This window comes from Amphiura filiformis, chromosome 6 (genome assembly GCF_039555335.1).
Source record: "Amphiura filiformis chromosome 6, Afil_fr2py, whole genome shotgun sequence".
NCBI classification, from domain to species: Eukaryota; Metazoa; Echinodermata; class Ophiuroidea; order Amphilepidida; family Amphiuridae; genus Amphiura; species Amphiura filiformis.
Genome location: NC_092633.1, coordinates 48,031,698 through 48,103,786, shown reverse-complemented (window position 1 = coordinate 48,103,786; position 72,089 = coordinate 48,031,698). Strand labels below are relative to the sequence as shown.

At 36.1% G+C, this 72,089-nt stretch overlaps 3 protein-coding genes across 4 annotated transcripts in view; all 3 read right to left on the bottom strand.

The window, feature by feature from the left end:
* LOC140155527 (putative ammonium transporter 1) overlaps positions 1 to 27,746 on the bottom strand; it is a 31,022-nt gene extending 3,276 nt beyond the window's left edge. Inside the window, exons 1-9 of one of the 2 annotated variants that reach the window (XM_072178404.1) lie at positions 27,491 to 27,746; positions 22,194 to 22,283; positions 20,938 to 21,168; positions 20,234 to 20,316; positions 19,933 to 20,067; positions 5,277 to 5,507; positions 3,212 to 3,350; positions 1,234 to 1,328; positions 422 to 548 (exon numbers count right to left, since the gene is read on the bottom strand). In XM_072178404.1, the coding sequence (XP_072034505.1) occupies positions 422 to 548; positions 1,234 to 1,328; positions 3,212 to 3,350; positions 5,277 to 5,507; positions 19,933 to 20,067; positions 20,234 to 20,316; positions 20,938 to 21,168; positions 22,194 to 22,283; positions 27,491 to 27,605 (1,246 nt within the window). In that variant the 5' untranslated portion in view covers positions 27,606 to 27,746. Of the gene's footprint in view, positions 1 to 421; positions 549 to 1,233; positions 1,329 to 3,211; positions 3,351 to 5,276; positions 5,508 to 19,932; positions 20,068 to 20,233; positions 20,317 to 20,937; positions 21,169 to 22,193; positions 22,284 to 24,667; positions 24,990 to 27,490 lie in introns of those variants that run through there. The other variant, XM_072178405.1, reaches the window with a different exon arrangement.
* Positions 27,747 to 34,464: 6,718 nt separating this feature from the next.
* On the bottom strand, positions 34,465 to 69,590 carry LOC140154575 (solute carrier family 26 member 6-like). The gene is given in 15 exon segments (XM_072177142.1): positions 34,465 to 34,491; positions 35,523 to 35,656; positions 36,474 to 36,726; positions 38,297 to 38,473; positions 39,771 to 39,866; positions 40,379 to 40,456; positions 41,645 to 41,758; positions 43,201 to 43,348; positions 43,659 to 43,741; positions 47,268 to 47,440; positions 47,443 to 47,449; positions 48,074 to 48,238; positions 50,160 to 50,320; positions 53,999 to 54,109; positions 69,446 to 69,590. Coding segments are annotated over 15 exon segments (1,872 nt in total).
* Positions 69,591 to 70,921: 1,331 nt separating this feature from the next.
* On the bottom strand, positions 70,922 to 71,776 carry LOC140154574 (uncharacterized). The gene has a single exon (XM_072177141.1). The coding sequence runs from the start codon at positions 71,774 to 71,776 to the stop codon at positions 70,922 to 70,924; it is 855 nt and encodes a 284-aa protein (XP_072033242.1).
* Positions 71,777 to 72,089: the final 313 nt, after the last annotated feature.

Sequence of the window (72,089 nt, the reverse complement as noted above, 5' to 3'; positions counted from 1 at the left end):
CGTCCGTATCGATTGGAGAATCAACAAGGAGTGGAGTATTTATCAAAGCACAGGCATCGGTCCACGGCGTTCAACTGACGTAGGATAATACGCCGTTCACTCGATGAACGGATATATCATGACTTAAGGCACAATGATCCATATTCAATTATGCAAATGAATTATCGTCACAACAAAATGTATAATTCTACTTATCTAGTACATCCTTTGCACATAAATTAGTATCATATTCCCGTATCCACAAGGGCAAAGTCACGTGGATATTGAAAGTACATACTTCTTCAACTAACGGACTGTTTAATGATAATGTTCAAATAAGGGATGGCATCAAAAGTCATCCGCTTGTCGTCCGGTGGTGCTATATAACATTGGTTTCTATTGCTCGGAACGTGGTCGACCGGCGGATTGGTTTAATACTAACCTTTAATTTCGATTTCCTCTGATACACGCAGAATGCCAATGCACCTCATGACACCAAAGAGTATCAGAGATATCAAGCCTGACCAGCCAAATATAGCCCCTGCTCCAGCTAGATTCCATCCCAGTAACTAAAGGTTTTGAAAAATCGTTAGAAATTATTAATGTTGCGCTGGACATAATGGTCAATGTTCTCGCCATGTTCAAATATCTGGTTAATATGCAATAAGGCAACTTGTACTTGTTGGACATTTGTTACAGGCCAGAATACGTCTTTGCCAAAAGAATCTTTAGAGTTAGACAAATAAGCCATGGAAGTAGGCCTACTCGTCTTTTGGAGGGGACGTTATACAGTTTTATTCGTGTGCTTGTGAATCTAAAACCTTAAAGAGATTATCAGAGATTTTCTAACTGTATCATCACGTCCAAACGATCAACAAAATTATATAGGTCAACTTGATCATAGAATCTTGTACATTTTTTAATCAAAAACATTGCAAATAATTCCCTCCGGAAGTGTAAATTATTATCCACATTATCGTCTGCCCGCGTGCGTATGCTACACATGGTTCCCGAATTCGACACCCTCGAACCGGCGATCGCGCAAACTGAAGTAATAATCTTCATTTGGTTTCCTTTTCAAGTTTTTTTTCCACCGTCGACGTTCACTTGTCCGTATTAGCATAGATATAATTATTCCAATGCAAAAAGCTGAATTTTCATATATTTAGGAAGTTTTGTCGGCAAATCGCGGATATTATCCCGTTAATTCAACCAATGACGTATACTAGTTTGAAATAATACAAATTTCAATACCTTTGCAGAGTCCAGGTCCCATTTCGTCAGGATTCCCGATTCATAGCTAAGTAGAGGTACCGATATAACTCCCCATAGACCACCACCAAGATGAACTAAAAATAAAAGGGAAGGAAAACACCCATGTGTGATAATAGCACAATTATGTCGTATTTAATTATAGACAATTTTATATGAAATATTGTCACTGGGCAAGCAAATCATCGCATGTAGATTTAACCCATTTGTGACAATAGCTTATATTTCGTAACAAAATCAAAGCCTATTGTTAAAAAAACTCACTCTCCAATAGAGTGAAAGAGACATTCACTCCTAAAATTACTGTGATTTTTGCCAATAATCGGGGCAAGTTGAAAGTATTACATCAATACAATCTGTTTGACCCCAAAATTGGTTATTGTTGGGGTTTTTCGTAGAATAACTAAATACGTAACGATGGGTCGTAATCAGACGAATTATATAATATTTCAACAAAACTGGAGTATTGTCAAATCCAGCATACCTCAACGTCTATAATATAAACATACTCTCATGTTTTTATCACACAGCTCAATGTAAGGTGCTTTCGCCATCTTGAATAGTGTTATTTTACGGGGGTGTAATTTACGGTCATGTAGCCATAGTTTTGTCAGATAGTGAAACTTCCCCCACCCCCAAAAAAAACCATCCATGACCCATGCACTCCAAAAGCTTCCAGAATTCAGAATCTATAATTAAAGACCGAATTAAAAAGACTAGTTTGCGTCTGACGTCATGACAAAGGCGCGCCGTGATTGGTTGCTGACCTGCGCAGTATGGCATTTTTGGTGTGGTTGACAGGACGTCATACGCAAACTAGTCTTTTTAATTCGGTCTTCAATTATAGTGTTGCTTCCCTTACAACGGAAAAATATGTCGAAACATCTTGAAACGCGTCTCAAGGACCATCAGGATGACCCAAAGGAAGTCAATGACAACCACAGCATTAACAAACGAAATGCATATCCAGATAACTTGATAAATATATTATATCGACTATCATTAATCAAGCATGATTAGGGAACTACATGTACGTATATATGCCAATGATTGAGGCAGAGCTAGTACTTAAGAGTATAGGTCAATTGGCCGGGACACTATATTGAAGCGTCGACAGCAAAAGAATTTAACCATATAAAAAAGATGAAATAGGATGAAGAAAGTTGTCCTTAAAAAAATGAAATGAAAATGATATTAAATCAATTGATTACCTGAATACAAAACCCACCCGAGTCCATACTTTGGCCGGCAAATTGAGTTAAGCATGGGAAATGTATGCTTATTTGCCTATCATATGTATAAAAGAACAACACAAATCCACCATCTACGTGCGTCTATTGAGCATGTGAAATCCAAAAATACCACCCAAGTCCATGCAGAACTTGGGTGGGTTTTGCACATATAGTGCCCTCCCATACATGGCCGATGGCTGCCCTGCTAAATTGAGGTGATAGCAACAGTGATGACGAAATAAGTGGTAAAAACGCAGAAATGAAGCTGAATGGGCACAGAAGAGAAGAAAACAAGACCGAGAGCAAAGGGTAAAGAATACACTTACTATGTGATTCAAAAAACCACCCAAGTCCGGCATACAAAATGACCCCTCTCACGAAGTCCCCGAAATGATAATTGCCATACCTAATACAGTATAACCCACTCATTTGCATGTAAAACTTGGCCTATTTTCCAGGTAAATTCTAACTGAAGGAATTAAAATGATAGTTTTTTTTAGTTTTCTCAAAATCACTTTTCATGGACTCGGGTGGGTTTTGTATTCATGTATTCAATTGCAAAGCACTCAGCCAACTTATGCACGTTATGACGTTTATGTCAGGCGAATAACGTCGAAAACCCTCTTTCTTTGTGGGTTTCTTTTTTCAATTCGTTTTTCGGTTTTTCATATTTATGCTTCAAAGGCAACATTTTTAATTTTTAAAAATAAAGATTTTACATTCCATACCTGCTACGGCATCTAACGGATCGTCCACTTTACATTTAAGAACTAACCAACTCCATGCAAGGTACGTAAACCCAGAGATGATTCCAATGATGATAGCACCCCATGCAGCCACGGCATTGCATCCGGCACAGATTGCAACCTGTAAGTAAAAGAACAGCTAGTCAAGTGAGTGGAAGCTCGTTCATAACCATCAACTATGTTAAAATTAAATAAATAAATAAAAAATAAATAATGAAGAAGGAGGCGGCCTATATGCTTCACCCTAGCAGGGCGTAAGACAATGCGATACACAAATAAATAAATAAATAAATAAATAAATAAATAAATAAATAAATAAATAAATAAATAAATAAATAAATAAATAAATAAATAAATAAATAAATAAATAAATAAATAAATAAATAAATAAATAAATAAATAAATATAAGTATTATTTTTCAGGTGACTAACTTTGGAATTAAATAAATAAATAAATAAATAAATAAATAAATAAATAAATAAATAAATAAATAAATAAATAAATAAATAAATAAATAAATAAATAAATAAATAAATAAATAAATAAATATTTCGGATTTTATATAGCACATTTCTCCAGAGGATTCAAAGCGCTGTAATTTCGCTGCGTGGCAAATCATCACAATCAGATCGCATCAACAAGGCTGGTTGCAGCCGAACCTGGCGCAAACCTATCCGCACTTAGAGTGTAACATCCACCCATTTTCTGCAGCTCCCCAAATTCCACTGGGTGAAGGAAGTTTTTTGTTGACATTAACATTTTGTAAATATGATACATGTACATTTCACTTGACAACATATGAAGTGGGTTGTTGATTTATCACAAATAATATTTCAATTAATTTCAATTTTATCTTAATATGGACGTATTAGATTCTTTTAAAGGTGGTATGAATGTTCAGGTTTAACAACGTTAATTTTTTTGTCTTTTGTTGTTATTATTGTTTGCTTCTCTAGGCCTTCCAAAAGCAACGTTTTTCCATTCGTAGGTTCTATTGTTTTTGGTAGTCAGTTTCAAATAAACTAGTCTTAAACTATTGTTTATCTGTGTGTTGTTTGTGTGTTATTATGTAAATAAATTAAAGTGAGCAATTGGCGTTTTAACTTTACAAAATGCATCTCAAAGCACTGCGGCATGAGTCTACTTAAAGCCATATTATAACATTTTCAAACAAAATGGATTAGCATTTCTTTGCCATAAAATGTTACCTTTTACTGTCAGATATATCCCCTTTTATTTTTGAGCCGAACAACTACGGCAAAGAAAAGAAAATTGGAATTTACTATACCAGCGCACATGTCGCCAATACGTACCACTCCTTCGGTCATGTTGTGGTACGACCCTTTGTTGTGTATATCACCGTCCCGCACGCCGTGTACGTACTGTGTGTTATGAACATCGTGTATGCGTTCGACTAATAATTCCATCGTAATAATAAAGCGCCGGTTCCGGCGTTTTATTCAAAATCTCGGATTTTGACAAAACTACAGCACCTAGAGTCTTGATTTTTGCAGGGTATATTGGTTTAATAAAGTACAATTTAATCGTGTAAAAAAAGGAATTTTAAAAATTCAGTGAGGGCGTCTTCCTCAGCAAATGTTATAATATGGCTTTAAGCACAAAAAGGGTCACGGAAAAAAGGTCTAACATAAAATAAAATATAAGAGAATATGAATTAAGATGATGAGCTACAAATTAATGCCACAACTTCTCTTAACTCTCTTCACGCGGGTGTCGACTGCTGACGACAAGTTTCAAAAATTTCTTTTTTTTAATTTCATAAATGTAAATTTTCACGACCATATTTGGAATCAGCATGAAAAATGCATTAAAATGAGTACAAACACGCCTAGTATTGATCCAGTAGTTCTTAAGACAGCTCTTGATATTTTGAGAAAATATTTCAAAACTTGAACTTTTTCCATTGAAGCGCATGGCTAGCACGCAAAGCATTACATGTATGGTCTGAATCCTTGGTGTGATAAAATAGATATGAAAATGACACACTTGCTATGTCTACATAAAAAAAATATGGTAAGCACCTACCATGCCGGTGAGACCGCCATTGACTGCCGTTAGAAAACTCCAATGACCAGTGCCAAACCCAGCTCTCCTGATCACCATTGCAACCAGTGCTCCTGCGCTGCCTGATAAGATGGTATTGACAATAGCTGTTGCTACGATCACTCCATCCCCTTCCGCTGATATGGAGGCTTGGGATCCACCATTGAAAGCGAAGAAACCGAAGAACAGGATGAATCCTCCTAGAGCAACATTCTGTAATAGTACAAATCAAGAAGCCGTGTGTAAATATACAATACACTTTCACTTATGTCATATGCATCAGCTTGCTTTGCTTTATGTATAGCAACTGTGCCAGTAAACTTTTTGGACGTGTTCTCTAAAGACGAGTTGGTGGGGAACATGACTTAGCGATGTGTGACTCAAATATTGAGACAAATAAAGCTGACACACAAGATAAATGGTATGTTTTCTATAATGGAGATACCAAGGCGTGATATAAGGGATGTCGATTACGCCTGTGTGCATAATTTTTCTCAGGATGTGGTTTCTGGACTTAAAAATCGAGAAAACGTCTAAAACATTCATTTTGATATAATGCAATAACGTAAAGACCTCACTAATGCAATTAATGGCTTCCTTGACCCGATTCCTATATTATTTGTATTAGGTCGCATCCATAATAGGCCTACAGAAGTACACTACAGTATTTTAGTTAAGTGGCTAAACCGGGAAAAATATGACGCTGTCATCACATTCACCTTCATATACTGTACACCTATATTGCGTATAGCAAAACATATATTAAGCAATCTCCTTCGATATAGCAAGGCACAGGTCTACATAAAGAGTAGAAAGTAGAAAGCAAGACATACATAGTTTCAGAAAACTTTGTGGTTTGATATTTTTGTTGTATAATGCTAACTTAAAAGCGTAAATAACGTTAATAGCAGGCATAGAACCACATAAAGTTATCATCAGTAGATAGCAAGACCTGCCTATCTTCAGTAGATAGCAAGAGATATATAAAAAGCTATCTTCAGAAGACAGCAAGACAAGTACAAAACTATCTTCAAAATAGATGGAATTTTTAAAAGCTATCTTCAATAGAAAGCAAGAGATACACAAAAAGCTATCTTCAGAAGATAGCAAGACAACCATAAAAGCTATAATTATGCAACACATGTAGAGAGCAAAGCACACGTATAAAGCTATCTTCAGAAGCAAATACACAAAAAGACATCTTCAGAAAATAGCAAGACATATACAAAGTTACCTTCAATATATAGCAAGAAAAACATTAAAAGCTATCTCTTCAGTATAAAGCAAAAGAAAGGCTATCTTTACAATACACATGTAGATAGCAAGACGCAAGTATAAAGCTATCTTCAGAAGATAGCAATATACAAAGTCACCTTCAATATACATGTATATAGATAGCAAGACAAGCATATTAAAAGCTATCTTAAAAGCTATAGCAAGACACACGTATAAAGCTATCTTCAGAAGAAAGCAAGAAATACAAAAAGCTATTTTCAGAAGATAGCAAGACTTATACAATTGTATGCCTTAATATAGATAGCAAGACAAGCATATTAAAAGCTATCTTCAGCATGTTCAGTATAAAGCAAAATATACACATAAGCTATCCTCACAATTAATACATGCAGATAGCAAGACACAGGTATAAAGCTATCTTCAGAAGAAAACAATTATATACCTTAAATATAGATAGAAAGACAAATATTAAATGCTATCTTCAGTAGAAAGCAAGATATATACAAAAAGCTATCTTCAGAAGATAGCAAGTCGCATAGGCCTAAAAAGCTATATCTTCAATATAGATAGCAAGACAAACAAATTAAAAGCTATCTTCAGTATAAATCAAGAGATACACAAAGTTATCTTCAGAAGATAGCCAGACAACCATAGCAAGGCCAGGTGCGGATCCAGAGGGGGGGCGGAGGGGCGCGCGCCCCCGTAAAAATAAAAGTAGGAAAGAGGGGCGCGCGCCCCCGTAAAAAAGGAAAAGGGAAAAGGAGAGAAAGAAAACGAGAAGACAAAAGCGAGAAAAAGGGAAGAGAAAGGTTAAATTACGTGTAATTGAGTAAGCCCGTGCCTAAAAAACTGGCTTGTGATCTGGCTTGTGATTTGATGTCCAGATCTCGTGATAATTTTAAATCTTCCGGGCACGTGCTAAATACCCTAAACCGATTTGTGACGCCGGATTCCGGAAATATACATTTCACAAACTACATACATAATTGTACGCAGCTGTTATAAATAGCCTATAGCTTAATATTGTTTACACAATATTTCAACGTAAAAAGAAGGATGATTTATTAACGCGCATTTTGATACCAAATTTGTCCAATTTTTTTTTTCAATATTAACAACACAGCAGAGTTTTGAAAGACAAATACCCAAATTTAAAGGTTTTAATAATACTAGCTTCATTTCACCAATGTTTGATTTTTTTCAAACTCCAATTGTACACAATAATAGTACCAAAATAGTCCATCCAAATGGTTTCAATTGGGCCTTCATTTTTGTCTATATTTTGTTCATATTTTCTTCAACTTTGTGATTATATTGTAAACGTTTCCGTCGATAAATATTTTTTCCGTTGGCAAATACTTTCAAAATGTTGTTTTTTAAAGCATATTGCAAATTCGGAATCCCCCATGTGTACTATTTTTGATATGCAATTAAATTTATGGTAATCATTTGGTCACGCTTGCTGCTGGTAGCCTGTCATGCCCATGGGTAACGTCCGTATTTATAAATATACGCTGGCGAAGTTACGTAATTAATCGGATTAATTACCATAGCAATAGGTGAAAACAATTTTGAACATATCGCGCTGCACTACAAGCAGGATACACTCATAACCTGTGTATGTCTGCAATCATAGATTGAATACAATACTGGTCTTTTCAAAGATACTAATCTTAGGCTGCGTTCACATAGAAGTATACTATTCGGGTATACGGTGCACGTTTTGCAGGTGCACGCGTAGGGGGAAGTGGGGCAAATTGGTCCACCTAATGTCCCATTTTGCCCCACCAGATTTTACTCGGCTATAATACTAATACCCGACAACTTGCGACAAGTGACCACTACAAAACAAAAGGTACATCACCAAGTGTCAAGTAGACTTACGTTTCACAAAAATTGGTGCCGGTCGGCCTCCGGCTTCATTATTTTATTAAGGTGTCTTTAAGGCGTCCCATTTTACCCCACTGCAAGATTTTTCTGTAACAGAGGCTGGGGTAAAATGGGACAGCTGGGGTAAAATGGGACGCCATTGATTTACTATGGGACTTTTTTTGTTGGGGCAAAATGGGACAGTTTGAGTTAGCACACAGTAAATCAATGGCGTCCCATTTTACCCCAATTTAGCATATTTCTAAAAGAAAGCTTTTCTTATAATTTTCGAAGAAAAAAGTTACAATTGTTGTCTTATTTAATTGAAAGGGTAGCTTAGAAGTTATTTTTAATTTGAGAAACACTAATCCGGACCATTGATTCAGATATTGAGCTACAAGTCGTGACCTCTGCTTAGACATGACAAAAAATGGAATACTTATTTTGATGTGTTAAGCTTACGGCCCTCAAGTTCCTGTTTAATGAAGAATGGTACTTTTAAACGGTTTGAAATATAAATAGACATTATATCAAAGTTATTTTTGTTGCAAAAATGGGCAAAATGTGACTATTTTAAGGTATAAAAGTATTTCCGAAATCACTGTCCCAAATTACCCTGTGTCCCAATTTGCCCCAAGTTACCCTATAGCTTAAATCGAGCAAGGCAATTTCATAGTACCGGGTCACATAAGGCTACGATCACATAGAAGTATACTATTCGGGTATACGGTGCACGTTTTGCAGGTGTACGCGTATAGCTTAAATCGAGCAAGGTAATTTCATAGTACCGGGTCACATAAGAGGGCACTATCCAGACTATTCGAAAAGGCCGTATACCTGCGTATAGTAGTATAGTGGGAATCGTGCGTGTTCGTGCAGCGTATACCGTCCTAATTTTAAAACTAAACCATATGTGGGTATTAAAATTCATTTTTTTAAATAGATGCACTATCTAATTCTGCACATTATGACACCTCATGGAATGCAATGTGACCTCAAGAAGTAAAGTTACAAGCATTTGATTAGACGAAGAAAATTGGTAAACTGACCTATCATGCCTATACTCGCTAATCGCTATATACGAAATACGCTCATTCGATCAGGCTGAGTTCACATAGTATACTCCTATATGAACTCAGCCTGATCGAATGAGCGTATTTCGTATAGCGAATACCGTATACCGTATATACTTCTATGTGATCGCAGCCTTACAGGTGCAAGTGAGAAGCATGATATGGTTCAATGCAGAGGTACCGAGTGAACATATCAGTGCAGCGCGGTATATTCAAAAATTGTTTTCACCTATTGCTATGGTAGCTAATCCGATTATTACGTAACTTCACCAGCGTATAGTCGAAGGTAGCTGATTACCAATGATGTAATGCATCTTTACATAGATCTGGCTTGTACTTTGATGTCCAGATCTCGTGATAATTTTAAATCTTCCGGGCACGTGCTAAATACCCTAAGGCCCTTCACATTAAATTCTTAGTTTACTGTTAACCACCCGCGTCCAAAATTGAAAATTGCTAAATATTTAATATTTTTATTTTTATTTTGGATTTTCTCCTTTAAAATAACTTTTAATGACTTTTACTTGCTACTTTCTAACATGAATCATATCAACAATAATGATGAATAAACAAACAGCATAACTGCACCTTATACTATGTGTAAAAGTAAGCATATTAATAAAATAATTAAATGCCGACTCCCGTCAAAACGGGTTGATAATTGGTTGTGATAACTAATACTAAATACAGAATAGATAATTAATAATTAATAATTAAAAGTCACCTCGTCCTATTTTTAAAATCATGAACAGTAAACTCAGAATCAATTGTGAAGGGCCTAAACCGATTTGTGACGCCGGATTCCGGTAATATACATTTCACAAACTACATACATAATTGTACGCAGCTGTTATAAATACCAATTATTAGGATTATGGAAGGCTAAAGCGATCAGCCTGAAGCTGAAGAAACAACTGGTGAGATCCCTTGTCTGGAGTATAGCCCTGTATGGGGCAGAAAGTTGGACTCTAAAACAAAGCGATATCAAGAAGATAGAGTCGTTTGAGCTGTGGGTATGGCGCAGAATGCTTCAGGTCAGCTGGAAAGATAGGAAAACCAATGCATGGATTTGTCAGAAAGTGGGCATAACAGAGAAACAAGGTCTGCTCAGTCAGCTGAAGAAAAGAAAGATATCCCTGTATGGTCATTGGAAGCGACGTCCAGATAGCATTGTTCAGATAACGATAGAAGGAGAAGTAGAAGGAAAAGCCAGACCAGGTCGAAGGAAAACAGGATGGATTGATAACATCAGAATGTGGACTAATGGTGGAATGGCCGTGGCAACATTACTCGTTGACTGCCGATAAAACGCCCAATAAAGTACATGCCCTATCACACCACTCCACACCATACATAAATTCTCCCAGTCACATTTCCCAAATATGAAATTAAAAAAAGTCAAATTTTAATTTACTTCTTTTAAAGTTTGGCAGAGGCGGGGTTCGAACTCACGGCGCAACGCTTAGTACTCTATGAGCATAGCGCCTTAGACCACTCGGCCACTTGTCTTGTTATTCATTTGAAACTTATTTAAAAATATAATCGCTACCACGTGACAAGCAAAGACAGAAAACGTATTATATTTTGGAATTTTATCATTAATGTGTATTATATTATAATAGAGCTACCATTATTTATATTGTTGAATTCTCAAGCGCATCATTTCGAATTGGGTTTTTGTTCCTAAAGCCCGATACTGACTCCACCTGTACATTCTAATTTCATCGCGGGATGCTGAGATGTTTGAAAAGCATCGCAGCATCGCATACCGCTGCGAAGTGGAGTCAGGATCGGGCTTAATTCGAACCACCAGCATCCATGGTTCGATGTAGAGAGTCTTTCCTATTCAGAGGAAATATTGCAATTACACACCTTATTGCCTTTTAACAATAACCAATGACACTAGCACGTAATTCCAGTCAAGCACCAATCTTTAATCCTATTGTTGAAGAGGATAATAAGCTTATACTTATGTATAGCATTCGTAAAAAAAGCTTAAGTCTTTGTTTGCTTTGGTTAAGTCCTGTTCAAGTGGTGGATTAACCAACAATTAACAATGAGAGTACATTCCTGATCCTCGTTCAGTTGGCGATGATTTGAAGTGACCGCCAATTATGACCATTTGATATTTAATAGGGGCCTACCAGCAATGTGGAAAAAAAGAAATAATGTAGTGCCAAAATAATGTACCCTTTTACGGAAGGAGCAAAGTTTAACAAGTTACAACTCCGCTTCTGCAGTACATGTCAGCGGCGAATGTCAGGTTATTATTTCCCAGTCTTGAAAAAAAATTGCAGGCAGAGGTGGGAATCGATCTCGGTACCTCCCGGTTAAAAAGCACTGTGCAAAACCACTAAGCCAACTAAATATCTGTCGTGAGATGCTTGACATTAATCTTTGATATTGCTGAATGGAACAAATCGCGGAATTAAATCAGTAATAAAAGAAGTAGATTCTTATTTAGCGGCCAAATTAGATAAAAGGGGAAAGATTTGTCCCTTCTCTAAAGAAAATATAGGTTAGAAAATTATCAAATAAAATTAAATTAAAAATTGAGACTTTATATTTATTTATTTCACAAGGCGGCATTTTCACAGACGAACACTGTATACGCTAAAAACTCGACCCTCATTACTAGATGATGGCATAGCTCAGTGTTAGAGCATCAGACTGGTAATGTCAATATCGTTGGTTCGAATCCGCCTGCCATCAATGGTTATTATGATTTTAATGCTACGCTACAATTTGTTCAATTTTTTTTTATTTATTTATGTATTTATTTATTTATTTATTTATTCATTCATTCATTCATTCATTCATTCATTTATCTATTTATCTATTTATCTATTTATCTATTTATCTATTTATTTATTTATTTATTTATTTATTTAAATAATTTGATATATTTGAAAGGGTATTTGAGCAATTTGAAATTTTTACCCCGTATAATCCTATGGGGTCATTTTGAACCCACTCCTCCCAAATTGCCAAAACCTATGAGTTTAAATCATACATAATGATCAGTACGTCAATCATGAGTGAACACCGGTTGGTCACTGCATTTATTTGGGAATGGGTAGGCACTGCAGCTTGATTCACCATCCACAACATGATAATGTGTGCACATGCTACATTATATACACTTGTAGGCCTATGTTGTTGTTGGTGTATAAGTAATGGGCCTTGCAATTGAAATGCCTCAAGCTTTTAATCCGATATGCAGATTATCTATTTGTTTTCATGAATTGGAAGACATTCTTTGATGTATTACTGAGCTCAATGATCTGAAATTACTGGAGTGTGAGGTCAGCATAGTATTTTATTAACAGAAAGTATAGAGGCCCTGCATGAAATTATCGATTGACTCCAAACAAAGGATTTGAGCCGGTGTCCTTCACCGTAGTTATGGCGGAGTGCAGTCCATTCAATCAAATGTTGTCATCAACCTATTTGATTGCAATCATGCATTTGTTGAATGCATTTGAGTAGTCCGCCATATTTACGGGATGATATGTCACATGCAAGGCCTCTATTCTCCAAATTCATTTCCTAATGTATGTGAGAATGATACAATAATGACATGATGAACATAATCATTGATGCATCAGTTTTAAAATAGACTAGGCGGTTACCATATTTGGCGGTTCTCGGCTGGGCGCGATTACCAGGCTGATGGTGACATGTCCATATGACAGTTTTACTAATTTGACCTCAGATGACCCTGGCGACCCCAAAATGACCTTCCAAAAATTTGGCTCTAAATGTTGACTGTACCCACCAAGTTTCATGCCCATACGACAGTTTTTAGTAATTTGACCTCAGATGACCCCTTGGATGACCCCAAAATGATCTAAACTTATAACTCTAAATGTTGACTGTACCCACCAAGTTTCATGCCCATATATGAGTTTTTACTAATTTGACCTCAGATGACCCGTGGTGACCTTGGATGACCCCAAAAAAAAAAAAAAAAAATGTTGTTTTAAATGTTGACTGTACCTACCAAGTTTCATGCCCATACGACACTTTTTAGTAATTTGACCTCAGATGACCCCTGGGAGCGGACCCCGGTGTCAGATGACTTTAAAACGAACATAAACATCTTCTTGACAGGACAGAACTACACCCACCCACCGAGTTTGAGCCCCGTACGACCTAGTTTCATGCCCATATGACAGTTTTTAGTCATTTTACCTCAAATGACCCCTGGGAGGGGCCCCGGGGTCGGATGACTTAACGAACATGAACATCTTCTTGCCAGGACAGAACTACACCCACCCACCCACCGAGTTTGAGTCCCGTAGGACCTAGTTTCATGCCCATATGGCAGTTTTTAGTCATTTGACCTCAAATGACCCCTTGGAAGGGGCCCCAGGGTCGGATGACTTAACGAACATAAACTTCTTCTTGCCAGGACAGAACTACACCCACCCACCGAGTTTGAGCCCCGTACGACCTACGACGACCTCACATTAGCAGTCACAGACAAAACCTAAATCTACAGAATATATCCATTACTCGTCTCGAAAGAGCTCAAAATAAATAATTTTCTTGATGTCCTTTAACATGTTTCCATAGTTAACCATCGTTAGCCATGGATATCTATGCTGTAGAACTGACCGGTGACTAAGTCCGATTTATTGGGACGTTTATCGACCATCAACGAGTAATGAAGAGAGAAAGCACGCAAGAGAATGCCGACGGTTCTATGAGGACTATGGCAACGCAATTTCAATATTAACAACACAGCAGAGTTTTGAAAGACAAATACCCAAATTTAAAGGGTTTAATAATACTACAATGCTGGCCATAAGTGTTGGGACGGTTTGATAGGGTAATGTAAATAAGCCCCCACTCCCCGATCAATGTTGAATTCGACTTTTTGGTCACACGAGCCTTGTGGCACCCAACATTGATTGGTGGGGAAGGGGAGGTTGAGTGTTAGGAAAGTGTTTAGGCTTGACACCAAAGAAACCTCCACTTTATCACGTTAATAATAACGGAAATAAGGTCATACTATAGTGTACGTTTTCCATAAGTGTCCCAACACATTTTGGCCATGGTTGTATTTGAAAAGTTGAAAAAAAATCATCTAATTTCAGTTTTTGCTTATAACTCAAAAAGTAAATATGATATTGACACCAAATTTGGAGCAGTTAGAGATCTTATCATGTGGCTTTACCAAAAAAATTTTGGATGGCTACATTTGAAATTTAGGGACTGGTCACTTAAAATGTCTTAAAACGATATTTTGGCCCTGTCTAAGTTCACTATTCGTCACTTTAACTGTCAAAAACTTGGGTTTTAAAATGGAAAATTATTGTTTCCACCAATTAAAATGTTACATTACAGCTATAGAAGAAAATAAAAGTTATCACAACATCTCGTGATCAAAAAACAAATAAAGGAATCGAACCCATGCACACTTGTTTTCCCAATTTACCGCAGTCTACCACAAATGAAGCAACAAAATACAGAAAAAAAGAAGGACGGACATTGGCAAAATTAATAGAACGACGAATATGATATGATGAAGGATATTGTAAAATAATAACAAAAAGAAAAGAAAAAGATATATAAATAAATTCAGGGGCTCGAACCCGTGTCCACTGTGCCTGTGGCAGATGCCGTATCCATTGCACCACAGAGCTGTATTACTTTAACAGGCTTAAACTGTAATATAATGCTATTCAAGATGCATGTATATAAATATACGCTCTACGGACGATAAACAGTCAAACAAATCACACTTTTACGGCATTTGTTTCATTAACTGAATATTTATAATGTAGCGGGTGTTGGATGACATTTGTGGTCTATATATATTTCAGTTTTGGGCCGGGGTAACATGATTTTGGGACAAAAACGAACGATATACACGTTTGTAAAAAGAAAAAGAAAAGTAATATTATATTAAAATTCTTTACTCTTTAAAGATGTGTATACCGTCCGATTTTGTCTCGTAGTCATTTATCCCGGACAAAAACTGAACTAAATGTGCAGCACAATGTCAGCCAACACCTGCTATATGATAAATATTCAGTTAATGAAACAATATCCTTCATCATATTATATTCGTCGTTCTATTAATTTTTGCCAATGTCCGTCCTTCTTTTTTTCTGTATGTCTTCCTATATTTTACTTTCTATACTTACTATAAGTTTCTTTGAAAGCGCTTTAATAAATTTCAGTCATAAAATGTAATTTAAGCCTACTCCTGCCGACTATGATTATATTTACACGATATACTCGTTGCAAATACCACATACGTTTTTGATGCAAACGATGAAAATGATTAAAGTTTTGTTTTTTTCTTCTAAAAATTAGCTTTTTTTTTAATTTTAAGTATTTTTTCCTAAAATCACTCTTTTAAAAGACTTCAATCAATTCCTGTCAACAAATATCATGTATTTCTGGTGATTAAATCACTACTCTTTCAAAATAAAACGTCATTTTACGCAAAATACGTAGTTGGCATAGGCTAATAATGTTCAGAACGCACTGTAAAATACATGATATTGCGTATAAAACGTGACCGTATCCTAAATCACATGAGGAAAATGCAATAATTTTTATATAAGTGAAAAGATAAATAGTTTCTCCGTTTTCATGTAAAATTTGATGAAAATCCAAGCTATGGTTGAGGAGATATGGGCCAAAACACACATTTTAAAATTAGATTTTTGTACCTTAGAGACAATGCTGGCCATAAGTGTTGGGACGGTTTGATAGGGTAATGTAAATAAGCCCCCCACTCCCCGATCAATGTTGAATTCGACTTTTTTGGTCACACGAGCCTTGTGGCACCCAACATTGATTGGTGGGGAAGGGGAGGGTTGGGGTGTTAGGAAAGTGTTTAGGCTTGACACCAAAGAAACCTCCACTTTATCACGTTAATAATAACGGAAATAAGGTCATACTATAGTGTACGTTTTCCATAAGTGTCCCAACACATTTTGGCCATGGTTGTAGCTTCATTTCACCAATTTTCGATTTTTTCAAACTCAAATTGTACACAATAATATAATAGTAGGGATGACCATCATAATTTCATGTTGCCCCTTTTGCTACAAAAGATTGTTTGCTGGAAAGAACTCATCAACAGAAGTATTTTGGTGGTTAAATGGTCAAAATCGGTCAAAAACTTTTCGAATTATGAATTTTCAAAGTTTCCCATTCTGACCGGTCATTGGAACGAAATAAATTGACAAAGTCTAAATATAGCAATGTGAGCAAAATTGGTATAAGCATATATTTACCTTTTTATATTTCTTTATTTTAATATATATGCAAACATGAAACAAGCATATTGTGAAAGTATCAAAGGGGTTTCTTATGAAATGGCACTTTACTAGTCAATAGTATTAAGTATTTCTTCGAACCGATGCGAGGCACTGAAATCATGCTTTTAGAAAACATTTGCCAAAAATCATCCATAATGGCCAAAGTGGCACAAAATCAAAAGTCCAGGTGAACTTTTTTTTCCACAACAATATACACTACACATAAGAAAAATACTAATGTACTACAAGGGATTTTCTACATAGGAATCCAAACAATCAAGTACCAACATGCACAGCTTTGTCCTGATATCACTTCTGGGGTTTTAACAAAATGTGTAACCTCTATTGTGATTGGCAGCAGCATAAGGTATCTCTTTGATAGCTGATAATGCCCAGCCATTCAGCAAGTGGCTAATAACTGACCTTGATAGGCTTGAATGAATACTGTCATGTGCTACAAAACCATCACACTCCAGGGCCCGGTCACTCCATATGCTACAGGGAGCACAGTACTTTAACAATGGAGTGAAAGATTCATTATTGATTAGGCGCGTATTTTAAAAGTACAGCTCCTGTGCGTGTATAGCAGCAAGTCAGTGCAGATGGTATACATATAAGAAAATGTTTAGGGTTGAGATCAGGTGAATAATACAACAAATGAGCATGAAACTTCACATTTATGTTCAGAAAGGTGTCTATTTAACATGATTCGAAAGGTGTTTGGAAATTCCAAAGGGAAGCTGGTGATTTAATTTTTAACTCGAGATCTACTTGTCCGTTGATAATAACAACAACTCTGCCAAATTACAGCTCAGTAGGTCAAGGTGTTCACCTGATCTTATTCATCTGAATATTTTGTGCCATTCTGAGCAGTGCTGCACTGGGCCACTGGCAATTAAGCGCACTGTGGCGATGGACGAATTTTGATTCACACTTATAGAAATTATGAAAAATAAAAGAATGAGCTCAATTTAGAAATATCACAGTTGAGCTCCCTACATGTCTATGGAACTGTTCTAATCAAGTTGATGGTTCATTGGTCATCCCTAATAATAGTACCAAAATAGTCCATCCAAATGGTTTCAATTGGGCCTTCATTTTGCAAAAGTTTCTCACTTCTGAGGGGAGACATCCCCTCTCAGACACCCCCCTCTGCCGCGCAAGCCCCACTCGATGGCCCCTTCCAATTTTACATCACCCTGACTGCCCCCCCTCCCACTTTCAAAATCGTTTCGCCGCCGCTGCTCTACAGGCTATTATCCTCCAGTCTCGAATATACGCACGGCCGCTACACTGTGCTGTGTCCTCCATGAAAAATGCACGGATCGTTCTCAGGCCTCGAACGAGCCGCCGCCATGTTTGTCCGCCATTTTGCGAGTGAGAGGCCAGGGACTCAGGCTACGCTGCTCTACGTAGGCCTATGCGTAATGGCCGTTTTCGCTTTTGTTTTGAACACCCGTACACTTTATATTGTTTTAAGTAATAACTTAATGATTAGGCCTACTGTAATAGTGAATAACGGTCCAAGAAAGGCTTCGATTGGGCCTTCATTTTCACACATTTCGGCCGAACTTTATCTCCGAATTTTACACAATAATAGTGTCAAAATCGTCTACCAAATGGCTTCAATTGGACCTTCATTTTGCAAAATTTTCCAACTTTGTATATATGTATAAAGAAGTTGCCCTTTTCATTATGCTTTAGATACCCGGAACTTTATGTTTAAAGCAATTGAATTTATACAATAATATTGAAAACTTGTCCACGAATGGGAAATGGGCCGTCATGGTCATTTCACTCTTTCAAACTTTTTACACAATAATAGTGTCAAAATGGTCCACTAAATTGCTTCAATTAGGTCTTCATTTTGCAAAAGTTTCTAATTTCTGAGGGGGGCACTTTCCCCCTCAGACACCCCCCTGCGTCGCGCAAGCGCGACGCGATGACCGCTTCGCGGCCATAAAAATCTCATGTATTTTGCGCCCCCGTATTTTTTTCTCTCTGGATCCGCGGCTAAAGGCACACGTACAAAGCTATCTTAAGAAGAAAGCAATAAATACAAAAAAGCTATCTTCAGAAGATAACAAGACATACAAAGTTACCTTCAATATAGGGCCTATATAGATAGCAAGAAAAACTTATTAAAAGCTGCTGTCTTCAGTATAAAGCAAAAGGTACACAAAAGATATCTTAAGAAGATAGGAAGAAATGTAGGTCCTATACCTATATTAGTATAGGTAGTAAGACAAACATATATTAAAAGCTATCCTAGTAGAAAACAAGACATGCGCAATAAGCTACCTTCATACTCATAAAGCTATCTTCAGTAAATAGCGAGACATACACACAGCTATCATCATCATAGATAGCAAGATGAAAATATTAAAAGCTATCTTCAGTAGATAAAAATATATCACTGTATCGTTCGAAACAACAGCGGCATATTGTACGGTGTTCGTAAGCAACCAGGCGGCGAGTGGCATGATAGAGCCGGCAACTTGTGAAACTGCCCGGCCGTATGGCATTTTCCATATACTCGGTTAGTTTTGTGGGGTTCATTATCGAACCCCAACGGTTTTAGCTTGTATTTATATTATTTATTAACATAGGCCTATTTGTTTGTGATGTTTCAAGCGTTTTAAAATTTCAAAATAATCCCATTCAACTACAAGGTTGACGATGGAAATTTACTGAATTTAGAGAATGCACGTCATTCACCACCTGTAAGCAACATTAATTAAAAAAGTAACAATACTTTTTTTATTAGTTTTTGGTTTATTTTGTTGTTTATTTACTTCCGAAAAGAAACTATTACTTGTTCCTTCCGAGGTAGCCTACATCTTACTGACCATGTTAACCATTGCCAACGTGCCCGGATGGGAAAGGGTATATAATCTTGCCATCCGCTTCATCCTAATTATTTGTCGGCTTACTGGACTGAATTTTAGGCGTATGCATTGGATGCGAAGTCTATGTCTGATGAAAGTTCATTGCATCTATATCTTTTGACACTTATGGACGTGTTCCCTTTATATGACTTTTCCTCCATCCGGATTTTGTAGTAGGCCTACGTCTGCGGGTAAAATATTTTTATTTGTATTATATGTCCAAAAATGAGCATTCTTTAAAAGACATCTTTAACAAATACCTACATATACCAATATTTTTGACACGTACCGGTACTGTGTGTCCCTCAATGGGCTTAGGTTTACCATTGGCGTCAAATCTTCCAATGCGAGGCCCAAGAATTGCGGCTCCAAATAATGCAGCAGTTCCACCGACCATATGAACCACGCCACTACCTGCAAAATCCTGGGAGAAATAAATAAACATGAAGAGTATATTTTGTAAAGTATCAATCTATTTACGTGTTAAAAATCAGTTCCCGTCAAATAATAGGGCTAGTGGTTTTCATGACTAGGTATTTAGTATTTAGGATAAAATGTGATAAATTTTATATATTTTGTTGGTACTCTACCTGGTAAGCAATTCCATCAGGACCATTAGCAAGCCAACCAGATCCGTCCCATGCCCAATGGGTGACCACTGGATACACGAACCCTAGAAATAAGATACCAAGTATTAAAAGAATACCAATCATTTTAATTGAACCGGTTTTTATTCATAACTTCAGCAATAGATGATTGTGTTTTGCACTGCAATCACCTGACACAATTTTGTTTATAGAGGGAGAATGGAGGGGTGCCGCAAAGTGAACAAAATCCTGCAATTGGGTGATTTAGGCCCAAATGTTTGTGATTTGGAAGCCTGACTATATGGGAATTTGGGGAAACGGGAATGGTTTGGGGGATGCCACCAGATAAAGAGGTGAGTTGTACCAATTAAAAATGTGTGTTGATGGAAACAATGAGCAGTGGCACATGTCGCTTTTTAAAGAGGAAGCACACCAGAGCAATTCATCTGAAGTAAACCAAACCTGCCTGGTTATCAAATTAATCAGTGACAAGATTATCTCTGCATTTGACAGGTGCTAATTGATGCAATAACATTAAAACATCAATTATCACATGCCAAATTCAGAGATAACCTTGTCACTGATTAATTGGATAACCAGGCAGGTTTGGTTCACCCCAGAAGAATTGCTCTGGCAGGTCTTCCTCTTTAAGGGGACGCCAAAATGCTAGACAGTTTTTAGGCATTAAAAAGACATCAAAGACGCACCTGTGATAACACAGCTATAGATAAGATACGCCATAAAATCTGTCCGTTCCGCCATAGCTCCAGATACAATTGTAGCTGCAGTTGCCGCGAAGACAAAATGGAAAAACCAATGAGAATAGTTGTCAGCTGGCATACTCTCGAAGAAGAAGTACCTATAACCTATGAATGAATTACTTTCGGATCCAAAGGCAAATGCGTATCCAAAAGCCCAATATACCACAGCACCAAGACCTATAGTGGACAGGAAAATATATATAAACTGAATCAAAGATCCGCTGGTTTAATTTTTTAAAGCTTTTCAAATACAAATTGAAATTTGCATATAATCTCATTTTAGAACATATTCTTGGAAGCCTGTTTTTGTTCACGTGTGATAGTCTTACTAAACTGTGATTTGCGATTTAGTAGTTCACAGCATCTTGCGAATGGTAGTGAGCTTTGGCAAAAATTGCATTGATCATTTCATAGCGATTGTGTAGAATATTTCAAATATCATATACTTTTGTAGGCCCTGTGGTTCTTGAGTTATGTTGTAAAGAGGGCTGAAACCACAACACTTTTGTAAAACGTACATAACTCATTAACAACATTTTTTTTGCTGCTTCGACCAACAATACATCGTGTACCCTTAAAGTACAAATACATTTTTAGTGTCACTTCGTGATGCCAAAAAGAGGTTATAAGTTTCTGATTCGTTATAAAGACTACGTGCCCTCCATTCGTTAGAGCTTTTCCGAGTCCCCGCGATGTTCACAACCCTCTTATGATATTGGCTACATGTTTAAAAACAGGTTGTTGGGATATAATTTTAATGGTGAATTAAAGTTTTAACTTCAACACTATACACTATTTTTCGCTCACCTGGAACGTTTTCACTAGTCCGACTATAGCGTCTTTAGCAGAAAACCCGAGACTAAATCGTGACCAAGGACTGGAAATAGATCCTATTTGGGATAACCTGCTGATGCCCAGGGTGGGGCCGCGCTACATCGTAACATCCTATGACGTCATTCTGTCAATCATATGACGTCATCAGTGACAGATATCCCGATTGTATACAAGATATCATCACAGCAGCATCACCATCTGCTGAAGACGCTAGTCGGACTAGTGAAATCGTTCCAGGTGAGCGAAAAATAGTGTATAGTGTTGAAGTTAAAACTTCTATTTTATCTACCACAACGTATGAATATCCACTCGTATAATTTTAATGGTATTCAAAGGAATAAAGTAGTTATGATTGTATGTATACTTACAAACATCTAAAAGATTCTTGAGTAAAATATTCGTAGTGTTCTTGCTTCTGACTGACCCTGCTTCCAGGAACGCAAACCCAGCTTGCATAACTAAAATAAGAAATATTGAATAAATCTAATAAATCGCATATTATATTCACTGTTCATATTCATATCCATAAAATACCATTAAAAGGTACAGCAAAAGACGTTAAAATATACAGAAATATATAAGCACATTATAAAGGAAAAGGCTTGAAGGCCATATAAAGGTTAGAAATTTAGTCTTTTAAGTTCTTAAAATCATTAAATTACACGCATCCAGGCCAAAGTAGAGTATACTCATTGCTTGTCGGCAAACTTTGAAAACATCCTCTTTTGCATATCGTTTCGCGAACCTTACACAGGAAAAGGCCATTTTTAAGCGATGTTGTGATTATTTGCCCTTCAACATTGCTTGTTCAAGTTGTTGATTAAAACGCGAACGATATTTCAAAGATACCTTTAGGTTTAAACTGACTTTCAGCACCAAAATTCACTAACCTTGAATTTTCAATGTGTGACACACATCTTCATCAGAAGGAGTCCTAAGATGTTGTAATGGACTTACCCTTTTGTTGAACATTGGTGACTTTTGGTCAACAAAAGGGCAAGTCCATTACAACATCTTAGAACTTCTTCTGATGAGGATGTGTGTCACACATCGAAAATTCAAGGTTAGTGAATTTTGGTACTGAAAGTCAGTTTAAACTTCTAGAAATTGTTTATCACCAGCACGTATGAACTTACATTCGAGAACCTTCAATTTGGTTTAACAAATTACCGGGCCCCTTTTTTTGTGTGTTTCGCGAATCGCGTTTCTTCAAATTTCCAAAAAGCATGAGTAGGCCTACCCGAGGATGTAATGGAGTGCGAGGCCCGGGGTCACGGGGTGGGAAAACAAATCTTGCATGAAAATCCGCATAGAAATTATTTTAAACAATAATTAATATCTCTGTAAATTTAATCATAGGTATTTGGAGGAATACCAATACCTCCAATACCTATGATTGAATCTTTTGAAGGTATTTTACATGTCAGCGGACAGCGACCATTTTCCCTCGGACAAACCCTGCGTCGCGTCGGATTGACGTTTGAATATGCGGCCAAAGTAAAATAACGTCCACAAGAAGAGGGGGCTTTTTTTATCGTAAAATCGGTGAAAATACCCATAATTTTTTTAGCGTACATCCTACAATAATGCATGGAAAAAGGAGACCTTTTTATTTGTTGTTCTGAGAGGTAGGCTTATCAAAAGTGTTTCTTACAATTATATTAGCAAGACTTTTTAAAAAGCATATAGGCCTACTTCCTCGACATATTTTTTTTTTTTATAAAGTCACAACTAAATTTCAAAAATAATGATTTCTTTTACCAGTTTACTCTAATCTGAGGTTGGTCATGTTGGTCGATAACGTATTTGGCATGTAGTCACTTTATATGTCAGGAATCACAATTATTGATTTGATAATACTGTTCTTTCACGTAAGGATATTATCAATAATTGTAGGCATTTTTAACAAACAAGAATGACGAAGTTCAAGGTAATCTTAAGTAGCTCTGTGATTTTCTATTTTAAGTAAGTCAATATTCCAATCGCCCATAATAATTCATATAAGTGTTTATTTGTTTTTGTCCAAAACAGGACAAGTTTAGTCCGTTTTGAAATCATTAAGGGTGGAATTATGGAAACTTTCGGGCCTCATAACTGTTAAATTATTGGTCTAAAGTATACAAAAGTATACATATTTAGAATGGCAAAGACTTGGTAAATTCATCTGTGATGTAAAATTTGGGTCAAAATGCTCATTTTCGGAGAATATCACAAAAACGGGTTTTTTTTTTTTTTGTTGTTGTTTTTGTAAAGTTAATTTTTTTTAAACTAGATAAAAATATTTAAGACCTGTTTTTTTTAAATATTTTTGAATTTTGAGAAATTTGCACCAAAAATTGTATCTTTTTAAATCATCAAAAAGCCTGATTTTCGCCCAAATTTCAAATATTTTTGGTGAAGTTGGTCAAAATTCAAATAAATAAAAATTATTTAAAAAACAAAAACACTTTTTTTTTATTTTCGGGTTTGATGATTTGGAGGCGCATATCGTGGTCAGTTCTTGCTCGATTTTCACGAAGAGAGTGTCAAATGAGAAAGCAAAGTTCAATAACAAAATGTATATTTGAGAATAATCCAAAATTATCAGGTTGTTGAACAGCAAGGAAGACTATAATTGGGTATAATTGACGAGTTTGTTTTTGTGTCTGGTGTACATTAATGAACTAGGCCTACATACATTAATACCTATTCCAAAATGCGTGCATTAATATGATTTAGCTATTGGTGATGAAATAATAAAATTATTATCAATAGAATAGATGTGTTGATCATCATAATTTAATTAACATTACTCAGTTTCAGTAATTTTTAGACATTTATACTTTTTAAAAATTCGACTTACAAAATATCAGGCACGCCATAATGAGTAGAAAGAACATATCAGCGTTACTCCGTAGTGCCGCAAGCTGGTCGTTGAGGACCAACAAATCCACTGTAACATTTGGCTCCATTTTATTGTTTTGATTCAATCAATGTCGAATAAATGTTAATTAATTAATGCAATACTGCATGCATGCATATAATACACGCCCTGTCCAATGCACAATCAACAGCTAAAGATACAACGGCGACAATTTTTCCAGGATGAGAATATAATTCCAGAAACGAATATAGAACCATGCACACAGCTCCTAAAACATGAGTATATTAAATTCTTTTCTTTTTTTTCTCCGCTAAAAGATGAGATAATTCTGATAATGAATTTTTACAATACAATCAATAATTTTCCCAATAACAATAGAGGAAATGTCTATATTTCACGTAGGGGTGGTCAGTTTTATTTTATTGTTGTCGCACATCCATGCATGCACACACATCACAGCTGTTGGTATATCTTGCAAGTATGTCGTATCTGCACATAGATTTCGAAAATACTTGTAACGGGCTGTGCAATAAGCAGCCAAGGGGATTGTAAAATTGGGGGCAAAATGTTTTGGCCTCTGCAGCCAAAAAAGGGGGTAGGGTTTAAGCCAGTTTGGCAAGCCGAGAGGGGGAGGGCAGGCAATTTTTGACATTCATGATGCGCCTTTTAAATAAAACGCTTTAAAGGGGCTTATTAAAACAGTACTGAAACGCTTAAAATATGATTTTTTTTTGTGCTCGCAATATAATAATAAGACCATTTTGCAAATTGATCGGATCCTAACATTCTGGCATGCACAAAGGTGTGTGTGTGTGGGGGGGGGGGGGCTGATTATTATTATTAAGTAGAAGTTTTACAAGTATAAATTATAAAATAACTAGGCCTATAGATATTGAAATAAATTTATAAATAAATAACTAGGCCTAAATAAATATATATGAATATAGATTTACAAATAAATAAGTATATAAATAAAATAAATAAATTTATAAATAGGGGGCCTAAATGAATAAATGATTTTATTGATGATTTATTAATTAATATAACATTACTACAAATAACATTTTTGAAGAAAAAAATTGCTACATGAGAAAAAAAAAATTCCCGCAATTTAAAAAAAAAATAAAAAATAAAATTTCATCTAAAATATGCATACAATAATGCATGAAATTTGGGGAAAAACATCATAATGGCCAATAAGCTTAACTAGTGCAATAAAATACCGCGAAATTAAAAGGGACAATGTGATCAGTGAATTAAACACTAACATTTAAATAACAATCTCTTCTTTATGCAAATCACAAACTATGGCTTTAAACATGATATCGTGAATGCCCGGCATGAAAAGAAAAAACACTCGACTGAATTGAGTGGATTTTGACAATTTTCATGCCATATTAGTCACAGGAGCGCGAAATATCACCATGATCACGACCCGAGTTCGTGTGAGACTCGTAGAAAAAAACAAAACAACTCAAGACATTTATACCACGTGCCTTAAACATGACATAAATAGGCCTATTATTTCTACTATGTTCATCTGAGCATGAAAAGAAAAGGCAATCGACTGAATCGATTATAGGTTTGTGCAATTTTCATGCCTTTCACGCATGTGGAACGCGCGAAATATCATCATGATCACGACCCTGATCACGACCTTTCGTGCGGTGAGACTCGTGGAACTTTGAACGGTGTTATAATAAAGGTGATGTGAACTTGGTTCACAGGGTTGACAATAATGACATTCATGATAGTTGCACGGTAATATTAATTTGTACATTGTATCCTAATTTAATGTTATTTTTACACGTGTTGGTTTTGTTCAAAACATTCAAATAATCAAATTTTGGGTTACATAAAGGTCATGAAATATCACTGTAACAACATTTTTAAAATGTTGTTAAAATGTTATTATGAAATATATTTGGCAAACATTTTTTGCAAGGTATTTTGTAAACATTTATGTTAGAATGTTTTGCATCAAGTTTTCAAAGATGTTTTCTAAATATTATTAAAAATATTATTAAACATTAGCCAGTAGGCCTATCATTGTGTATTTTCCTTGCTATTTCTTTTTGCTTTTGTCTGACGGTGGCATGTTTTGGTACCTTCTAGTGTTTTTATTTACTCTCTCTTGTTTGTTTTTGTTTGATGTTATTCATGTAGGCCTATAGCTAGGCATCCCTTCAATTTATTGTTTGTCAATATTGGGTTTTGCCTGGCATTTCACCGAATGTTATAAATAAATAATAAAAAAGTCTACCTTTCGATAACATGACATTTCAACATTTCTGTCAAACGTTTTGTGTCATTAAGCTGAGGGTCCTCAGTAGCAGTAGGCCTACTATTTCCTTTTCTTGTCTTTTCTCTTCAGGCACCTTTCAAAGGCGCTTTATAAGTCCCATTGTTTATGTTTACGTTTAACGATAGTAGCATAAACAGTGACTGATACTTTACTTTTAAAGGATAATTAATAATGGGAAATCTCATTGCGACCACGATTAGCAACAAAGAAATTATAAATGTGCAGTTCTTTTCAAAATATAAGAGATTGCATCTATTTTTTCATGTATTAGGCCTACCATATATTTTTATGTATTATCACCTATTTTGAGAGAAAAAAACTATTTTAAGTTCGTCTTGTCATGATAAATTATTTTACTATCGTAAAATAATCAGCATAGACAGAATAAGATAAGACTTGATAAGATATATACCTATTTGCATTGCAATCACTGAATTGCTTTATCGTTTACAAATCACACAGGATGTATCAAAATAATATACAAAAATAGTACTTACAAAATATTAAACATGCCATTGAGATAAGAAAAAACACATCAACATTGGTTTTTATGATATCCATTTCTTTTTGAAGAAGGAACAGCGTCTCATTCGCATCATTTCCCATGATCATGATTGATTTGCGGAATCCAAGCTACTGAAGATCCAAAGCTAAATATTTCCAGTATCGACGAAGCGAACTGCACGAGATTACGAATTCAATGATGATGAACTTGAAAGCGCGAGCTGGTGTCACTTGTGTCTTTATTCAGTTTACATGTGACAGTCGATATTCTCATACGCAGAGTGCAAAGTTTTGATATGTCATGGTAGAGGTTACCGCCGCCCATGGATAATAAAACACGCTTTGGTGACAAAACACAAAGCCCCTGACTATACGGGCGATTACAAAGCACCACTGTGAATTTGGATTTGGGTTGTCCGGGGGGGGGGGTATGATTTACCTTCACCAAAAACAATTTCGCTGAGGAAAAGACATATTTTGAGTATCATTGACAGAAATGTTCCAATCAGTGTGGGAGTGCATTGCATCTTCACAGTATACCTCCATCATCCTCTCGCTATACGACGTACACTGCAAAAACAGTGTTTAGAAAGTCAAGGCACTTGAATTCTGTGTTTAGAAACGTTTATGTTTAGAATATGGATGTCAGATGTTTAGAATTTGAACACTACCACTGCACCAATGTTCAGAAATTTGACACATGGTGTTTTATTGCTTAAACATGTTTACAAAGTGAAGGCGAAATTGTGTTTAAACACTGCTTTTACAGTGATAGGAGCAAACGTCGCACATTCTGTAGACTAGTCGAATTTTGATTTTAAAAAAATATGTTATATAATCATGATGAACGCATTCCGTTGAACTCAAAATTATACTGATGTTTATTAGAATTAAATTGTTCAATAGTAAAATGGTCATAAAGAGTTTATATAATTAGATGATTAGTGACAATAAAAGTTATATTGAATGCAACATATCTTGCATAATAATTGCTCACTTAATATTGAACAATTCTGATTTTGGAATCTACCAGTTTATTTATCGCGAAAGCCCGAGTAAAAAATCCGGAAGCTAACAAACAGCGGGAGTACGGTGACTGAAAATATCAGATGTGAAAATCTATTAATTGCACACAAATTAATACAAATCAGCGTTTTATGTTTAAAGGGGCACTTCGTGATCCACAGCCTCATCCCCCACTTTTTTCAAAAAAGTTGAGATTTTTATATCACTGGAAACCTCTGGCTACATAATGTTTATGTACAAAATATTTCTTGCAGATTAATTCGTTTAGCAAAGATATCGTGAAATTTGAATTTCGTTCTGGTGCACCAGAACGAAATTACAACGTATTGTCTATGGAGCAGTGTAATACACATAATCATGCATAACTCGCAAACGCAATATCGGAATCAACTGAAATTTTGGGAATATGCTTTTTTCGTGGATATGTACTGAAAAATGTCATAAAAAGAGGATGCTAGGATCACGAAATACTCCTTTAATAGAGTATGCAAAATGGGCAAGTGGACTACGGAGAAGTCTACACATTCTGTGATAAACTCCCTGATTGATAGATCGTCCACATTGCTCAGTTCAAACGTTATCTTTTATAGATGAAAATGATTGAAAATCATGAAATAATTGATTTATTAGGCCAAGTAAAAAATAAAACATGTTTCACGTCCGAGTTTTCGAAAAAAGGAGGAGGAGGGGCTTTTTTTCTATTTTCTATTTTTATCGCAAAATTGGTGTAAATACCCATACTTAGAGCTGTTTTAGCGTATACAATTATGCCTGGAAAAAGAAGGAGGCCCTTTTTTATTTGTTGTTCTGAGAGTTACACCCCCTAGTGATCACAAAACCTTCCTAAAATGTTCCTTGTATTTTGAAAGCATTCCAACTTCCTTGACATATCTTTTGAAAAGTTATAACTGAATTTCAAAAAATAAAAATATATTTGAGGAAACCTCAAAAAACTAAGCGGGAGGGGACGTGAAACATGTTTATTTTTTATTTTGCCTTAAACATCATCAATTTTGTTTTTCCAATGGGGAAAATCCGATTAAAAAAAAAAGCTTTTAGGGCCTATGATAAGGACATAATTTACACATTTATACCAATATTATTTAACAATGTACCCTAATATTTGACCTAAAAAGATAAATACATATACAGCCAATTTGACTTTTATAAATTATGTAATAAATAAAATAAATAATAACTAAATGATCCCACTTTCTTTCTTTTTTGTTTGATATTATTATTATTTTATTTTTTTAATTATCATCAATCATTATTAAATTATTATTAACCCTATAACGGGTTATGACGTTTATCAATTACTGGGGTGCAAAAACTGAGCCATATTTTGTAACACGGACTATGAGTTGTCAATATAAACGTCATACACCGTTATATTTGATACCTGTGTATAGCTATAATGGGTCTCCTATCCAGTGATACCAAAATAAGTACTAACATTCACCACCGTATGTCGCTATGACGTCATAATGTGAGGGCGCCCATGCAAATTTAGGAAATTCTGACTATGCAATAAAAGTCTAGACAAAATTGCTTTTCGGCTAAAAATTCTACAAAATGCGATTTTCACCGAATTGTCTCCTAAATATAAAGGAAATGACTATTCACTAAAACGAACAATTAAAAAGTCAGTAGCTCTTGGTATAATTTCACAAGAGCGAAATGAAAATCATTGGGGCCTCGCCACCCCCCCCCCCCCCCCCTTCCCCCCCCCCCCCCTATGGTCATATTTGATGGCCGGTCCTACTCCTGTGGTGCTGGAAATTTATAACTAAAATGGGGGCAAAGGATGAATCTACGATTAGCGTAGGTTAGTGGGTGTAAACGTGTGCGTTTTTATGACGGACAAAAAATCATGGGGGGGGGGGGGGGTCCCCAATATTTGGTACGCCCGTCACCCCCTTCGTAGTAGGCGAATGGCGTGGCAGGGGCCATATTTTTCAATTTTAGTATAAAGATTGGTAAAAGACAGAAAAGGCAACAAGATTTGGAGTAATGAATTAGAGAGTTGACAGGAAGTTATAGGAGTTAATGTTTGGTTTGTTATTTAGCATGTTTAGGGTCCATGTTCTGATTATTTCCGCTGGTTATATTAGAAATGAAGTATTGGTTGGGCATTTTGGCAGTCGCAAGTGAAATAAGGTGAAATCAAATCGGATATTCTGACAAATCTATAATAGACTACACACAAAAAGTAACGCAGCTGATATTAATACGCCTATGTTTTGAAGACAAATACCCGTACTCTCTAAATTACAAAGTCTTATTTTTAAATCTAAAAGACTTACTTTTAAATCTAACAGAGACTGTTATTAGTGACGAACCCTTTGGGATTTAAATTAAGTCTTTGTTAAGACTTAAAATTTTAAAACCACAAAAGACTTAAAATATAAATCTCTTAGACTTCAAATTTAAATCTTTTCAGTTTTACCTTTAAATCTTTTCAAGATTTACTTATAAATAAATCTTCTTGAGATTTAAAATTTTCAAAGGAGTTGGGATGCAGAAAAAACAACAACACATACTCAAAATGTGCAATTTATTCAGGCAAACATTGATTTCTTTTATTGCAGCTCCATAATAAACACATTGAATGACATCCAAACATAATATCATAATACTAGTAATTGTGATATGTGTCAAATGCAGAAATTGAATCCTAGGTGTATAATGCATAGGTAAGCTTATACAGCAGAAGCACAGACTACTACCTCGGCGATTGAAGATAATGTTCACATTTGCCCTTCGTGCACATGCACAACAATGTAAGCTTTCTCATGGAAAGTTATAGTCACTGACATTGGCAATTACAGCATCTGGGATGCCATTCTGCAAAACAAATGCAAATTCTGCGAAATCGCAAAAGAAAGATGGCGGCTGAGCAGTCCAGGAAAACGTTTCGATTTGATCACGTGCACGCACCATCGCGTTGTGATTGGTTTACTGTTTAAGCCTTTCGAAAGATTTAAAAACAGAATTTCTTTTTCCCGATTCCAAAGAAAATTTAAATCAAACCTCGCGTAAAAAAAATGTTCAAGTCTCAACTAAGAATTAAATTTTAAGTCTTTCTAATTTAGAGAGTATATAAAGGTTGCAGCTATTCCCGGCAGCTATTTGTATTGATTTGAAGTTAGCGCGAAGATAATTGCGGGGTTTAAAGGGCAGGTCTATTGCAAAAACAAGTTTATCTCTATTCGAAGAGAATAAGGAGAAATTGTGTGGGTAAAGTTCAGCCTCGTACGTGTTCTTCCCTTCCCCCGTTTGAAGCGTACGTGTTCTCCCCCGTTTGGCTGATGACGTAGGTAAATGAAGCGGGCACTATATCACACTCTCATCATACAATCACAATCACTTTGACAAGTTTGACATTAGCAACAAAGAGTTGTACTATCACTTACCATAACAATGCTGCATAACAATATGCACACTATTGTTCTCATTTCGGGAACAAAGCAAGCACAGTATTGTTACTATGCGTTTGCTTTGTAATATTTCATCCAACTGAAACTATAGCATTGCAATATACAGGGAAATCAGATACATGAGTTTGTGGACTTAACACGGTTTATATGCTAGTCTCAGATGAAATTCTAAGCTCAAATTATGTATTTATTTTTAGGCCTAATATTTCTCATGATATTGATATACATATGAATCGTAATTTTCACAATTGTCTATATATAAAAAAAGAAGCGGTTGATTTTATCCATATGTTTAAAAACCATTAGATTTTTAATACTTAATTTGGAATTTTTTTCTGTGAACAACAACAGTATACGTTCTGTCCATTGAGAGCGTTTATAGTCCCTTTTCTCAAAGCGGGCACATCTCATTTCATGACGTAACCGTTTTTCTAGGCCAAATCTGTCTCGTTCGAAGAAACTCACCGCTTAAGTTGGTTTTTGCGGAATATCAATTTTAAACGTCTTATTTTCTTAAAAAAGGAGTCATTTTCATTGTCCTCATAATATTAGCTTGCCAATGATATGATTTTGTTTTCGCAATAGACCTGCCCTTTAAGTACCACAATGCTTGCGTAATAACCATTGAAGGCTGTCAACTGCAACTTTTAAATTCGGGTACTTTTCTTTAAAGGCTCTACTGTGTGGTTAATATTGAACGACATTGGACAAGTGGCGTATCAAAATGCGCGTAAATAATTCATGCTTCTCCCTGTGTTGAAACATTGTGAAAAGAATTATTAGTTCTGGAGCTATAGACGTATTTATAACAGCTGCGTGACGTTTTGTGCAGACTTTATATAAGCCAAACGATGTGCCTTACAGAGGTGGGAAATATCTTTCTTTAGTGAACTCTATTAGTTTGAAACGCAAAAAATTCCGAAAAAAGCTCATGAGCGAAGTTGAGACCTGTAAAAATAAAAAATCTTACACTGAAAGACACAATTTCATGCCTAATTTTAACACCAAGATTTGTTTTTAAAAAAGGTATATCCAAGCACTATAAATGTTTTAAACTGACATTACTGAAGAAAAATATATATATATATATCTATATTTGACCGAGAAAATGAATTTCATAACAAAAAGGTGTATCTCTGAATTGTGTTTATTTCAACATGTATCGATCGACTTTTAGCGCGACTATGCATAACAATAGAAGCTGGTCAGTGGAATACTAATTGTAGTAGAAAACATTTTTGAAAACTAAACTTGATGCAAAACATTCTAACATAAAAGGTTGACAAATTATCTCATAAAAATGTTTGCTAAATTTTTAAGTGTCATTCGTATGAAATATTTCAAAAATGATTTCATGACCTTAAAAACCTAAATGCAAAATGAGACTTAAAAGCCAGAATGTAGGTATCATTATGCCTCAAATCACTTATATATTGTCAAATCAGTGCAAAGTACTTTAGATATCAAAATTGAAAGTTGAACAAATACACCTGATCCGTGGTCTTTTTTGAAGACAATTCTTGTTTGATGGTTTAATTGAAAAAGTAATCAAACTGATTTGTCTTGACATGAGGTGTGATCATTCTGCTTTTTAGAATAATCTTCACCTGCCAATAGAATACCATGAAGGATATCACTAGAAATTCAATAATTCCTATTTAGAAGATAACTGTTATTATAATATATTTTGTAGTTTACTAATCAATTAATGTCATGGTTACAAAACAATAAACAGGTGAAATGGGAGTCGGTGGCGTTTAAAGTGGGTAATTTACCATTTAGTATTCGCTTTTATGAGATATACTGTTCATTTTGATTTAGATTTATATTATCACTCTGAGCCAACAATCTCATCAAAATCAATTCCGTTTTTCCAATTATTCAAATTGAAAACTACATTTTAGACAAGATAACCCATTTCATTTTGACAAGATTCTGTTATGTCCCCTCTGACAAGACAAACTACTCAAAGCATAAGTTGGATCATTTTGGACAAGAATCTACTCAGTTTTTAAAATGACAAGGCAATTTTATCAAATTTGATAAGACTGATTGACGACTGAGAAAACTACGTGGATTTTGCAACAGGATTCCTGCACGGGCACATCAAAAATTTTGGTGGGTATGTTCCCCCGGAATTTTGAGGTGGTGGGTCTTTGAGAGTTGACGGCGTACCGGTAAAAGGGGGTCTTTTGGAGCTGCGAACAGTCAATATTAGGGTCTTTCTTGGCTTTCTGGTTGGAAATCGCCTGAAAAAACCTGTTAGAGCTGCAATTATCAAAATCAAGGGTCTTTCGGAACTCCATGTTGGTCAAATATTTGGGGTCTTTCGGACCCGGTAGGTATAGAGAAAGTCAGCATCCGAAAGTCTGTGTGGCACATCCCCGTACAAACATTTTCGATGACCCCGCCATTAAATGCTGCCTTTCCAATAGGCTTCTAAAAGCTATTTATAGTGTCGGTTGTTTGGTTTCCTCCTATCACTGTTTGCGTGTTCACATTCACATTGTACTTTCAGTTAGCTCAACCTAAACAAAAAGAAAGAAAGATAATAAATTATAAAATTAATTTCGATCATGCAATGTATTCAATTTATTAGTGATTCATTGATTATTGCAATATTGTCTTATATTCTTCTATCGATTTGTGAAATGTCTATTATTCCACTCTCATCAGACAATACAAATTCATGGCTCTACCTGTGCATATGAAAAAGACACAATTTCATGCCTAATTTTAACACCAGGATTTAAAAAAAAATGTATATCCAAGCACTATGTTTTTAACTGACATTACTGAAGGAAAAAAATATTTCTGAATTATGCTGATTTCAACATGTATTGATCGACTTTTTGCGCGACTATGCATAACAAAAGAAGCTGTGACCAGAGTTCAGAGTGTTTGATCGTAGTGCATTTGTTATAAATATCTCAAAAAAAGTAACTAACCCCCCTTAAATAATGGCCGTTACTCACAAACAGGCTATTTTATTACAAAGCTGTAAAATGCATTGGAAGCATATTTCTGCGCACTTTGACACCTCATTTGATACGATAGCCCAAAAAACAATAAAACACTGGTCAATTTAATGTAGTGAGGTCCAGATTTGAAAGTTGCACTTACAACAATACAAATTAAAACACTCAGATATCATTACACAGATTTCCTTTCATTTTACTGAATACAAATCAATAGAATTTACTGCAACTTTCAAATATTGGGTTACATTGATTTAAATGTACGATATGACGTCAATAATTTGTCAATTGCTACAAATGAGGTGTCAAAATGTGCCGACATTAATTCTGCCCGTTTTTGAATGATGGTCACTATTTAAGGGGGGTTAGTTACTTTTTTTGAGATGTTTATGTGTGGTGAGACGAACTGTCGCGGTAGATTGCAATCATGCTTTTGTTGAATGCATTTGAGTGGGCCGTCATATTTACGGTATGAGACGTCATATGCACAACCTCTATACTTACGAAACTTTCTGACACGGCTGTGAATCTTCGGCAGCTAAAACAAATCATCGCTTAAAGAAACATACGACTATACTTACAGAACTTCCTGACACGACCGAGAGTCTTCGGCAACTTAACACAGCGTCGTGTACAGAAACATACATCCGATCAAGACCGATTTCACCGCTTTGATTGGTTGAAGTAATAGTGAGTAATGCGTTACGTACTGATGCTGCAATATTAATTAATAAAAGTAAATAAAGACATGATCAAATCCATATGAAGCGGATTTATATAAAGGCATTTAAGCTACAAAACAAAGATCAAGCAATAAGGTGTTCCACTATGATACGAGAGGTTGCCAGTTCAAACCATGGCGGTGGTTTAGTACGCTCTCGTGGACAAATTGCATTAGCTTGAGATTCCCCCTGGACAAGGAACTTAATGAAATTGTCTCGTTGTGACCCGTACAAACTCATGGAGCTGATCCTGGCTGCGGATGTCAATTGTGGAATGTCTAGGGTGTGCAAATATAAGCAACAAAGTCCCTGAGTCATGTGAATTGTTGTTAAATATTTTATGGAATGATGTGGACCTACAGCGAAAACTTGTACAGTGTGCTGAGGCTTGTGGATCAACGTGTAGACGTAGTGCCTGTGCGTAGCGCACTATAAATCATTGCGGGTTTTGTTTTTCAATAGTCCGTGACAGGTATTTTATGTTACTTTCACCCAACTGTCTTGGTTAAAATTATCACATTTAGGTGCAAATGTGGTTGTTGATGAACATGATGGAGACTCAATACTATAAAGCATGTAATAGCATGGTTACTATTCGCCGATCGCACGGTCATCTCAAAACGAGATTCTACCCGCAAAGTGCGTGATACGTGTGCGTACGCTTGTCAAACGCGTGCATGTTTTGCAAAAGCCTTCTGGCCCCGCTTCTGGCGCGTTGCTAAAAAATGGAGGACCTCGGTTTGGTAGCAAGATGGCGGATCCGAGCAAAGGGTGAAATGCATTTTGTCTTACTATAATTATTATACCAACCTTTACAGCTTGCAAATACAACACGGATATCAACTTTCTCAAAGTCATACACAATCGTCTGCAAAGTTTTCACTCCTACGACATCGACGTAAGTAAACATACCACATTCTATGATCACCGTATGAACATTTTGAGCATTCCCTATTTCCATGTTTTGAGGCAGTGACCATGACGGCGATGGATCTTCATTATCTTTCGAGACGGATGTGTATTTTGAAAACAGACTACTGGTAAGAATGCTTCTTTCACTTGCCTAAAAAGATTAAACATTTCTGTACATTTCAATGAATTACTACACATTACATAAACTCTGATTCGAAACTCTTGGTCAATATGGGTGAACAATTTACATATAGGTCTGGCCTAGCAGTAGCACAGTAATTGCTAGCAAATAATGTTTTACTATTTCTGCGGAAACATTATAATATAGCACATTACCCCAATTCTAATCATGTCAATTGTTTTTTCGCTAATACAAGTTCGAAAAAAGATTTAAACGGGTAAATGTGACCAGTCACATCTAAAAATCACTGCGGCTAGCATCCCAAAGGAGGGGAGGAAGAGGTGGACAAGATGCTACAAAAAGGAGAACTCCTAGGCTATACTCCACTGCCGCGGCGTGAACAAGAATGATCAGTACACATGGTACTCGTAAAAAAGATGACGTTCTTGAACTTTTCGACATGATTCGTATAGACAAATCCGATTCCACGCATTCCTACACCTCAATGGCAGCCATTGAAGTGGACCATCCCGCCTGAAATGTGAAATGATGCAAGCTTTGCGGGAGTTTTAAACTGTGTTCCATCACCCGTGTGACAAAAGGATGCCGAAAGTTTACAATGCAATTCAATTATTCAAAGATTGATTTTGAAGCACCGCTTTTCCAGCAAATTGGGCAGTTACAGCACCAGTTTGGTGTGGGTGGCCCCCAGTAATGGCGGAATGAATTCTAACCATCATTTGGCTCGTCGGAGTAGTGGTGTATAGAAATGTATATCCACGCCAAATCACATTAACACTGGTGGGTTTTTTTTCCAATTAGAGTGAGCACAAGTTTTGCTTAGCTAGTAGCGCCATGATTTTGCTTTTTCGTGTGACAACTATGAGAACTTATAATAGTATGTGTTTTTGTATTTTTTACCTTTTTGGTTTCCTTCGGGTTGTTTGTATTCCTCGCTATTAGCACATCTTCAGGATTGATGCCAACCATTTTGTACAGTGTCTTTTTAAAATGTTCAGCGTTTATGAAGCTCAATGACGAGCAGCTTTGGAAGATTTTAATCCCTTGGATTTCTTCAATCTTGAGAGTGATATCAGATAGATGATTATTGTTAGAGACGATTTTGACACATTGTAAATTACTAAGGCAGATTCTACGTTTAAAATAACAAAGAAAACGATATGATAAATCGTGCCACTTTTACCACACATTAATTTACTTACATGTTTTGCTGTGTGGATACCTGACCAGATTCCTTCTGATACGTACATAACTATTTTCTTATTTTCTTAAAATGTGTCAAAAGAGCTGTTTAGTGTTAACCCCCTGAGCACTACCTGCCGATGTAACATTGCCTCTGATTGGTCAATTACATGATATCTTCGCTTTAATCACCAATCAGAATGGAGCTTTGCAAATAATTCACTTCAATTTTTGTGTGTGGTGAAATTATTCTAACAATGTTGCTGATTGGTCCAATTGATAATGAAAACTTCTTGTTGACCAATCGGCAGGTAGTTCTCATGGGGTTAAGCTCAAACGATCTCCTTCTAGGCTTACTTCCTTGCCAATGCTACTATTACCGTGAGTCTATACTTACACCCTGTATACAGGAAATGTCTTTGTATATCTCCGATTTGGGAACTCGCCCCATAAGACAACAGTATGGTCTCTGCGACCTAATAATAACAGTAACCAATGCAAATAGCACTCCAAGAAGAAGTCCTAAGTCTACACCTAGTAAAACTACCAGTACAAATGTGACGAGCCATAAAAACTGTGAAAATAAAAGACACAAAACGTATTATAGATATTTTGTTAGACATCACTATCAACCATTTCATTTCAAGGGCCTATTATTGGCAGCAAGTCCTAATTTCGACATTACTATCGCAAAAAGTAAATCCCATTTAAAATAGGTAGACTTTCTTTGAAAAACAAATGACTGCTTCATGACCTTCCCAGGGGGTAGTTTTATGTTTACTCTACTTTTAAACAGGTAAGATTCACTAATTCTCTCTACTGTCTGGTAGCTTTGGGTGACCTCAATACAAGGGCCGAATGCAGGGCTGGATTTATCTTTCGCTTATCACTGGGCACGGAAACATGTTTATCCCCTGACTCTTTAAATCGAAGTGTTACACCGTCCCCCACCCACCACTGTAATCTTTATCAAGTACAAGTTGCTTGAATATCTTCAAAATTACTCAACCGGGGCACAGTGTCATCGACCCTATATCTTCATGGCAGAAATCGCCATGGTAGGTTGAATCCACAGCCACGATTGGCCATTTGGTTCAGACCTTTGAAGCTCTTTGAGACGAATAATTAGTCGAGGGACATGACTAAGGCTACTCACAATAGCCGGGTAATTGAATAAGCTTGTATACCCCATTGAGGTCAATGGTCATCGACTTTTATACTGCCTAGTAGTGAGTGCAGCTGTACTACACGCTGTAGCCATACTGGACCAACGCAATATAAAATTAGAGTTTTGGTTAGATTTTGAGTTCAAAGCGCACGGCCAATTTTCAAAGCGCATTCTAGCGACTATCATATCTGTTCAACACGTATTTTCAAGTGTATGAGACCACATCTGGTTTCTTGAGAAAAATCATTTACGGGAGATATTCATCATTTTCTAACCCGGTATCCGAAGATTTTCGTCTGATATCAAAATCGTGCATAGCAATTCACGTGTATCGATCCCGTGTATTCATTTTAGTGTCTCTGCTGCACCAAATAATTATTAGCCAGGCGGTGTCGGTGTGCGGGGGACAAATGCGCGTGAAATCGGACCAAAGGAAGATGCACAATCACTTTATATTCCTACTAACTTCAATTTTGAATTTATTATTATTATTATTATTTATTGTCTCTCGCAGTAGCGTGCAAAATTTGACATTTTGTATTATTTTGGTCCACGCTCGAGTTAAATTATGGTGTGAAACGAGCAGCATAAAAGATCCATCGACCAATTTTTGTGTCATTCTTTCACACCCTCTCCCTCTTTCAAAATCTCTATATTACATAATGGTTTAAATGTGATCAAAATAAACAAAAGCAGTACTTACAAAATCTACAAGTGAGGTTTTCCATAGCATCGGCAAATCTTTAAATTGCCTGAACATTCCACGAAAAGCAATGACAATGATGGAAGCCAATACGCACTGTGAAATTATCAAATAAAAAATATAAACTTAATTTCGCAAGCACATTTAACGTTTCTAACATAACAACTTTATGTTTACACCGCGCTGGTGATCTACCAATGAACTACCCCTCCGACTGATGGTAAGACTAGGTTCCTGTGAACAGTCATTGTCCTTAATTACATTGCGAATCCCAGTTCCAGCAGTGCAAACTCTGCTAAGCTGACTCTAGCCCAAGGGTCTGGTCCTAAGTCCAGAGACCTCAGAGAATTGTTTGATGCCTACCCAAGACAGGAAATATGCAGTTCAAGAAATACTTCCCAAGACACCTTCAAAGAGGCATTATTATGGAGTGCTCATCTGTATAAAGGGTGAAATAAGGCTCCGAAGGTGACTGCGCTGGTGCTCTACCAATGAATTACTTCTTCGTAGTTACAGCCCCCTCAAACATGAGTTTACTTCTTTTTGAATCAGCTTGTTTATCGATACGATTTCATGGAAAAACAAAATCCAATGAAAAATTACAATACCTCGGGTAGTTGTGTCAACAGTGGTCCTAGCCAAAGTAGAAGTATTAAAACTACCAGTGAAGAAGCGATTCCTGCCAGCTGAAGAAATGAATAAGGTTAAAAAGGAACGAGTTAGGAAATGATGCTACTTCAATTATCGCGTGCGTAGGAAATGTCACCAAAATTTCACCCATCTCGATATATGTACACACACATATTTCTCTATATATTTCAAGGAAATTTTACAAGTCTATTATTTAATGAAACACTGTGGAACTACTAGTTTGCGGTGTATCTGTTAAACATAATTATTGAATCACAATGTAGGCATACGTTATCATGGTTATGGATAATCTACAAAATACGCGTTTTTTCATAATAAACTTCACTACAACAATCATTTTAGCATGCTACCATATTGTGACCTGATTGTAAAATGATGACAAAGTCAAAGAACTATAAATTAGAACTTATAATTTCAGATCCTTACCAGAGGATGATTTAAGCACTTCCCAGCAAGTCTTGCGGTTAGCACAGCTGTGTGAGTGAACATGACACCACTGCCCGCCCACTGCATACACACGTGCATAGTTAAATTTGAATTTGGACAGATATATTTACAATAAAAACACCTTCAAAAGGTTGGTCGATTTCACATTTTATGTTATCTACAGACGGTGTGAATTATCCTTCATGCATACATCACTTTAGATCTGAAATCGACCAAGTAATAATGACACACGGGCAATTCTAAAACAACATCTTTTGCACAGAGTTCAATGGGATTTGAAAAGTAAAGTGGCAGTTGAAACTCTAGTGATAACACTTTTACAGTGCATGATGGGGCTTCCTTAAATCATCCTCTGGATCCTTACCTATTCATACCCAATGTCTTCAAATATAACTTATAATGGGCTTGCCTGGTTACATTTTGAAGATAGTTTCAACAAATAAATGTTGATCGGACGTTCTTACAGTATAAAGCAAAATTCTGAAAATTTACATTGTTGACTTGTTTTGTTGGCACTGAGTAAAAATCCCTTTTGGTAAAACATTTTACCCAACACTGTGTAAAACTTACTCAACGTTGGGTAAGTTCAACTTCAGTAATTTACGCTATCCTGGCTAAACAAAGCTTACCAAACTTTGGACGGTGGTTCGAGGCACTTTTATTCAACTTTGGTAAACATTTACTGGAAATTAAAGTGAATTTTCCCAATGTTGGGTTAGATATTTTACCCAACTGATTTTTAACCCACTATCCTAACAGTGTGTCTTTAGGTTAACCTGTGTTTTGCCGCCAGATTCTTCCTGGACCGTAGATCTTGATATTGATGCAGCATGTGGAAAGCAATGGAAAAATGATCCAATGATATGACTACTTCCATGTGCTATTAATTCCTGATTAAAAATAAATAATAAAAGATATATGTAACACATTTTGAGACAGTTTATTGTGAACTAGGCATTCGCGTAAAGACTGCTTTATCTGGGGTCTACGTCGCTTATCTGGGGTTACGGCGCATTATCTGGGGTTTATATGCATTATCTGGGTTTAGACTGCGATATGCTAAGGTTAAGGCATCTTAGCCACAGGTAAGGAACGTAAACCCAGGATAAGGCCGTCTAAACCACAGATAAGGCGCCTTATCCCTAGATAAGGGATGTAAACCCAAGATAAGGCAGTTTAAACCCCATATAAGAGACATGAAACCCAGGTAAGGCGGAAATGACACACTTGTGCTTCTGCTCTCATTCAAAAATCACATTTACGCTCTACCAAATGGGGGCCATCTTGGATTTCTGGGCAAAAATTATGTTGTAACGTCAAATTAATGTCAGATTCGGATTTCTTGGGGTCGATTTACCGGAAAAAGTGTCTTTGTACACGATTTTAGGTAATCTGGTTCAAAACTTTTTTTTTTCAAGATGGCGCCGGCGGCCACCATCTTGGATTTCTGGGTAAATGTGAGTTCGTAATGTCAAAGTAATGTCAAATTTGAAATCCTTGTGGTCGACTTGTCCAAAAAAGTGTCTTTGTACACGATTTTAGGTCCTCTTGTTCAAAACTAAATTTTCAAGATGGTGCCGGCCACCATCTTGGATTTCTGGGTGAAAATGATGCCGTAATGTCAAACTAATGTCAGAATCGGAATCCTTGTACTCGACATATCCAACAAAGTGTCTTTGTGCATGATTATAGGTGCTCTGGTTCAAAACTTAAATTTTCAAAATGGTGGCGGCGGCCATTTTGGATTTTGGCCTCTAGCGAAAAATGCCGGGATTTTCGCGAGGGACATGGTGGCTAATTTTTTTCTAAATGGTCCATAGAAGACGAATCAATCGTCAAACCTTACTAGCCAGAGAGTGGTCACCAAAGTGAACTTTTTCCCCTAACTACATACAACCTAAATCACGCCCACTGACTAAAAATGACAGATTGAAGACAGGCCCTCCGGCCATTTTATAGTGTGTCTCATCCCAAATCGAATCAGTGCGAAATCCAACACGTCGCTGCTCTTAGCTTGAGACTGGACATACTTATATGATATATAGCCACGAGTAGATGACCTACCAAAGATATCACTCTGTTGCACTTTTGTAGACTAGTAGTAAATTAGACTCCAGAGACATAAGTTTATCGATTAATTTCTCATGAATAATTCATGAGGTGGTTGATGACGTTAGTTGCATGAATAATTAATGAGGTGAGTCTACTAGGCTTTTACGAAGCGAACAAAAACAAAATTGAGTAACCTTTGGCATTTTATTCTCTCCTTTGTCGGCGGGCCTGATAAGATTAAAGTATAATAACCATGTATGATTACAATATATTACTTCACCTGGTTAGAGTCTATTTCATAATTGTACTTCTTCGCATAAGTCTCTGCCATGGCGATGGATACGGCAAAATTAACAATAGCGATGGCAAATGCATTACCGATCAGATCACCGAAGTATTTGGTGGATGGTACTGTCGGCTTGGGTAATCTGAAATATGAAATATATCCGAGTAATTATTTAGAATAAAATATAACGATAAATTAATAGAGATATAGTTAATATTCATGATGATGATGATGATGATGATGATGATGCACCCCTCTGGATAGTCCTCGGCTCCAATGCAAACTGTTAAATTTTTCCACAATACCCTCAAAGCAACTGATACGCAGTCATTTACATCTTATTGTTTTCCGTATAATAAGATTATGTACTTAAACACTGAAAACTTTTTAATGGTCCAACCCTCCCCTTAAAGACCCCAAACACTGATGACCAGTACTCAATGCACACTTACCCAGTCGGTACATCGCCAACTACCGGTAAATTGTACTTGAATTCAAAGTTTCCGAAGTACGACGCAGCTGTTGAAATAATAACCTTTTGATACAAAATGCAATAAGACGCCAATCAGCTTTTTGAATTTATAATTAGTGGAAGAGAAGAAGGAGAAAATAAACGAAGAAGAACATGTATTTATTTATTACAACTTTCTTTATACATGGTAGAGTCCTTCAGTGTAAGAGCACCGCTATTATTGGAGGCCATGTGACATACAGGGTGTAAACAACAACAATAACAACTGCAACATCAACAACAACAAAAGAATCATAGAATGAACAAGACTATACATTCAAGAGAAAAGTAATTACCAGTGGGGTTTGCGAGAGCTCTTGATTTAAATTCACTTAAGCTCAGGGAAATATAGTTAGTGCGATTGTCAACATCAACAGAACTATTCCACAGATTTGCTACTCTCACCTGAAACAATCTCTTACCAGAGTTATTGTTAAATTGAGTAACAATAAGTAAATTGCAGGAAGTACCTGTTGTGTCAGGATCAAGATCATGAGTGGATTTGGAAAATGAACATTTGGAACAAAGATAATCAGGAGCTCTATATCAGTAAGGCATTTATAGATAAAATACAAGATTCAGAGAAAAAAGAGGGGAACAATTAAAAACGAGGTAGACTTACAAGTTGAGGGTAGGCCCTAAACATGCTAAATAGGAGAAGAAGAAGATGATGATGATGATGATGGGCGACTCAATAGCGGGATCGCGTATCAATGCGTACTCCTTGGATCCGCATCCTGGATCCATAATAAGTGTTTTACTGCTCATTACAGTGCCTGTGCGTATATGGCTATCATATCACGATGTTGTGCGAGTATAGGGCGCTCACGTCGCGATTCCATCTGTGCGCACAGTCGCGCACAAGATGAGGTCACATTGATCCGCTTCCCAGAAATCATGGACGAAAGAGATAACAGACCGCGTACATCACTGATAAATGATGAAGCTGGAAATCCACTCACTGACCAAGAAGACATAAACAACAGATGGGAGGAATATTTTGATGGTCTCCTCAACTTCGGGGATAGTCAACGCTCCCAGGAATCCTTCAATCCAAGTTTTCCTGATGAAGAGGAACCCTATATCTTGGAAGATGAAGTTCGAGCTGTTGTGAAAGAAAGTGCCAAAAATAAAGTAGCCGGTACTGACGACATAACAACAGAAGCCATCCAAGCATGTGGGGATGTTGGAATCAAGTGGCTTACTAGAGTCTTCAATGCAGCATGGGAGGAGAGAGCAGCATCTGATGACTGGCAAAAGGCGATAGTGATTCCTATCTGGAAAAAGAAAGGAAGCAAGAGAGATTGTGAAAAATACAGGTGTATCTCCTTGCTCAGTCACGCCGGCAAGATGTTTGCAAAGATCATAGAGAGAAGAATTCGACCCCTAGTGGAGCTTCAACTAAGTGAAACACAATTTGGCTTCAGAAAAAACAGGGGATGTACAGATGCCATTTTTGCGCTACGACAGTTATGTGTAAAGTGTATCGAGTTCAACCAGGAGCTGCACGTGGTGTTCGTAGACCAAGAAAAGGCTTTTGATCGGGGGGATAGAGAACAGTTGTGGGCTGTAATGGAGGGCTATGGTATAAGAGGTCAACTGCTAGATAATGTCAGAAGTGGGCAGTCAAAGTGGTTCCCAGTAACATCAGGGGTACGTCAAGGCTGTGTGCTGTCGCCACTGCTCTTCTTGATTTATATGGACAAGATCGCCAAGGAAGCAAATCCAACTAGTGGAGAAATAAATGAGCTTCTCTTTGCAGATGACCAGAGCCTCATCCACAAGGATTCAGCAGGACTTCAAGACCATACCAACAAACTAAATGTAGCATGTGAGAAATATGGCATGATAGTCAGCATAGCCAAAACAGAGACTATGGTGGTTAGTCGATTACCCAAGGATATTGACATCATCATTAACAACAGCAAGCTTTAGGAGACAAAGGAGTTTAAGTACTTGGGAAGTATCTTTTCTGAGGATGGAAGTATCACCAGAGAAATAGAGACACGATGTCAAAAGGCCAATAATATTATCTACCAACTAGGCCCGCTTCTCACACATCCTGCAATACCGATGGATACAAAAGCAAAACTCATCAATGCCATATTTTTCCCAACTCTCTGCTACCAGTGCCAAACATGGACTCTCAACAAAAGAACAACCCAAAAGCTCATCACCTGTGAAATGAGATGCCTAAGAAGAGCAGCTAATAAAATCAGGAATGAGGATATCAGAAAGATGGTCACAGAATATGTTGCAAAACAACAAGTTAGATGGTTCGGTCACCTTATGCGAATGTACCCTAGCCAACCTGCAGCAAGAACATATAACAGCAAAACAACAGGAACTAGGGCTAGAGGAAGACTAAGGAAGAGGTGGGCAGATGGAGTAAAGGAAGTACTCGCAAGTTATAGGATTACCATGAGTGAGGCTATCCGACTCGCCCAGGAAAGAATGTTACATTTCCCCACGACGCTATGAAAGGCAAAAATGGTGGATAAAAGTAAAAGTAAGTAAGTACAATCAGTCAAAGTCTCAGCATCACACGATAATGAGGGCCGATTGTTCCATGAAATGCGACAGGTGATACTGCTACCCATTTACTGCGTATTTCAACGTTCTATCGTGTACATACGCGAAGGCAAGCAAAGCTGGCGTGATAGTTATACACGGCACGATGGAACAATCGGCCCTCATGAATATGCGAGAGTTCACAACATACAATGCACGGGGACTTTGACTGAAGTTATACGCGGTCTGTTATCTCTTTCGTCCATGCCAGAAGTACTCGCGCATTGACGCGAATCTCGCTTCCCGTGTAGCGTTGCAGACTATATGCAAACTAAAATACACAAAAATCAAATTTACAGACAGTGTACAGTATTTCTTTCAGTTCAGTGACACTACCTGAATTTAACTACTTGAATCAAAAAGTGTACGTATTCGCCGTAGAAGTAGTGATGTAACAAGATTGATTACCATAGGAGTAGATAAATACAATTTTTGAATGTTTTGTCCTGCAATTTCCTAATGACCTCAGATGACCTTGCAATAACTTTCATTGGGAGTAACAATCCTTTCAATGCCTTTACCTCAAAAGCATGTTTGCTATTATGTTCCAGATTTTGTGGGAGCAGCGCGAAAGTCTAAAGCGGGGCAATTCGCTGTAGAAGTGACGTCATTATTCGGATTAACTACCATAGCAATAGATGAATACAATTTTTGACTACATCGCCCTGCACTACAAGCATGTTGCACTCATCACCTGTGTACATTTACAATCATAGATTGAATGTAATACCGCTCTTTTCAAAAATACTAATCTTACAGGTGCGAGTGGTCAGCATGATATGGTTCAGTGCATGGGTACCGCGTGAACGTTGTAGTGCAGGGCGATATAGTCAAAAAATTGTATTCGTCTATTGCTATAGTAACCTTAAAACTTGGGTCACTTCTACAGCGAATACATTCAAAAATTGTATTCGCATATCGCTATGGTAATTTTCTGTTACATCACTACTTCTACGGCGAATAGAGGTGATAAACTCACCAATACGAGTTCGGACGGTAATGGTAATTTCTTTCCCTTTTCGCCGCCTTTTCTTAACCAGCCTTTATTAGCCTGCAATTCATTAATTTCACCGATGGAGGCAAGAAGTATTAGCGATAAGACGCTAATGATAATCGCTGTAGGGTTTGCCACAGATAAGACGGAAAAAAATCAACATACGTCTAAAAAGATCAAAATAAAGTTCATTATTATTTTGATACATATTACAACAACTTTCTATTCAATGTCTGACATAAAGGTCTATTCCTTGATTCTAACATCCTCTTTTTATAGTATTTTATGATCAGATATACTCGAAAAAAAGTTTATTCCCAAAATATCAGTGTGCGAGTTATGCATAATTATGTATATTATGATTATACAGTGTTCCTTTCCTTAGGCTACTGTGCTGTAAGGTCGTTCTGTTGACAACAGGACATACACATTTGACAATATAAAGTTTTTTTAGTGGAACTTGAAAGCACATCAGATACGAGGAATGTCCTTTTAACCTGAAATGATTTAGATACTTTTTATTAGCAATGTAATACAAAGTTTATAGCAATTATTATACAATTTGACAGTTTTGACATTAAAATCGTCCTGGAAGTAAACTTTATATCTACTGATATATGCTTAAAGTGAATGTAGCTGGGCGGAAAAGCCGACCATCATATGAAAAGTTGGATCTTTCGTATTGAAGATATACCAGTTTCCCATTTGGCAGAGGAAGAGAGACTTGACTATATTTCTGACTAAATTATTTAAAACTAAAAATAACTGACAATGCTCTATAATTATCTTACCCAAATAACAGCAAATACACCATTGTAGCTTGTCACAGTAATACCAAACAGCTTGGGGAATTGACTAGTAAATACATGCACAGATGCTCCTGTTGTGAATCCTCTGACAAGAGGTTCAGATAAGTAGTTGGTGACGATGCCAAGCCTTAATACACCCATTGCAACCTGTAAAATACCAAAAAAAATGTGTTGGTACCGATCCCGTAAAATCTCGCCCGGACCGCTGTACGGGAGTACCGAACACCTTCGGTAAAATAACCTCGCACACTATACTCTAGGTTAGCGTGGAGTCGACTCCCTCACAGTCCCATCACAATATTTATTGTATCCACTCCCGTATGTTACTCCCATTCCACAATTTGAAGAACAAGAGAAATGAAGAACCCGTACGAGTATTTAAAACAAAAACCAAGACTTTGTACTCTAGTATAGCTGGTCCCAGATCAGGGTGCAATAATTGTTGTTTGTAATGTATTGTATAAAATAAATGCCCTATGGCACGCCACGTGCTTCAAATTGCATCGAGTTCTAAACCGGGGTTCTAAAAAACGCATCGAGTTTAAATAAAACGCATCAAGTTTAAAAAAACATTTCAACTCATATCAACGCCCACCTACTGACAAGAACTTCACCGGCATAATACACCAATACAATTAGAAGTGACCATATCAGCCTGTAAATAACACCAAATATATCAGTTGACCATTATAGAGCAATGTCAAGAATATTTAGCCCGTGGTCTGGTCCAGTCTAGCAGAAATTCTAGGTGGCGCTTCTCGACGTGTTTTTTTTCTTGGAGGCGCTTCTCGACGTGTTTTTTTCTTGATGGCGCTTCTCGACGTGTTTTTTTTCATAACTCGAAGTGTTTTTTAAACTGGACGTGCGTTTGTTAAGCTGGACGTGCGTTTTTTATACTTGATATGTGTTTTTTAAACTCGATGTGCGTTTTTTAAACTCGACATGTATTTTTTAAACTCGATGTGTTTGTTTTTTTAAACTCGACGTGTTCTTTAAAACTCAATACTATATGCACGATGTGGCGTGCCATAATCATGATAATGCCCGAAAGAAAAGTATTTCTCTTGAGCATGTTGAGATGTCTACACCGCATTCTTGGAATCTCCTGGAAGAACAAGCTCACCAACAACGAAGTCCTGTCCAAGGCAGGTCACATCTGTTTGACCTAGCAAGAAAACCTCATTTGTACCCATCTCGATAAGTAGTGAAAGAAGCACAATGGCGTGGCGAATCAACCAATGTCCTTGAGTTTAAAACTCAATACTATATGCACGATGTAGCGTGCCATAATCATAATGCCCAAAAGAAAAGTACTTCTTTTGAGCATGTTGAGATGTCTACACCGCATTCTTGGAATCTCCTGGAAGAACAAGCTCACCAACAAAGAAGTCCTGTCCAAGGCAGGTCACATCTGTTTGACCTAGCAAGAAAACCTCATTTGAACCCATCTCGATAAGTAGTGAAAGAAGCACAAAGACGTGGCGAATCAACCAATGTCCTTGAGTTAAAAACATTATTACGTTTAGCCTATACGGAGATTGATAACCATCCACTTCGCCGTAGAAGTGATGATGTAATAGGATTAAATACCATAGCAACATAGTTTAAAACCATTTTTTGAATATATCGCCCTGTACTAGTACGTGCATACGGTACCTCTGCATCTAACCATAGAATAGGGATAAAGATCTGGATCGTAATTCCACAGAATACTCTTGATCACTGTAAGATTAATATCTTTGAAAAGAGTGGTATTGTATTCAATCTATGATTGCAGACATACATATGGAAGAACAGGGGAATACTTAAATTTTCCCCTGAATATGGACCCAGTATAAAGAAGAAATAAACAAACAAGCAAACACAGGTGATGAGTGCAACCTGTTTGTAGTGCAGGGTGATTTGTAAAATTTGTTTTTAATTTATTGCTATGGTAGTTAATCCTATTAAATCATCACATCTACGGCGAATACATATTGATGTATGTTGCTCCATCAACTGGAAAGAAAACATACTTTCAAACGATATCCAAAACAGGGATTTCCTGTCTGCTAAATTTAATTCATACCTGGATAATGCCAACAAGAAGACAGAGAGAAATAGTAATTTGTACTCTGAGTTGCATATCGTCATCTCTAGTTTGGTTTGAGGCTGCTTTGCTTTCCTCTTCCTTCGCTATGATCTCGCTAATTGCAACACCTACCATGATACTTGTTATTGACCATGTCCCTAGTAGTAATAATACAAATTATAATGGATATAATGTAATAACCACATTTTCAAAAACAAGGCTAAACAAAACAAATGTTAGAGACATTGCGATTTCCAAACGCAGCACGTGGAACGTACGTTTTCGCGTACGTTTTTACGTACGTTAATACGGTGTTAAATATTGCTAGTCTCGGTTCCAAACTGGATTGTGCTCATTCGTCACGAAGGAGAACGAGTCAGCTAGAATAAAGACCATAATTTTTGATCTAATCTAATCTAGGTCGATAGAGGGCATAGTGATTGAAAAAATAACAGTAAGTTGAGTCTCTGCCTTATTCAAACAGGCCGCTTTTGATTTTGACTAAAATTTGACCTACATGCTGATTAAACTTAATTGTTTTTTTGTGCTCCCCAAATATTATAGTTCGTCCTGAAAATTGGGCCCGTTGCATGGACTTAGACATGAGGTAAAATCAGCATATTTCAACGTAGCATCTGCGTTTTATACTACGTTGGAATCCAAAAATGGGAAATCGCAATGTCATTTTTTGTACGCAAAGTATCACACACATTTCAATGGGCAATATCTGCGTATGAATATTGCGTTTAAATTTAGTCCATTTTTAACACATCGCTGTACCTTTATTATAATGATTTGTTACAAACAAAAAGGATCATAATAATAATTAGACTTTCCTTCGTATGTTCATATCTTTGACTGTCTTTAACATATTGTGAAATGGAAAAATTTTGTGCATTTTCAACGATGTATCTACGTCGATTTTGCACGTGGAATATCTTCAAAAATAGCTAAATACATGACCTCGCTTCGATACAGGAGAGTGGTTTTGAATAGATCAACGTACGTCCGATGTCTACGTTTGGAAATAGCAATGTCTCTTTTATGTCTCAAAGCCCGCGCACGCGTTCGTTTTTCATAGCGCGTCCATGTCAGCTGAAACGGCAAATTCATTTTTTATTTTTTCTAAAAGTTTTTTTTTATAGTTTTTTGCCGTAAAATCATGAAATTCTGAGACAAATTTGGAAGAAAAGTTACTTGATTCGATACTCGTTTGTTTAGGTATAAAACAATTGATGTTTCTACTTCAATTGTGTTAAATCAACCACAATTTCATACTGTGTACTTTTGAACACTCGAAAATGACATCTTAGTTGAGAATTTTGTTTTAAAAAAAATTCTAAAAAAAAAAAAAAATCTTAAAAAAAACCTCATTCCGCATTCGTTTTTGAAACTGCCATGGGCTTTGAGACATAACATTTTTTAGCCCAATAAGGAGAAGTGTAAGATCCAGCCCAATGCTAACTTAAGTATAGATATCGTATCTCATTTCATGAAGTACTACCCTTTATCCTACCCTTTCTACATAGACGGTCAGACACTTCCAATGTTGCATCTCTAAATTCAACTAAATGATTGCTCTTTCAAACTTTTATAAACACCTCAATAAAGTAACTAACCCCCTTTAAATAATGACATTTATTCAAAAACGTGCTATTGTATTACAAATCTGTAAAATGCGTTGGAAGCAGAATTTATTTCTGCGTATTTTGACACCTCATTTGATACGATAGCCCAGAAAACAATAAAACACCGGTCAGTTTAATGTAGTGAGGTCCAGATTTGAAAGTTGCACTTACAACAATACAAAAAAGCTCAGATATCATTACACAGATTTCCTACCTAGCTCTAGCTCAATGGTACACTATTCATTACACTGAATACAAATCATAGAATTTACTGCAACTTTCAAATCTTGGGTTACATTGATTTAAATGTACGCTGTGACGTCAATATTTAGTCAATTGCTACAAATGCGGTGTCAAAATGTTCAGAAATAAATTCTGCTTCCAACGCATTTTACAGATTTGTAATACAATCGCCTGTTTTTGAATAATAGCCTTATTTAAGGGGGGTTAGTTACTTTTTTTGAGATGTTTACTTCTAATAAAGCACATCTTAACCAAAGAGGACAAATTGATCCACTTTTATTGAATACTTTGTCTTCATGTCCCCGGTTGAATAAAATAAAAAAAATCTATAGATATGTGTATCAACTTTCACTTCAACTATTTTATTAAATTTCTTGCGCTGCGTGCGCATGCAGATATCACAGTAAAACTGGGCAAATTTGTTTTCTTTGCAGCCCCCTCAACAAAACTCCAGCCAGGCAACTGCCCTAATCCTAACTTAATCTAACCTAAACCTAACCCTTATTATAACTCAAACTGCTCTAACCATAACCCTAAAGCCATATTTAAATGCCGTCAGTGTGACGTCACAGTGACCATCTTGTGGGTACAAGTAAACTCTATTTTCAGGGCATGAACAACAGGTGAATTAGGTGTAGAGCAATACTAGCAGTCAGTCAATCTATAGAGGTCAATCATATCAAGCAAGTGAATGAGGAGCTCGTGAATCATGTATACAAAGCCGTGAAGCACTGTGGCTCAGTGGTTAGGGCGCGAGCTTCATAATCGAAAGGTTGCGGGTTCGAGCCCCATCACGGCCAGTGTGTTGCGTCCTTGAGCAAGATCGCTTAATTCCCAATTGCTTCACTCCACCAGGTGTAAAATCGGGAGCTGCGGGGGTAATCACAATCTTTATCGCTGAGAGTACCTGCGCATCAGTTGCGGACTTGGTGAAGCGGAAATGATTCTGACATATCCTAATGGCAGTGGAATAATTGTTGAAGTGTGCTGATAATTAGGTCACGCCTCTATTCCAGTAACTGTGGTTGATTGCTTGAAGATCAAGCGTAAAGACGACATTATAGGAATGCGATATGCACGTGTATACAGGTGATTGTACTTCTAGATCTTGCTGACCATCGAAATTAACAATTTAAAAATGCAGACATTCTACTAATGGGACTAATTATAGAGAGGCAAGAAGAATCAGGGATCAGTACTTCTTTATTTACTGCGCCAATAAAGTATCCTTACACTTGGATAAATAATCACAATTTCCAAACTGAACAATATTGGGGTAAATTTGTTTTTAAATAGATGCACTATCTAATCCTGCACATTATGACACCACATTGAATCAATGTGACTTCAAGAAACAAAGTTACAAGCATTTGATTAGACGAAGGTCCAGTTTTAAAAGTGACAAACTGGCCTATTCAAAACTCCACAGACTAGAGACATCTGGTTTGAGAGTGGTGAATGGCTGATTTATGCGTTCGGCTTTAATTTAAAACAAAAGGAACAAAAGAAAACTGAAACAAAAGAACTGACAAATAAAATGAAAGTTATGAAAAGTACAGAGAAGTAAAAACTGAAATAAAAACTGCTTTAAATAACGCTTCATTGAAGAAACTGTGTTGTCTCTTTGTTGCGGCTTGTTGGAATCTTTTTGCGCCTTGTATAGGCCGGTTTGTCACTTTTAAAACTGAACCTTCGTCTTTTCAATTGCTTGTAACTTTACTTCTTGAGGTCACATTGGATTCAATGTGGTGTCATAATGTGCAGGATTAGACAGTGCATCTATTTTTACCCCAATATTATTTAGTTTTGAAACTGTGATTATTTTTCCAAGTGTAGGATACTTTATTGGCGCAGTATATAACCATGACTCGAGCCTGAAACAATGTAGAGAGATTCACGAATGGCTCTGTACTTTTTTGAAAAGCAACTTGAATTATTTATTATTAATGGCAGTAAATATCTTACCAATAGATATGTGCTTAGATGTCCCAAATATTGCGTACACTAAAACTGTGAAGAAAGCAACGTAGAGTCCATACACAGCCGGTAATGTGGCAAGAATTGCATAGGCCATAGCTGCAAAAAAAATCAAATGTAAAAGTAGAGATTTGTTTAATGTAGGTTCTATCTTCCTGTTCAGATTGAAAATTAGTTGAAAATTAAACTAGTTTTGGAACGATCGCTAGGAATTTAAAAAAAATCCTAGCAATTCCTAGCAATGTATTTGTACCTTAGAAGGCAGAATATTTTATCAATCGCCTTACCCTGGGGAATTCTAATAGTAGCCGTAGTCATTCCCGATATTATATCATCCAATAAATCATTCCGAAGATTATAACTTGGAATCCAATGAAGAATCGGGAACAATCCTAAAAGTAATTTCCATCCGCCCCTTGGTGAACAATCGATCTCCTTTAATTTCCTTTTTATTTTCTCGCACGCTCCTGTTTGATCGTCCATATACCTATAATGTTGTTGGAAGTCATTCTCCGAGTAAATTGGACGAGAAATCTGCATACGTCCGTGACGATTGCGTTGTATCCCGTCTTCATTATTCTTGTTCTTGTTTTCATCTTCGATAGTTAAATACGTGGAAGACATGGCGCATATTTGATGTCAACAGTTACACATGCAATTACCTGTAAAAATAAGATAAAATTTCAAGTATATAATAGTATTACAATTTACCAAAAATGTGATCGAACATTATTATTATTAAAAATGCCTTAAAAAGTCATTTGCGAAATTCTGCATCATATTTTCAAATAAAAATAACTGTTAATTAGATGTCATTTGACGTAAATATCATCAAAACATACATTCTAAATTTCAAGGATATAAAATCAATCCTAAGGGATTGTGATTAGGGACCAATCAAGTATTATATTTAAAATTAAATCTTACAGATTAATTTTAAATCTAAAATTAATTGGTCCCTATTTACAACCTTAATTTTAAATCCTTGTAATTTAGAGTGTAACATGATAAACTGTTACACTAGTAACGGATATTTTAAATAATAAATAATAACTAGGCTTTGAATGGTTAATAAGCTAAAAACTGACAAACAACTCAGGTGACGTTCATTGTGCTTGACTATATAGCACAGGACAGTGCCTAAATAAATTTAATTTTACCCAAATAGTTTCTGTCCTTAAAATTCTGAATGAAAAAATACACTTACGAGTATGAAGTAATATTCTGTAGGCATTGCATAAAATGGTAGGTCTCATCTAGATAGTCCTATCTCAAGCTCAATCCACACGACAGTGAGAAGCTCTAAATCTTACGTGATAGGCCAGTTGAAACGTATAGTACACGGCGCTGTGTAGTGATATTTGAGAGTTAGCATTTTGTCTGCTACGTTAGTGTAACAAATATTTTTTTCCATTGTTAGGGACCGTTCACAAACACTTGTAAGGGGCGCATGATGCAAAAAGGGGGAGCCTGAACATTTTTGACCGTCCTAGGGGGGGGGCTGAAACAATGACCACAAATTTTCCTGGAAAAATTAAGTTTATATGCTTTTCTATGGGGTTGACCCATAATTTTCATGTCAAAAAGGGGTGCTGATTTTTTTGAGGTCTGTAAAGGGGACCCCGAAAATTGTTTACGCTGAATTTGTTTTGCATCAGCCCCCCCCCCCCTTACAAGTGTTTGTGAACAGTCCTTACAACTCAAATGATATAACTAGAATGTATTTCATTTTCATATGCCCCCTATGCTTTTCACGCGGGGTCGAAGGTCATGATGGGGACATTTTTTTAAAAATAATTATAAAGTAAATCAGGTCAATTATTGTCAAGTATCTCATGCACAGTGGTCAAATTTTTAAAATGCACCAGTTCAATTGTTATTTGTCTAAAATTACTCCACTCGGCAAATGAAATAGGAAAGTAATTTGTTAAGAAATATGTATAACCTCAGAATCGGATAATATCATGGGTTAAAAGAACGCATGTAGGGTATATAATTCCTATTCGTCATTGGCTGCACCAAAATTGTGCATTAAAGTAACGTTGTGCCTGTGCGTAGCGCACTATAAATCACTGCGGGTTTTTTTTTTCTTTTCTTTTTTTAACATGAGTGGACCATTTTTTGGTCCCATTATGACCTTTGATCCCTCGTGGAAAGCATAGGGGGCATATAGAAAAACAAAACCAATTCTAGTTTGTTTGTTTTTATTTGAGCCACTAATGTAGCAATATAATAACTCGAATACATAGCGCCATATACTAGAACAAAAGTTTAGCGCACGCCGGTGGCTCCGTATGGCAGAATATGCATCCATAATTACGTTGTTCATGCATTTACTCGCTCATTATTTCAACAATGTGATATTATCCTTTTTGGTTTTTATTTCTATTATACATGTCGTATTAGTCGATATATATGTTATATGATATATTAAATGATATAAACATCTCAAACTCAAATCTCATAGCAATTGACTAAATATTGACGTCACAGCGTACATTTAAATCAATGTAGCCCAAGATCTGAAAGTTGCAGTAAATTATATTGATTTTGCATTCAATGTAATGGAAGGAAATCTGTGCAATGACATCTGAGTGTTTTTGTATTGTAAAAATTTGTATGTAAGTGCAACTTTCAAATCTAGACCTCACTACATTAAATTGACCGGTGTTTTATTGTTTTCTGTGCTATCGTATCAAATGAGGTGTCAAAATGCGCAGAAATAAATTCTGCTTCCAACGCATTTTACAGATTTGTAATACAATAGCCCCTTTTTGAATAATGGCCATTATTTAAGGAGGGTTAGTTACTTTTTTTGAGATGTTTATGAAATGTATAAATCATTATTATGTGTTTGCTCAACCAAATCACTCATGCTTACCCCATTAATGTTTGTTTTAATAGTTATACCAATATTTTTCATGCATTATTGTCTGAAGGTTTATTGGCAATTTAAAATGGCAATTGTTAATACTTTTTCGGTTTTTTTTACCTGGCCAGAATTTGCCTCAACATTTGTATTGTATGGCGAATTTCAAAAAATAAAAAATAAATATTATTTGATATCATTAAGACATTCCTCGTATTCAATATGCAATTTGGTGTGTCTGATGTGCTCTAAGGCCCCACAATAATGGTGAGTGGCCGACTCCTTAAAATATAATTGCATCAATTTGTTCCGCGACAGTGCATCATGAAGACACTTTGCCATAAAAAGTATTAATATAAAAAATGGTTGATTTCCCTGAATGGTTGATGGACTTTAGCAAGGCCTTCGACACAGTACCACACATGAGATTACTTCACAAACTTCAAAATTATGGCGTTACTGGAAGGACACATACATGGGTGTCAAATTTTCTCACAAGGAGGAAACAGAGAGGTGTCGTGGATGGCGATCATTCACAGTGGGTGTCGGTTAGATCGGGCGTTCCCCAAGGCACCGTCCTCGGACCGTTGTTATTCTTAGCGTACATAAACGACCTCCCGAATAACATCTCGTCGGAGGTCCGTTTGTTCGCGGACAATTGTGTAATGTATCGGCCCATCCACGACAACTCTGATGTTGAAACCCTCCAGCAAGACCTGGATAAACTGAATGGCTGGCAAAAAACCTGGCAGATGCAGTTTAATGTGCAGAAATGTTTCACCCTAAAAATAAATCATTCTAGGAAAAAACAGACCACCAATACAAACTTGGTCAAAATACTCTTCAAGAAACAGAGACTCATACTTATTTGGGTATTCACCTCACAAAAGACCTAAAATGGGATGTTCATGTAAATCACACCGTTGCAAAAGCAAAAAGAGTGCTTGGAGTAGTATGTAGAAATCTACATCCATGTTCAACTTCTCTAAAAGCCACAGCATATAAAGCTCTGATGCGACCGCACCTTGAATATAGCTGTTGTGTGTGGGATCCTACGACGAAAGAACTCATACAGAAGGTGGAATCAATCCAACGTAAGGCAGCAAGATTCGCATGTCGAGATTATGGTAGAACAAGTAGCGTTACGGAGATGTTAAAAACACTACAATGGGATACTCTCCAAATGCGTCGGCAGGCAACAAGGTAGACTATGGCATAGCTACACAAAGTCAACACAGGCCAGGTTGCCATTCCGGCGCAAAAGTTTCTCACACCGGTCGTCCGCCCCACTCGTCATAACAAAAGTCAAGCCTACTTAAGACCAAGAGCAAAGAAGAACTGCTATAAAGATTCGTTCTTTCCAAGAACAATTCATGAATGGAACGTATTGCCTGAACAATTAGTAAACATCCCAGTAACATCCACTTTCAAGACACAAGTAACAGACCATCTGAGAAAAGAACAAGAATAAGCAACCTACACGCCCTCACAACCCTTCGCGCTTGACTTCAACCTTGGAAGCGTTGCGAAGTATTCGTCAAAGTCAAAGTCAAAAAAGTCAAAGCCCTTTCCCTACCGACCCCCCCCCCAAAAAAAAAATCCAAGTCGCTTTTTTTTTTCAAAGTGGAAAAGTGTAGCTTTTAAAACATTTTGATGCAATGCTCAGCACTAAATATTGATTTTGCGTTTGCGAGTTATGCATGATTATGTGTATTACACTGCTCCATAGACAATGTGTTGTAAATTCAAATTTCACGATATCTTTGCTAAACGAATTAATCTGCAAGCAATTTTTGTACATAAACATTATGTAGTCAGAGGTTCCCAGTGATATAAAACTCTCAACTTTTTTTTGAGAAAAGTGGAGGGATGAGGCTGTGGATCACGAAATGCCCTTTTAATAGTGCACTGACTTGAATAAATAAGTTTTTGAGGTTGCATAATAATCCTGACTCTGGAAAATATTTTTTTAGAAGCTCATTTTGCATTTAGGTTTTTAACCCACTTACAGGAAACATATTTTAGCCGTATACTGAACTTTATTCATGGTATGCAGAAGGTTGTATTGTAAAACGTTAAACTCCGCCGAGTTAGCACACCCCTAACGTCCTAACGTGATATACTTTTTAAATTCCACAGTTCATTAAAAACCCAATAAATATAAAAATAAATAAATATAAAAATAAATAAATAAATAAATAAATAAATAAGTAAATAAATAAACAAATAAATAAATAAATAAATAAATAAATAAATAAATATTAAATAAATAATAAATAAATAAATAAGTAAATAAATAAATCAATCAATCAATAAATAAATAAGTAAATAAATAAATAAATAAATAAATAAATAAATAATAAATAAGTAAATAAATAAATAAATAAATTAATTAATTAATAAATAATAAATAAATTAATAAATAAATAAATAAATAAATTAATTAATTAATTAATTAATTAATTAATTAATTAATTAATTAATTAATTAATTAATTAATAAAATAATAATTAATTAATTAATTAATTAATAAACAAATAAATAAATAAATAAATAAATAAATAAATAAATAAATAAATAAATAAATAAATGAATAAATAAATAATAAATCGTTTTTTTAATATTCATTATTATATTCTGCAACATGAATTCCACCACTTTAAAGTATCAGAACAAAAGTGTGAACAATTTCACAAATTCAGTGTGCTCCAGTAGGATTTTAACATTCTTCGGGATCTTGAAACAAATCGACCTACCAACCGAAATAACTGTTGAGCTGAAAGGGACAGAAAACAGACAGGAAACAGACCTTTTTTGTCCCTAAATTCAATTAGCTGTCAATTCAATCAGCTTATATTCTTGTTGTTGTTTTTCTTTTAGTTTTTGTGAAAGATATTTGAAAATTTAAAACAATTGTGGTCAAAATCATCAAAGAAAAGTTAGCAAATCCCTAACGTGATATATACTTTTTAAATTCCAAAGTTCATTAAAAACCCAGTAAATATAAAAATCAATCAATAAATCAATAAATCAATAAATCAATAAATCAATAAATAAATAAATAAATAAATAAATAAATAAATAAATAAATAAATAAATAAATAAATAATAAATAATAAATAATAAATAATAAATAATAAATAAATAAATAAATAAATAAATAAATAAGTAAATAAATAAATAAATAAATAAATAAATAGATAAATGAATCAATAAATAAATGAATTAAATAATAAATAAATAAACAAATAAATAAATAAATAAATAAATAAATAAATAAATAAATAAATAAATAAATAAATAAATAAATAAACAAATCAATAAATATATAAATGAATAAATGAATAAATAAATAAATAATTCCAAGCGATAGTAAAACCAATGATTGATAGAGTGCTCAACCACTTGGTAGCAATTATAATAATTACAAACAAGGTTTCTGAAGATAAATAAATAAATAAATAAATAAATAAATAAATAAATAAATAAATAAATTAAATAAATAATAAATAAATAAATAAATAAATAAATAAATAAATAAATAAATAAATAAATAAATAAATAAATAAATAAATAAATAAATAAATAAATAAATAAACAAATAAATAAATAAATAAATAACGCTAGGAATGTATTTATATAAACCAGGCCTATGTGTTCTGAAAACATAAGTTAATCTTCACAATTTTATGTAATGTTTCAACAGTGGGGTTTCAACATGAATTACTGGCATATTGCTATTTTGCAGGATGATACTTCCTGATACGGATGGTCGAATAAATATTATGTTAGCGCATCCAATTACTATAAACATCTCAAAAAAAGCAATTACACTTTAAATAATGGCCATTATTCAAAAACTTGCTATTGTCTTACAAATCTGTAAAATGCGTTCAAGCAGAATTTATTTCTGCACTATTCGACTACCCAATATCACTATAAAAATAATCTTAAAAAATAATCTAAAAAAACTAAAACAAAAATTCCCACCTAACTGTGTATAAATACATGAACATTTTTAAAAAAAGTAACTGCTGGGCAATATCTATTGCAAGACAAAAACTCTTTTGGCGGCGAAATAAAAAAAAAACTTCGTCTGACTTCGGTGGCGAAAAAAAATGCCCGTCTAAAAGTGCGTCCGTTATCTAGCGATGATATGGTGCGATACCGTAGCCTCTCAGGATCCGGGGGGGGGGCACTTCAATATGAAATGGATATAGGTGTAGGGCTGGCACTTTTTACAGTAAGGGGCATTCGGTGAGAGCAATATGTAAAATATATGGGGTCATTGGGTGAGAGTATGATTTTTGGCATTCGGTGAGAGCAAAATGTAAGAAATATGGGGTCATTGGGTGCGAACATGACCTTTTTTTAATGGAATCTTTGGGTGAGAGCCGAAACCACAGAAACCTCAAAAATCGAATTTCTAGTTCTAAATGGCTTCAAATGTATTTGTTTTTTCAACATTAGTAACAAAACCAGTGATATATGGGGTCTTTGGGTGACAGCGATGCTGAAAAGGGGGTTCTTAACAACCCTACATACGCGTCACCTCCCCCCGGGCTCAGGATAATCCTGGCGGGAATTCGTTACCACACCAGCATTGATGTTAAAAGCATACACTCGCCAGATTTCTGCATAATATAGTTGAAGAAAAAAACACAGTCAGCTTACAGTCTCCCCTTCCCCACTTCCCTTTTTCAATGTTGGGAGTAATGTAGAAATGATGATGATGTTGTCCAAATCAACATTAAAATAGGGGAGCGGGGAAGGATGTTGGCCAAATAATGTTAAGTTTGGTGTGGCAAGCTTTTTCACTAATTATTGTCTGAATGAGATGTAAAATAATCCATCTAAAATTATACATTTTCATCCATATCTTTAGAACAGAATGTCGGATTCATATGACATGTTCACATATTGTTACCCTGTTTATGTACTCAGTACTGAATATAACCTTTATCATATCATTTTCACACGGGTCAATCTATGTGTACTATTAATTTTTAAAATGCCAAAATAATGGGAAATAAACTGGCCTCAAAAAGAAACTTATAATTTTTCACAAGGTCATATTTTAAAATCCTCTACATAAAAATGAACAAAAATTGCACACAGGATTACTTCAATACTCTACTCTAAACACATGTCAGTAACCAAGCAGTTGTCCAACCGACACAACAGCAAAATGCACTGACATGGAACACCTTCCTGGACCAAAATTCACAGCCCAACATATTTCTTTTGTTGGGTTCCAATTATTCGCCTGTTATCCTGTGTGTAATGTTTGTTCATGTACAGGCAAATAACTGGAACCCAACAAAAGAAATCTGTTGGGCTGTGAATTTTGGTCCAGGAAGGTGTTCCATGTCAGTGCATTTTGCTGTTGGGTCAGTTGGACAACTGCTTGGTTACTGACATGTGTTTAGAGTAGAGTATTGAAGTAATCCTGTGTGAAAATTATAAGTTTCTTTTTGAGGCCAGTTTATGTCAAAAGACTTCCCAATCGCCATTGAATTCTCTCCCAGCTTTTCAATGTAAAGTGCCTATGGCCTTAGTTAACGTAAAAACGGTCACTTTGGCCAAACGAATTCTAGGGCCAGACAATTTGTGAAATCAGATTTATACAAAATATCAAATGGAAATAGAAGTTTCCGAGCGTGTAAAATGTTGAATTGTCTGCATTGGTAAGGTTCAAACCTGTCCAAGTTGTCCTTCAAAGTAACAAATAAATAGCAAATTAATTCTTTGGGGTTTCTGACAAATATACTCAAAATTATATAAAAATCGGCACATGTAATCATGTATTCAAAAAAAACACCCAATAGGGCGTGAACCAAAATTGAATAGACATGCCTATTTGAAGAATGTTTAAAAAATTACAAAAATAATTATGCTAAAATATTAATCTGTACAGATTTTGTAGCTGTGATAAATATTTTTGGGCAAAAAGACACTGCGGGCGGTAGTTGATTATCTTTGAGTCTGCCGTAGGTGGCATACTTTTATGTCACCGTATAATTACTATTTACACCCCTAGTTCTAGGCCTAGAAATTATGCACGAATGTTGGGGGTTTTGTTTGTTTGTATGAAACACAAACGTTGCATAATGATGGAGATGATTTGATTATGAATTATTGTCCCCGGTAAGCACAACCATACCTCTTACCTAGGCTCCCCTCTCCCCTACCTATATAACCTCCTCTCAGAAATGTTAACCCTCCCTCACCAGATCGTGGACCTTTGGGTACAGGCCCAGGTCCAGTTCTGTGGTATATACGATCCTAATAACGAGACATTTCATAATTCTCGCGTTTCACAATACTATGCGCCTCCAGCGGTCGCTGGGTTGAGGCCAAAATACGCAGTGCATCATGGGAAAACGTCGACATCCAAAGCCCGTGTAATACGAATACAATACAGAAATATAATGATGTTACATGCGAATGCACACTAAAACAACAATTTACAATTATAGTAGATCCATTTTCTATCTACTGATCACAGGGAATCCTTCGTGGAGCTGTTTTCAACATATTTATTTTCCCCCTCTTGTGAAAATTCAATAGCAGCTAGAGCGGCGATGTCGACTCTGGAGTCAAAAATTTGCATGCCAAGAGCAACCGCTGTCGGCGCATCGTATTGTGAAATGCGAGAATTGTTTGTACTTGAGACCTTTCTGGGCTTTTGAGACCTTTTTGTCTATTTTAGACCTTTTACATTTTTGACCCAATTAGCAGTCCATAATTGGGAGCCATTGGCATGACAAACGGTAATGGTCAATTAACGTTGACCAGTATGAAAATTATCTTGTGATCTAGAATGTAGAATGAATCAGCAAATTGTTTTACGTACAGGGTGTCCAAAAAAAACACCCCAAAACAGAACCCTTTTTGCGTCCTCTTTTTCTCCTATTTCCGAAAAGTTGATCAAATACATTTTGGTATGTGAAACCAAAACAATTATTTCAATCAGATTACAACTTTAGAAGGTATGCCCTTTTAAAGAAATGTACCGGTTTTCAATCTGTCCACGGATAGAAAACAGATTGGTTGAGGTGGGCCATGCTTTTGAGTGACAGGCAAGATCACCAGACCTCACACTCACTCATATTGTTCCGCTAAAACACAACATTTCAAACAGAGAATAGTTTACCATATCTTATGTGCTTTGTTACCTGGGTAACATCACAAAATAGGTCAAGGTTAACATGATTAAGTAGGCTTTGGCATTGTTGACCGAACAAAATCAATTTATTTCCACGTTGAGCAATCTGGTGGATACATTCATTCTGTCACAAATAACATGGCAGATTGATACTATGTGCACACATGCATTGACATAAGGCAATGCCTGTGGGGTTTTCGTAGATTTTGGGTTCAAAGGTTATTAAGGGGTTACAACACGGCTGTGTTCGTGGTCTTAGACCACAGCTAAGTCTAGTTTAACTTCAATTTCAAATGAAATCGGTCCACGAGAGATAACATTGGAGGAGTACTGACTATGTTATTAGTAGCATATCCTTTTTTTCGGAAACGTATTTGCATTTGTCCTGCCCCTTCGCTACTCTGTGTTGCAACCGACGAAATGTTTCTTTCTTTCAACCAATCCGATAATCAGAGAAATAAAAATACCATCTTTAGTCAAATTTAAAATATTTGCATTAGGCCGTGTAAAATTAATATTTTGGTTCTCGTCCCTCCCTCCTCAATTTCTGGGATTTGTCAGATTTTTTTTTTTTTAGATTTTCAATTTTTTAAGACTTTGGAATGATTTATGAAATCTTCATACATATAAATAAGTTTATTAGAGAACAAGCATCACTTCCAAGTCTTTTGTGGGTACTCTAGGGGTTTATCCTCAGAATCTCACATTTGAAAAAAAAAAAAAGGCCTCATCATTTCTTCGAGCACTGTTGGAAGACCGAAAACTACTGACAATGCTAATTTTACATTGAAAAAAAAAAAAAAAAAAAAAAACACCTCCCTCCTCATCAATTCATGAAAATCCTCTGGACGAGAACCAAAACATTAATTTTATACGGCCTTATTATTTAAGTATGTACAGAGTAGTTATGCATCATTGTGTTACGCCCTGAATGGCGATGACCTCGTGTTCTTCATTGTCCTTAATATTTACTATAATGAATAGTTTATTGTCATGGCAACTGTTTTGTTAAATGGTTGAAAAGCTAATGGTGTATTTAATGAGAGACTGGTCGATATAAAAGTATTTAGTAACCTATAGGACAAAGTAAAATGACTCACGATGTTTACGTAAAATTCACAGTAGTGAATCTCACCGTCCCGTCATGCCTGGTTGTAATGTATATAAACATAATGATAAAGCAATACAGTTTGCTTTCACTGAGATTTGAGAGATCAGTAACCAGGGTTGGCGATTTTTTAAAAAAAAAAAAAAAAAATTATTTGGATCGGATTTTTTTGTTCCAAGAACTGCTATACCCTAGTGGAATGCTAGATATGCACAATCCTGTCAGGTATTTACAAAAAATCAAAACATGTTTTCACATGTGAAAATTTTAAAGAAAAAAATTGGGGGAAAACCTGTTGAATTCTGCACCTTGAAAATGATTTTTAGCAATAGATAAAATGACATCATACAGGTATTTACCCAGCAAACACAAAACGTTTTTAAAACGTTTTTAACATGTTATATTTTTATATTTTGGATTTTGGTAATGGTAAAAACGTTTTAATAACATAATATGTCGTATATGAAGGTCATGAAAACATTTTAAAACGCTTTGTATTGTAAAATATTTTGCCAAATATTTTGTCAAAAATTAAATAACATTGTGTTAGAATATTTGCAGTAAGAAACGGTTTTGAATGTTATGAAAACGTTTTATACCCTTTATATAACCCAACATTTAAACGTTTTCTAGCAACAGGTCCTAACCTTTTGCGAATGATGTCAAAAACGTTTTGTGTTTGCAAAAGGTGTTAACTAATCAAAAATGGTAAAAACTGAAAAAAAAAATTTAAATCAGTAATTTTAAAAAAATCATTTGATTTAAACCGTGGTGATTTTAATCGTGATTCGTGCCAACCATGTACAGTAACTATTGCAATATGCATAATTGACCTTGTTGATGGTCTCTGAATTAGAGAATAATCAATACAATTTTTTATTTTTTTCTATCCTTTACCATGTTACTGTGTGATAGACGACGGCCAGGTTCACTACATTTTGAATAGTAGATGCCGGGGCACACTACGAGAAAATATTGGGCAAGCCTGAATGTCGTCTATCACACGGTAGATGATAGAAAAAACAAAAGTACATATTGTTTATACTCATTGTTAGTCATTTTACCTACTATAAACTATTTTATTGAACAAAACTAATTAGTGTCATAAAAACATCCCTTATCTTAAAATGAACGAAACGGTGCATTACGTACATGCCTACGCCTACAACGGCTTCATACAGTTGAATATATGAACACAAAAGCCACACAAGTCCATACTGTGACCAAATTGATTTAAGCATGGGAATTTGTTGCTATGCATAGGCCTGTCATATGTATGAAAAAACAACTCAAATTCATCCACTGTGTCTATTGACCATGTGAAAAATAGCATGTATGAAAGAACCACCCAAGTCAATGATTTGAGTCTTGTAACACATTGATTGAAATCCAGTATGTATAAAAGTCCACTTGTAACACATTCATTGCTAGAGAGTGAAAAAAAAAAAAAAAAATGGGTTTAATAAAGGAAAGTGTGTGGTTTATATTACATGGCAGAATGCTTATCAACATTATACATAGCTGTGTGCTTTATATTTTATTACCTTACTAGTGGTAATCTCATTCAAACATTGTTGTCATTGTATATGATTCAAAAAACCACCCAAGTCCAAAATTTAAAACGAACCCCACGAAGTCCCTGAAATGCTAATCGTCATACTTAATACAGTTTAACCCACTCATTTGCACGTAAAACTTACCATATTGATCAGGTAAATATAACTGAAGGAATTAAAATGATACACGTGTTTTTCTCTCAAAATCACTTCCCATGGACTTGGGTGGGTTTTGTATTCATGTATACAGTTCTCGATAAGCCGTGTCTGTTTATTTAACCAGTCGGTCCGAGAGAACAGGCACTTGCAAACAAAATGCTAATGCCAAGCTTGACGTCTTATCATGTATGCTGGCCTGTATTTGAAGAACACTAAAGAAACAAGATGAAGAAACGGGCATTGAAAAGAAAGGCCACTCCAAACAAATCAATTGTGCAACGTGCTTTTTGCCCTTGGATCGAAAAATAAGAAATTGTGACTTCTTAATACCGCAAAACCTCTTCTACAAGCATATATGGTGCTTTTGATGAAAGCTAAATTAATACGAAACAGCCGTAAATATGTCAATACCATAGATTAGTCTTACAATAATACTTGTCTGTATATACTTGTATCGGTAATTTATTTGCTAAAACTCCATAATGTTATAATTTTGTTGATGGAAGGCGCCTGGATTAATTTAGCTTTTATGAAAAGCAGTCTATATGCTTGTAGACGAGGTTTTACGGTATCAATTATCGTGATGACTTGGTGTCATCTACGGCCTGATATGAAAACGACACACAAAATCATCCGATTGTCCAACCATATTTTGTGTCTGCAACCAAGACCACACCCACTATGCCCACTAAAGAATGTTCTGTAAGCAATGGGGTCTCCCCGTCAGTCCGAAACACCGTCAGTCCAAATTTTTAGGGTTATGGTTAGGTTTAGGGTTAGGGTATTAAAGGGCTAGGTTTATGGTTAGGGTTTCCGTTAGGCCTAACCCTAAAAATTCGGACTGATGGTGTTTCGGACTAACGGGGTGTACCCCTAACACTGACCGTCCTATCTAGCAATGTGTATCAATGTTATGTGTGATTTTAGCCCACTTTCACTCATGCATGCTGGGAAGGCATGATCTAATGTGCGCCAATTATTTCTATCTATCCAATGATACTTAAGGTACAGATAAATTCCATACCACATAGTGCACGCGCAGTGAAAGGTAGGTACTAACAATTGTCTTAATTTCATATGTTAGTGCAGAATGTATATGTATTCTCTAAATGTAAATAGTAAAAAAAGAGTGAGAGAAAATATTAGCAGAAGTATGTGGCCCTTACGCATTAAACCGAGCGCGGACTTAGCAAGCGAGAAGCTGGAGCAGCCGAGCACGCAGCGCGAGGCATTCAGCCGAGCTCGTCGGTTGCTGACGCATCCTCTCTGGACAGTACATGTATACTATGATAAATTGTTAAGTGCAATGATCATTGTAAAGTTGTTTTACATGCCGATGATACAGCTGGTTTTGTTTAATGCTCGAAAAATTCAGAAAATCGTCTGCAGCTTCCTGTTAGCTCTAATTTGCTACCACATTTGCTACCAAAACCTCTAAATTGACAACGATTGATATACCCACAGACTATCAACAGTCAAAGTCCCTGTACATTGTATGCTGTGAATTCTCGCATATTCATGATGGCCGATTGTTCGATCGTGCCGTGTCTAACAATCACGCCAGCGTTGCGTGCCTTCGCATATACGCGATAGAGCGTTGGGTGCCTTCGCGATTACGCGATTGACCGTAAAAATACGCGATAAGTGCGCAACAGTTTTGCCTGTCGCATTTCATGGAACAATCGGCCCTCATTATCGGATGATGCTGAGATTTTGACTGCTTCTACGCGGTCTGGTATCTTGAGCATTATATTGTTACCTGTATATATGAGCCCCATAATGTCACACATTATGGGCCCCAGGGTTCAATTGCCAAATGATGACTCTAAATTAAGATTGAATAAAGGTATATTTGTTATTTGAGGCACTGAAAAGAGACAATTGGAAATAAAAACTTTGTTGAAAAATGTTTAATGTTGTTTCATAAGCTTACCGGATTGGAAACATTGATCTTGAAAAGGAGCAAACCACACTTCAACAGCAGCAAAATATAAGTAACACATTCCTCAAATACTTTTGTTTTAAAATCCTATTAAGGGACAACGAGTTATTTAAAATTGATGCCACAGAACTTAATTACAAGAAATGACGCACAGCGTCTATTTGTCTAATATCAGACCTCTTGGTCATGTAATGGTGTCTTTCGCGCATTTTTCCAATTTCAAGAAAATTTAAAATCATCACAATCTGGAATGATTAAATGACCTAACATATTTAAATTACCGAATATGTGACCCGTTCCGACAAAACCAGGAACAAGTAGCATTTTTGACATTTCATGTTTTGAATAAAAATGTAAGCACGGGACAATAAGCTTCGAAATGATACCAAAATTATATATATAGCGTCAATACTTTTCAAGATATCGATAATTTTGTAAATGATACCTTGATATTTTTGCAAAATTGCCAGTCTGAGTAACGTGCTAATTAGTTTCCTACCTTACAAAGGATTGAATAGGGATTATCATAGTTCATCATCATCATCATCAGCCATTATCGGTCCACTGCTGGACGAAAGCCTCAGCATGTCTCCGCCAGGTAGCTCTATCTCTTGCCTTGTTGAACCAATTTACTGTTCCCCAGTACTGATCTATCTCGTCTCTCCATCTCTTGCACTGTCTTCCCCGGTTTCTGTTTCCCACCATCGGTCTCCATACAGTAATTGCTGTAGTCCATCTGTTGTCTGTTCTTCTGCTGATATGCCCTGCCCAATTCCATTTCCTGTGTTTGGCTGTTTCTAAGATGTCTTGAGTCTTTGTTTGATCTCTAACCCATTTGTTTGTCTTTCTGTCTTTGTAGGTGATCCCTAACATGTTCCGTTCCATGTTGTGCTGTGCCGCTTGTAGCTTCTTTTCCATTTTTTTTTAAGCGTCCATGTCTCAGCCCCATATGTAATAGTTGGAATTATACATTGGTTGAACACTTTCCTTTTCAGGCATATTGGTATCTCTCCTCTCATGATGTTGCTAAGCTTTTCGTATTGCCTCCATCCGAGCTTGATTCTTCTCTTTATTTCCTGCTCTTGTCCTTTTTCCTTCAAGCTGAACTGCTGTCCCAGGTATACATATTCATTGACTTCTTCTATGTTGCAACCATTTACAGTGACCATTCTTTGCTGGACGAGGGGTCCTATTATTATTTTTGTTTTCTGCATGTTCATCTTCAGGCCACATTCCTTGCTAGCTTCAGCAAGCTCCCTGAGCATGGTTTCAATTTCTTCCAGGCTTTCTGTTATGATGATTATGTCGTCTGCAAATCTGAGATGGTTGAACTTCTCTCCATTGATATTAACACCTTTTTCATCCCACTGAAGTGATTGGAATATGCTTTCCAGACATGCTGTAAATAACTTTGGCGAGATTGTGTCTCCCTGTCTCACTCCTTTTTTGATGTTGATCTTTGCACTTTCTTTGTGAAGAGTTACTGTGGTTGTGCAGTTTGTGTATATATCTCTCAGTAGGTTTATGTATTTACTTTCTACTCCTTGTTGATGTAATGCATCCAACACTGACTGGGTTTCCACGGAATCAAATGCCTTTTCATAGTCTATAAAGGCCATGCAGAGAGGTTGATTATACTCATGACATTTTTCCTTTAGTTGATTGATGGTATGTATATGGTCCATGGTGGAATAGCCACTTCTGAACCCTGCTTGCTCTTTGGGTTGGTTACTATCTAGAGTGTTTTCCAATCTGTTGGTTAGGATTCTTGTGAAAAGCTTGTACACATTTGAGAGCAGGCTGATGGGTCTGTAGTTTTTGAGGTCTCGTTTGTCTCCTTTCTTGAAGAGAATGACCATATTTGCCTCTTTCCATCGTTGTGGTACCTTTTCCTACCTGATACAAGCTGTGAAAAGCTTGGCGAGCTCTCCTGTGATGGAGTCTCCTCCTTCCACGATTGTGTCAATTATCACATTGTCTGTTCCTGGTGCCTTTCCTCTTTTCATACTATTAAGTGCATGATTCACTTCCCAACTTGTGACATCAGGCATCTCTTCATTTGTTTCTTGTTGCAACTCCTCAACTTTCTTGTCACTCTGGTAGAGCTGTTCATAGAACTCTCCTATCCGTTGTAGTATTAAGTCTTGATCCCTTATTTCCTGTCCATTTTTTGTCTAACAGGGTTATTATCTTCTGCTTGCCATCAGATAACTTCTTGTTGGTTTTCTTTAGACTCCTGTTATTTTCTATTGTTTCCTTTATCTTCCGAGTGTTAAACTTCCTAATGTCTTCCCTCATCTTCTTTCGGATTGTTTTACATGTCTCTGTGTATTCTATATTTTGGATTCCTATTCCATCTCTCTTCATGTTCCTTCTTTTCTCCAAGAGCTGTTTCGTGCTGTCTGATATTTTTGATTCTTTTTCTTTCCTTGCCCTGCCCGCTACTTTGAGTGCACTTTCTTGGATGATATCAACAAGCTGGTCATTCCAACTGTCCAAGTCTGTGTCCTCTTGCTCCTGAAGTGTCTGAAACCGGTTTTTAAGCTCCAATTGGAATTCCTCCTTCTTAGTTTTCAGGTTTTCAAGGTCTGCTTTCCTGTGTTTTGGTCTTAACAGTTTCTGCCTCTCAAGTCTGGTATCTATCTTCATTTTGCATAGAAGCATTCTGTGGTCACTCCCTGTGTTCACTTTATTCAGTACCTTGACATCATGGATGGTGTTAGGTTTGTTTGTTAGGATGAAGTCTATCTCATTTTTGGTTTTACCATTTGGACTCCTCCATGTCCATCTTCTAGATGCACTTTTCTTGAAGAATGTGTTCATGATTTTGAGTTTATTGCTGATTGCGAATTCGATGAGCTTGTCGCCTCTATCGTTTCTTGTTCCTAACCCAAATTTTCCCATTACGTCTTCTTCTCCATCTTGTCCTAATCCTACTTTGGCGTTGAAGTCTCCTATTACCATGTTGTAATGTGTCTTTGATGTTTTCAGCAGTTCGGCTATCTCTTCATACAATTTATCCACCTCTTCGTCTTCATGGGCTGTTGTAGGAGCATACACTTGTATTATCTTGATGCTGTATTTCTTATTTAACTTCAGTGTGACCTGTGCCAATCTCTCTCATTGATACCTCTTACTTCCGTTATGTGTTTTGACCATTTCCTGTGGATCAGGAATCCAACTCCTGCCATACTTTTGTTGTCTAAACCTATATGATAGAACTGATGTCCGCTCTTGAGCTCCATGAATTGCTCACCCCGCCTTTTGACTTCACTTA

Coding starts and splice junctions, on each gene's coding strand:
- LOC140154574 (XM_072177141.1), bottom strand. CDS start 71,776: ATGGTAATAGGAGACTTCAACGCCAAAGTAGGATTAGGACAAGATGGA.